Raw genomic sequence first — 72089 nt, 5'->3', positions numbered from 1 at the left:
CCAGGAGCTTAAAATCTATTAGAAAGAGGAGACAGACAGAAACAATACTGGGAGGTGTTCAAATGCATAGGTTAGGGAGACATGTATTAAGAAGTCCTTATTCCAATAAGCTAGTACAATGGATACACATCAACTGTAAAACAAAAAAATATTAGAAGCCACTTGGGGTAATTTATGTATCAGAAGTGCAAAACAGGTACAGTTCACCCTTTTTTGCATTTTGCCTTCCTGCTTTTAAGAATTGATGCAGGTCTTTGTGCTCCATTTTTTAGCACAGAGGCCTACAGCCACCCCCATGAATACATTGCTACCTAAGTTTGCAAGAGCTGTATTCACATGGTGCAGGAGAGGAAGGTATTCGACAACACACCTCCCATTCCCCCTAACTTGCACATCATTCAAACAAAGGATCACCAACAAGGAAGCCTACTGAGGAGTTCCATGACCATATAAAGGCAAAAGTACGTTTACTGTGCCACTTAATTCTCTTTTGTTTCATGTTAAGATGATCACTTAACATGTAGTGTGGGTTCACTACACATAGGGGCCGATTCACTAACTTCGAATGAAGGATTCGAAGTAAAAAAACTTCGAATTTCGAAGTGTTTTTTGGGCTACTTCGACCATCGAATGGGCTACTTCGACTACGACTTCCAATCGAAGGATTCGAACTAAAAATCGTTCGACTATTCCACCATTCGATAGTCGAAGTACTGTCTCTTTAAGAAAAAACTTCGACCCCCTAGTTCGCCATCTAAAACCTACCGAACTCAATGTTAGCCTATGGGGAAGGTCCCCATAGGCTTGCCTAAGTTTCTTTGGTCAAAGGATAATCCTTCGATCGTTGGATTAAAATCCTTTGAATCGGTCGATTCGAAGGATTTAATCGTTCGATTGAAGGATTATTCCGAACTATCAACTATTTGCGCTAAAATCCTTCGACTTCGATATTCGAAGTCGAAGGATTTTAATTCTAATTTTAATTTTAATTCCCAGTCGAATATTCGACCCTTGGTGAATCGGCCCCTTAGGCTTGGACTGAACGGGCAAGGAAATATGTACATTGTTGTATGCCCAGTAGGTTTAAGTTCCAGCAGTTGCCTTTATACCCATCATTGCAGTTGCCCCTGTTTTAAGTGGTGCAAAGTTTGAGCACTCTGATTTAGAACCCCCCTCTTTGCCTTTTTGATTCTACTTTTCTTTTTTTTTTTTTGTCTTTTAATGTACGGTCCCTAATATCTGGAACTCTAAATATTAAATATTATAATATTGCTGTGTAGGCAGCCATCTCAGGTAATTTTGCCTGGTCGTGTGCTTTCAGAAACAGCCAACACTTTAGGATGGAGCTGCTTTCTGGCAGGCTGTTGTTTCTCCTACTCAATGTAACTGAATGTGTCTCATTGGGACTTGGATTTTTACTATTGAGTGCCGTTATTATATCTACCAGGCAGCTGTTATCCCATGACAGTATCCCTTTAAGCACTAGTGCTCCGAATTTATGAAAGGATCACTTATGCAGAAAACCTCAGTTTCCAAGCATTTTGGCTAATGGAGATGATATCTGTACCATACTGTTTGATTTCATTGGCTTTACAGTATTCTGGTGATGCAATTAAATGAATCAGCACTAGGGCTGCACAACATGTTATAAAACTTCCTTGTTGTGGTATGATAGGACTATCTGATTCAAAACAGTGGCACATTTCAGAATTCTCACTGTTGCAAGAGGAAATTGCTGCTGCATGTTCAGTCAGACTCAGGAAACATACATGTGATTCAATACTTTCTCATGCTATTGAAATAGAAAATTATGTTTGTTTCCTTAAGCAACATTTCCTCAATCCTGAGATTCTCCACAATGAACATCACCCAGCAGCTCAAGGAAGTTCTATCAGAGTCCTTTGCAATCTAAGGTAACCCGAAAAAATTGGTCACTACGGGTACTATTAAGGTACCAGGTCACTGCTAGCAAGGTTCCTAAGTGGCTTCCAACTAAGATTTGCACATTGCATGTTATTTGTAGTCATTCAGTCTAAATCCTTATATGAACTACCTAAGCAGCTAGGGTACTATTGGAAAATATACTTCAATCAGTGAAGGTGACTGTGAAGTGTGGGGAAATGTTCATAGTTTCATAGTTAAATCAAGTTGATAAAAGACCAAAGTCCATCAAGTTCCTCCATGAACTCAGCATCCAAACACACACATACACACACACACAAACACACACACACTAACCGCTTCATATACTCACATAAACTATATATACTCATACACTAACTATAGCTTTTAGTTTTACAATAGCCTTAGATATTATGTCTGTCTAAGAAATCATCCAAGTCACTTTTAGGGTAAGGCCACACGAGGAGATTTGGGGAGATTTTGTTGCCTGGCGATTAATCGCCTCGTCTTTTCCCTGAACTGCCTCGGCAGTGCATTCCACAACCTCACTGTCCTCACTGTGAAGAACCCCCTACGTTGCTTCAAATAAAAGTTATTTTCTTCTAGTCTAAAGGGGAGGCCTCTGGTACGGTGATCCACTTTATGGGTAAAAAGGTCCCCTGCTATTTGTCTATAATGTCCTCTAATGTACTTGTAAAGTGTAATCATGTCCCCTCACAAGTGTCTTTTTTCCAGAGAAAACAACCCCAACCTTGACAGTCTACCCTCATAATTTAAGTCTTCCATCCCTCTAACCAGTTTAGTTGCACTTAGTCTCTGCACTCTCTCCAGCTCATTTATATCCCTCTTAAGGACTGGAGCCCAATACTGCACTGCAAAAATATTTGCTTAAAATTTGATGCTAATTGACCATCAAACTTGCATGTGATGAATACCATAGAGATTAGAGAGCAAGGTATTCCTAAATTCTCTGTGTATCCCTTTGTAACGTCTCTTGGCTCCACCATGTGCCTCACATTAATAGTCAAAGAAAATATAAGTGCAAGTCATTTATGCATGGCATTTTTATTTACGAGAGTTTGTGTGTGTTTCTGCCCCTAGTACCCTATCCCATATTTAGCATTTAACAAAGGCCTGAAGTTGTTTCCTGTTTTCTTGTTCTCATCGAGCATGGTGGATCTAGGTATGTATGCATTCTCTTAGTTGATTCAAGATAATTTGGTTATAATGCTTTTTTAATATTGGGGGAGTCTGATTTACTCCCATGGGCCCCCAAACAAATGTTCCATAGCTATTCCTTAAAAGAATGCAGGTTATGGAAGCTTCAGGGGGTTATTCCTATTTGTGGGTTAGTGTAAATAACACCTTCGGCTGTAATTTTTGTACATCTCGGTCGGACATCATCCACACTGCTGTTAAAGAATTTTCATGAGGCACCAATTCAGAGTTGTTCTGAGCATTGGACATTGGTGCTACTGTCGGTTTATTTTTCTACATTTGCAGGAGTTCATATAACTGTAGACTTCAGTGGCGTAGACCCAAAATATGCAGTTGCAATTAAAAAAGGCTTTTATGCAGCATACTTCTCTATCTCTGCCTTACTCCAACTATACTTTTTTTAAACTAAATTCTACTTTGTAATCAGAAAAACAAGATATAGTCATTACACTTAACAATATATCCTGGTGCCATGGGAGTAGTGGGTTCTGTAAATTAATTGCCATTTTCATTAGTGCCCTGCCCCCTACTTAAAGGGAAGCACAGGGAGAGTTGCCAAGGTAAGATGCCAAGCCCTGAATGTGCCAGACAAGCCAGTAAGAGAAACCAGGGCTGGATTTATATAGCGTGCACCCCTAGGCCCACTGCCATTCGTCGCCCCCACACCCTCCCCTTCATTTGTGCACATGCACAAATTTTCACCATTGAGTCCGAAGCACTGGGGATTGGAGCATGGGAAATGTAAAAACCTATAGTATATTCTGCCCATATCCAGTGCTTTCCAAAAAATGTGGATTTGGTTGGGCAGCATGCCACCCCTAAAATCATGTCTCCCGAGGCCAGGGCCTTTGTGGCCTTTCTACAAATCTGGGCCTGGGAGAAACTCTGTACTTAACTCACTGAACTCAGGGTAGGTGGGTGGGTGGTTAAAGTCTTTGTGACCTTGAAGATAACACTTGAGAATTATAATTAACAGCTTCATAACAGAATAAAAATAGTCATAATTAGTGTCAACACTCCTCTTACTATAATTGTAGCCTTTTCCTTAATAGTAATTCTATTAGACAACAGCCATTGTACTTGCTTCTATAACTTCAAGAAAAGCTGCTCTTTTCTCTCCGTATATATGCTTCACTTCTAGTTTTATCAAGATTTCCATGGCTTTCTTAAATGACTGAATATCAGCTGTATATCACTGATGCTTGGCAGGGACTGTGACGCACACTTTGACATGTCTCCAAGGAATGAATCTGCAACATTTACCGACACAAGTTGTAGAAACCCTGTCACTGTGCCTGAAGCCAAATACAGGAGCTTCAGCCCAACCTTAGAAATTTCCAAGAGATGCATTGATTTCAACATATTCTGAGAATTCTGACTGACCGGATGCGAGAGAAACATGCAACACTGCTGTTGTGTCTATTCAATAAACATTTATATGATATGGTTGTATAAGGCTATGATAAAGTGAAACTACCCGGGGCTCCCAAAATCTATAGCTTAATAAATATTTCGGAAGTAGTTGAGGCAGGGTGTTCTGCAAATACAATTATCGAGTAATAAACAAAAATGGGTGCTAGTTCTTTTAATTTGTTGTTTAATGAGAACAATCCACAAAGGAGATCACTGAGATAACATAGTTGCAAATATCTGACAGTATATACTCATAAACAGCATTGTGAGAAGAGCATTCTTTTCAATAGAACACTTATGGGGGTATTTACTAAAACTTGATTTCTGAATATAAAAAACTATTTCACCAAACTCCCAAACCCGTATCCCTTTAATTTACCAATAAATCTGGGTGGGAACCTTAATATCAGAGTGGGGGGTCAGTGGGTCACGAGAACAGAAAAAAAGCAGAGATTCTGAACTGTTATTTTTAGTCTGTCTACACAAATGAGGGCTAAAAAATTAAAGAACTCTGTGGTATTGCAAAAGCAAATATTTCTTTATATAGAGATTTGCAATTGCATGGTAATAATTGAAATACAAACAGTGCACATTAGTGCAAACCATACAAAATTCAAATACCTACCACCACAATATAGACAAGAAAGGTAAGTATACAAGGAAGCGCATACACTAGCTTAAAATTACCCTGAAAAGCTTTTCTCAAGGGGGAATTTGTATTTGAATTATAATAATATAATATTTAATATATATAATATGCTCCTGGAAAACTGAAATCTATCAAACCAAATACTGTATGTTGTGGCTTCATTCTGCTGCAAAGCATGACTCCTGAAGCCCTTGTATTCATTTCTCGATATATATTCCTCACCAGAACAGATGTCGGTGAATAGGATATGTAATATCCAGTAATTTGTTGGCAAAAGATTCACTCATATTCTATGAATTATCCATTTATAAACAAGAATGAACACAACTACTGTATAAAGACATGCATATTACAGTATGTCAGGAGCATCCGATGGCGCTCCATTCTGCGCTGGCGCCACTCCCAAGATGGCGGCACCAATGGCCTCCACATGGGTAGCATCGCCAGCGTGATGACGTTGCCCGTCCGGCGCGAAGATTTGAAATAAAAAGACGCCGAGGTCACGGGTTCAATGCCTGATAATAGGATTTCCTGTGTGGTTCCTGGGTGCTCCTAAATCTGACCCATTTTGCTTCGCCAAAAAATCACAAAATAGCAAAATAATTCGCCAAATGAATTGAAGACTTCAATGCATTTGGCAAATTATTTTGCGACACATTTTTTTGACAATTTTTTCACTCAGTGGGGTCTATGGGCAACTTTTTTTGCGGTGATGACCTGGCGAAAAATATCGCTCACAACTACACATTGGCATAATTGTCTTAATTAAAGACCAGTTTGAGTTTGGTGAATTTTGAACATTATTCTATTTTCTTATATTTTAACAAATCCTATCTGGAATATTTATAGCAGAAAAAATACTTTTATTTCCTTACTGTTTTCACTGTATTAAAGAAGAACTAAAGCTTGACTAAAGAAGTAGGTAGAAATGTTGTACATTATGTTTTGTGCTTCTGTATCAGCCAGAGGCAAACACAGCCCTTTAGCAGTAAAGATCTGTGTCTCCAAAGATGCCCCAGTAGCTCCCCATCTTCTTTTCTGCTGATTCACTGCACATGCTCTGTGCTGCTGTCACTTACTGAGCTTAGGGATCCACTCACAATATACAGTACACATAGAATAGAAATGTCCCAATATAAGGCTGATTAGTAATTAATAGTAATAAATACATTTAGGGGCCGATTCACTAAGGGTCGAATATCGAGGGTTAATTAACCCTCGATATTCGACTAGGAATTAAAATCCTTCGACTTCGAATATCGAAGTCGAAGGATTTAGCGCAGATAGTTTGATCGAACGATCGAAGGATAATTCCTTCAATCGAACGATCGAAGGATAATTCCTTCGATCGAACGATTAAATCCTTCGAATCGAACGATTCGAAGGATTTAAATCCAACGATCGAAGGAATATCCTTTGATCAAAAAAAGTTAGCCAAGCCTATGGGGACCTTCCCCATAGGCTAACATTGACTTCGGTAGCTTTTAGATGGCGAACTAGGGGGTCGAAGTTTTTTTTAAAGAGACAGTACTTCGACTATCGAATGGTCGAATAGTCGTACGATTTTTACTTCGAATCCTTTGATTCGAAGTCGTAGTCGAAGGTCGAAGTAGCCCATTCGCTGGTCGAAGTAGCCCAAAAAACATTTCGAAATTCGAAGTTTTATTACTTCGAATCCTTCACTCGAAGTTGGTGAATCGGCCCCATAATTACTACATTTTGCTAAATATACCAAACACCATTCCTAGACCATAACTGCACTATGTTTTGGAAGAAAAATGTCAAAAAAAGTCAAGTCAACATTATCTAGAGACAAACATAAGTTAATGAACAGGTATCATTAGTGCTCCGTCACATTTATTTGGTGAATTTTAGTTTTGTTGTTACACCAGTGCGTGTCCTTTTATCTGTCATTAACTTCTTCTCTTTTAGGTGTTTCTTATCCTCTAGATAGTGGGGTTGATAGGAGTAATGAGAAGGAGCTTTGCAGATATTTCCTTTGTGTAGTTCCTCTTCTGTAGGAGGAAGAAGATTGACCACATCAAGATTATAGAGGCCTTCCAAGGAAGACTTTTCGTGTATTCTTTGGGTTCCAGAATTCTCTACATATGGTCAATGATGTTTATCTACATCATCTATAATCTACATATAGTAGATTGTGACATTTCCATTTAGATGAGCATTCAGAGGAAGTGCTGATAAATAATCTTATTTATTCATTCCTAATTTGGCCAAAACATAGCTATCACATGAGACATTGCCATGGGTTCGAAGAATTTGAATTTGAATCTGCAATTGGAGATCTATTGGCAGAGGGAGATCATAGAAATATTATTCTATCTTATATCTTCAATCAGATATAATAAGCAGTCATGAAATTTCTTAAATAACCAACTTGGATGGGCCTTACTTATCAAAATAAAAATTAAAAAAGCCTGACCAATCTAGAATCCACGATTGGACTGTATTTATTATTAAAAAAACACAGACCGGACCCAGAATCGCTCAATTTCTTCTGGCTTTTTCCCAAAAAGCCCACATTTTTGCCGGAAAAGTCTGAAATACAGTAGTTGCATTTTCAGGTTAATTCCACCGCAGACCACAGAAACTTCCAAGTAGGATAGGGGCCTCTGCCATTGACTTATATACAACCTTGGCAGATCTGAGATGCCGGATTTTCAGATTCAGACCTATTGCAGCATGAGGCTTTAATAAATTGCAAAAAAAAAAGTTTTTTTATTTTCACTAAAAATTCGGATTTTATAGAAAAAAAACCCCAATTTTTCGAGTTTTTAACATTCTGATTTTAATAAATGACCCCATAAGTATTGATATATCAAGGACAACTCAAGACAGGTCCAACTTCCAGCTCTCCATTTAATAAACCACACAGTGGTGTTCCATCTGTTTGATAAACTACCCAACTGGATCCCACAGAAGAGCAGTGTTCTGGTGGAAGGCTGTGGACATGGTTTCATATGGTGTGGCAATGCCAAAAATTACAATGGTGCTGTGACAAAGAAGTTCATTCCATCTCAGACATTTTAATGTACATAGTCAACTCTCCCCAAATTCTATTTATTTTAGAGTGCTGATAAACAGACATAAAATGAAGATTCAGAGCTACATAAACATTTGGTCCCCCTTGATATCAGACCATAACAATTCACCACAATTGCACTCCACTGATTCTGTCAGGTTTGTAAGGATGTCCGAAATCAGTTACATTGTAAAGGTGTCCATACACTACCATATTTAAGCTGACGATTTGAGTCCTTTAGACCGAGTCATCAACTTATCTGCCCATACATGGGGGGCCCTCTGATATGGCTACCCGAAAGATATCTGGCCAAAAATTGGACAGATGTCAAATGGTCAGGTTTCATTTTCTTATTAGATTGAGGACCAAATTGGCTCCTTGATACAGTCCTTGCTCCAGCAGCCCCTATTCTATTCGGTGTAATCCAATATCACCATCCTTTGACAGGCATATCGGGGGGATTGGGGTCACTAATTTTATAATGTATGGCCACCCTTAGAAAATGGGTAGTAGCTTCAAGGCACACAAAACTGCAAAAAATTCGTGAAACGGCACCAGTGTTTCGTTTTTGATGCCGGCGTCCATTTTTTGGACACCGGCATCCGTTTTTTTTTTTTACGCCGTCACACCTTCGCCGGCAAAAATGCACCGGCAAATTTTCGCACCTGTTTCGCAAATTTATTTGCCGGCAGTTAATCGCACAAATTTGCGCCTGCCGAATAAATTCGCCCATCACTACCCCCCAATACTATGAGTAAAGCATGACTTGCATTTAGAACACCTACACTCCCATATTATAAAAAACATTTTGTGTTGGGTGATGTCGGGAACAGAAAGCAAATTTGACATTATTACTCCACAATTACAATGTGATTATGCTGAATTATTACATACAATTATTACACTGGTGTGTACCATATGTATGCACAAGATTTCTTGAGAAGTCCTACTGCTTACTCTGCCAATAAATTTAAAATATTTTCCAAATACTCCCAAGAATAGTGCCTCTAGTGGTCAAAGTAGTGTGAAAAATCCCAGAATACTTGTTAGGAATTTATTTTGAACCTAATATCCTCCAGGCTTTAAAACAACTTTATTTTATTCAACAAGAAGAACAATACATACAAACAGTTTATAATGACTGAAGATATAACTGTTATAATGTCTGTTAAAAACTAGTATACGTAGTAATAAGTCTCTTGGAAAACATCTTTGACTAATTTAAAACTTTTACCTCTGATATATCAGATTTTTATTTAAAAACATCATGTTTTTCTTGCACTTTTATGAGAATATTCTCTTGTGCTGTACAAATAACTAATTAGGCTTCCTCATAGTTCCCATCAGAGACACAACTAATGTTCCCTTTACTGTGTGTAAATAACAAAATATTACTTTTTCATGGAGCTGAAATATGACGGTAACTAAACACCAGGGAATCCTGTTCATATTGTTTTAAGCAGTTTTCCAAAAGTGAAAACTCATAAAACACAGGCTGAACAAATACTGTTTTCTTTGGTTGCTTGGAAGTGGCAAAGATGTGAAATGTTGGCAGTCAGTGTGAAAATTCCCATTTTGCAGATTCAGTGGGACTGGCATTAGTCATTCTTGGCTTTCAACTACTGAGTCAATTTAAAAATCTTAGCCAGTTGGTGTGAGATGAAGCCACAGTGTGACCAGTGCATTATAATTACACATGCTGTATGTTGTTATGCATTTGCTAAGGGGCAGATTTATCAAGGGTCGAATAGTCAATTTTAATTTTAATTCGAGTTTTCTAGTTTGGAAATTCGCACAGTCTAATTTTAATCCCCCTATTCGAATGTAAATTTGAATGTGAGATTTATCACACGTCGTCCATGAAAACAGTTCAAATTCAAATATTGACCACCTAAAACCTGCTGAATTCATTTACAAGTCAATGGCAGAGGTCTTTAGAGATGTTAATAGCCTTCCTAACATTCAAAGTTTTTTTTAGGGAGATAAATTTGTACGAATTGAATATGAATCCAATAGGATTCAGATTTTTCAGGTGAAACCATTCAATCGAATAGTAGCCATTCAAATTTTTTCTTAAATAACCTCCCAGTCTTGTAAGTATAGTCGAATTTAAAAAAAAATCACCTGAATTCAAAAGTCGACCTTTGATAAATGGGACTCTAAGGGGGTTATTTATCAAGGTCCGAATTCATCTCAATATCAGCTGCTACAAACTCTGATCTAACCCGCTCGGGTTTTTAACGCTTATTTATCATTACATTTTCCCAAAAAATTGTTTTGCGGGAAAAGCTCAGATTTTCAAAATTTTTTGGTGAATTTTCCTCGAAAATCTCCAAATTTTTCAGAGTTTTCCCCCGAAAGCTCCGAAAACATTGTGAAATTGCCCAAAACCCCCGACACAACCAAAAATCCCATTGACTTTTTTGCAACCTCAACAGGTTTGAGATGCCGTGTTTTTATATTCGGGCTTTTTAGCCCTCGGGGTTTAATAAATTCCGAAAAATTCGTGATTTTTTTAAAAGTCAGATTTTATAAAAAAATCACGAATTGTTCGGATTTCTGGGGAATTTCGGGTATTCGGAGCTTAGTAAATAATCCCCTAAATGTCTCTAAAGGGACATTATGATCTAGCTTCTCAGTCTCTAAAACATCTGTATATTTCTGGATTATACTTAAAACAATAAGGGGGCTGTTTACTAAAACTCCTAATTTCCTCATTATTTTATTAAAACAAATTCAACCAAACTCCCATCCACAATTTTACCTTAGTTATCAATAAAATAACTCGAAAAATTCAGTGTGGGAAAAAACTCAATAAAATTGTGAAAAAAATTTGAATCATGCACATTTTTCGAATTTAACACCAGATTATCACCAGAAAACTACAATTTATTCGGATTATCGTATGAAACCCAATACAGATCATGATATCTTCCAATTGTAAAAGGGACATCTGCCATTGAGTTCTGCATGACCCTGGCAGGTTTGAGATGGAGTTTTTGGATTTGGACTCGGGGGAAAATAAATCTCAAAAAATATGTTTTTTTCCATAATAATTCGTGTTTTCCCCTTTAAAACTCTGACCAGAAAAATTCAGGTTTTAGTAAATAACACCCTAAATAACAATTCTACTATGTAATTCTGCACATCTTCATTAAGCCAAAATCCAATGTTCTTTCACTTTTGTAGGAAATAATGTATTATCCTTCAATAGAACAACTTATGTTCACCATACAACAATATTTTATGTTCTTGATGCTTTTTTCCTTCAGAAACAAAATACTGGTCTCTTAAAGGATAGGAAATAGAGAAGAATTACGCAAAGAACATCTCTGAACTTGCATTTCCCCGGACTGTAAAGAAAATTGATGATGAAGAAACAGAGAAAACATATTTCTTTGACGATTACAAATATTGAGGTAAGCACACCATGGTGACTTGGTACATTTTTTTAGGTTTGTGGGATAGTATATAATAAAAGACTTACAATAACAATTTACAGAGATAATAATAAAAATTAAAACTGTAATAATTTGATTAAAGTGTGAACTTTAATTGCACATAACTCATTTTTATGACTAACACGAAGATCTAATACTTGTTTACATTTTTTTTTGCTAAATTTTTTAAGTCTTTTGCTAAGGGAAAGTTTTATCTAAAATCTTTTTCATACTTGATTTTCTCCCGTAGTTTTGATGAGCAAAAAAAAAAAGAAACATTAATTCCACTTGATGGAGCAATAGAGCCGTATCTGATATATTCTTGAAAATTTGAAGCTAGATCTGGCACCCTCCCAAGCTTTCATTCGTTTATTTCTGATTGAGTTTTGATTGATGCCCAGCAAAGTAAATTGGGTTTTGTAGTTTGGTCAATTTAATTTAAAGTCAAGTTTTAGTAAATACCCCCATGTAACCACAGTCAACCCTAGCTTAAAGGGATCCTGTCATCGGAAAACATGTTTTCTTCAAAACGCATCAGTTAATAGTGCTACTCCAGCAGAATTCTGCTAAATCTGACATGGGGCTAGACATTTTGTCAATTTCCCAGCTGCCCCTGGTCATGTGACTTGTGCCTGTACTTTAGGAGAGAAATGCTTTCTGGCAGGCTGCTGTTTTTCCTTCTCAATGTAACTGAATGTGTCTCAGTGGGACATGGGTTTTTACTATTGAGTGCTGTTCTTAGATCTACCAGGCAGCTGTTATCTTGTGTTAGGGAGCTGTTATCTGGTTACCTTCCCATTGTTCTTTTGTTTGGCTGCTGGGGGGAGAAAGGGAGGGGGTGATATCACTCCAACTTGCAGTACAGCAGTAAAGAGTGATTGAAGTTTATCAGAGCACAAGTCACATGACTTGGGGCATCTGGGAAATTGACAAAATGTCTAGCCCCATGTCAGATTTCAAAATTGAATTTAAAAAAATCTGTTTGCTCTTTTGTGAAATGGATTTCAGTGCAGAATTCTACTGGAGCAGCACTATTAACTGATTCATTTTGAAAAAAAATGTTTTTCCCCATGACAGTATCCCTTTAAGTAACCATAAAACAGTGCACTAGGCACTCCTCAAGAATATAATTTTCCTTATTAGTTACTGGTAGTCCTAATTTGAATACAATTCTGAAAGATTCTAAAGTTTTTATTTATTTAAATATAAATCGAGTGCATGTTTGCAACGTATAATAGACTTCAAATGTGTGTAGATTTGTAAACAAGTTGCAAATAAGTTTAAGTTGTAGTTTAATTGTAGAGCCTTCAAGTAGACATTGGCATGCTTTATTATTTGGGAATATTACAAAATGTACCTTTAGTTTTCAGTAACAGCAATTTCAGGCTAAGTGGACCATGAATCATTAAAACAATGAATAACTGCACTAGTGCAATAACGGTAATCCGGAAGTATTGTCATCTAAATATAGGAAGTCTGAATGGTAATAACTTTGTATTCGTGAGTGACGAGTATTTTGAAAGAATATTTGAGGATGTTGTACACAAGAAGATGGAGAAGTAGTTTTTCTTTTAACCATTAAAATTATTCAAAAAGCAAATGTCTGGTGTTTTTTATCATTGCTATGGTTCCTCAAATTAAATAGCAATGTTACAGTTATTTAAAGATTAGGAATGTCAAAAAGTGCCTGTGCTTTTGTACTTTTCATCCTGTTTTTCTTTTTGTCTATTTTCTTGCACCTTCGGATTTCATCTACCTCTGTTTTTTTAAAACTCATGTACATTACCCCTATAATATGATAGTGGATTCATTTTTCCAGTGGAAATCTTTCCCTGGATTGGTTATTTGGGACACCATATTATATTATTTTCTTCTGTCCTTCTTCTGAAGTATTTGTTTCCTGTTTCCAAATACTGAGCTTAATTGGTGCCTCATATCAAGGCCAGACATTGCCTTATTTCTAGTTACCCTTAGCAAATAATGGGCAGACACACATCGGGGCAGATTTAACAAGGGTCGAATTTCAAAGGTAAAAATACTTCAAAATTCGATCATCAAATTGGAATAATTCGACTTCGAATATCTAATTTGGCCGTTTTGCGGTTGAAATTTAATCGTTCGATCAAACGATTCAAAGGATTTCAGCGATCGATCGAACAATTCTTCTCCGACTTCAAAAAACTGCTCTAGAAGGTCCCCATAGGCTAACATAGCACTTCGGCAAGTTTAATTTGGCGAAGTATTGAACGCAATTTTTTTTTAAAAGAAACAGTACTTCGATTATCGAATGGTCGAATATTCGAACTATTTTACTTCTAATCGAATTTGAAGTCGTAGTCAAAGTCGAAGTATCCTTTTCGATGACTATCGATTGACTTCGATAATTCCCTCAAATTCACTTCGACCCTTGATAAATCTGCCCCAGCATGTACTGTTATAGACAACAATGAGATATGAGACTGTGAGAATCATTTATAAACTTTGAGCAGGCCAGAATGGTTTGCACAGTGAATTTATTTGTCCTGTGCTCGGTTAAATTTAAAAAGCTGGATAAGAGTAGCGAATTTAATTTGCAAACAGAATTGCAAATGTCCATAAGGGCTTTTTAATTATGGCAACTGCAAGGGGCAAATTCATCAAGGGTCGAATATCGAGTGTTAATTAACCCTCGATATTCGACTCGGAATGAAAATCCTTCGACTTCGAATATCGAAGGATTTTGCGCAAATACTGCGATCGAAGGAATAATCGTTCGATTGAACGATTAAATCCTTCGAATCGAACGATTCGAAGGATTTCAATACAACGATCGAAGGATTATCCTTCGACCAAAAAAACTTAGCCAAGCCTATGGGGACCTTCCCCATAGGCTAACATTGGGTTTGGTAGCTTTTAGGTGGCGAACTAGGGGGTCGAAGTTTTTTCTTAAAGAGACAGTACTTCGACTATCGAATGCTCGAATAGTCGAACGATTTTTAGTTCGAATCATTCGATTCGAAGTCGAAGTCGCAGTCGAAGGTCGAAGTAGCCCATTCGATGGTCAAAGTAGCCAAAAAAACACTTCGAAATTCGTAGTTTTTTTACTTCGAATCCTTCACTCGAAGTTAATGAATTGGCCCCTAAATTTACCCCAATATATGTTCTGTTCTGTATTACTCATGAAATCTGAAATGTATCCTGCGATGTGATTTGTGGGTCTAATACGTCACATTTCAATTGTATTTATCCTGTTTTGTTTTTTAGGAGGTTATAAAATATGCAATTAGCATTTCATATGTCCTGCATCTGTTATTCTGAGGGTAACACGTGAAATTAGCACAGGCGGACATTATAAAAATGAAACTGGAAAGTCATTTACCCTGGCTGTATCCCTAACGCTAATGTTCCTGCATCTCATTAGATAAATAGTTTCTGATATCTCAGTATCCACAGTGTTAGGGGGTCAGTACCCACTGCAATACAATTTCCGTATTGTACCTGGTGTGTGAGTGCCCAGTACCTCTCACTACATATAAAATCCTTGTTTTGTAATTATTCAATGCATCTCTTTGTATCCTTTAAATCAACTGCAGCTAAACAGGTTTCATTTAAGTCAGAAGGCTGACCTTGATGGACATGCAGCTTTTTTTCAACCAAAAATTACTATGTTGCTGTGTCACTGCATATAATGTTGTTGGGTTGAAAGCACTGTAAATAATATACTGTAGTAAGGGTGTCAGTATCCACAGACTTTAATTTTATATAATATGCTTGGGGTGTAGAACCAACTACTCTCATTGTATAATATGATAGTGATGCCAATTTCTATTATGGTTTAATGTGATGGAGATGACTGACACAGTATACTAGCTGTCTGGCTGTCAGTAAGTGCTTACCAGAGATATAGCTATTCCGGTGCAGATAAAACAGATTTCTTTAGAAAAATCATAGTTAGCATAGTTGGACCAGCAGTGAATCTGCTACATCCAACACTCGCTTTAAGTCAGCCTGAGAATTGCCAACTTTAGCCTCCCCAAACAAAACAAAAAAACACCATCCTCCTATGATTAGGACTGTTTCCATGGTCGAGGTGTGATACATTTCACATTCATATTTACATTCGAATAGGGGGATTTAAATTCAAATGTGTGAATTTTGACAATTGAAAATTCGAATTTACTTCTCGACCCTTAATAAATCTGCCCCCTAATGTCCATAAGGGCTTTTTTAATTATGGCAAAAACTAAATTAGGAATATTTATGCGCACACTCTGCATTTGAGTTACGCCACAACTTTGGTGATGGAAAAAATATTCACAAAACAGTTTAGCAAATTGCGAATTTAATTTCGCACAGAACCTCGCACAGTGGCCGCACTCATGAAAACACAATGTGAATTTGCAAAATATGGAAAGACAGACACAGCAGTTCAATATTTTAGCCTTCAGGAAAAAACATGGTTTTATTCGAAGTAGAAAAAAGACCTTACAAATTCGATTTTTTTTTTTATAAATAAGCCCATAACTCTTAATTGTAATTAACAATATATAAAAATATATAAAATTTACTTTTTTTCTGCAAACAGAGAAAATTGTGACAAAGACACTGATCTTAAAATTTTCAAATTTGAGTTTTCTGAACTCAAATTTCTGATTTCTATCGCTCAAAATACCTGGCAAACCTTTCTATAAGTCCATGGTAGGTGCATTTTCAGCATTCAAGCTATTCTACAAGTTTTGTAACTTGGAAAAATGGATGGAACAATGTGATTTTTATTGTGATTCAATTAAAACATTTTCATAATTGAAAAAATGCGATTGTGAAAAAAAATGGTGATGCTTTTTCATGATCGAATGTTAAAAAATTGGAATTTGAATAATAATAATTATTCTGAGTCCCCATGGAAACAGTTGGCTTGTGTCCACCCATTATCCTACACTGTTTTTAGAATTGTTGCCTCACAATTTCGTTTTTATTTTAACAAGACCAGTATCTCTGTGTAGCTGCATATTCTAACTGTACCTGGGACTCATAATTCTTCCAACAGTTCTAAACCACAGAGATGTAGTAGATTAATAGGCTTTTACTCAAACAGGGAAATGGCCGCTATATAAATAAGCAATGATAATAATTAGTGGCAAACAAAAGGTATGTAATGCAAAGGGTTGTCTTCTCCATTTGGAATCTGTAGCGATCGTACCTGGTGGTCTAGTGGGGGGACTCCTGCCGCGCCGTGCTGGTCCTTCTAACGCTACAGGCGCCGGTTCTTAGGTCGCGTGCGGTGCGCCTCCTTGTAATTTAAAGGCGCAGGCGCGCTGGCTTAATGACGCCAGCATGCAATTGTGCGAAATTTAAAAGTATTTAAAGGTACATTTTCTTTTTACACACTGCCCGTTATAGGTTTTGTTACCTCGAGCTTTGTGCTGTTCTGAATCCTGATCTGATCCTTTACTTTGACCCCTGCCTGATTATCGACTATCCTGAACTCTAGTATCCTGGCCCTTGCCTGAATACCGACTACCTCTTTTGCTAACCCTTCTGATTGATCACTCGGTTTGACCTTTGCCTGCCTGACTACGCTTGTATTCTGCCTGCCCAGACCCGGCCTGTTCTGACTACGTTTCCGTCTCACGCCTTGTACAGTAGAGATGTCGCGAACTGTTCGCCGGCGAACTTGTTCGCGCGAACATCGGGTGTTCGCGCTCGCCGGAAGTTCGCGAACGTCGCGCGACGTTCGCCATTTTGGGTTCGCCATTGTTGGCGCTTTTTTTTGCCCTCTCACCCCAGACCAGCAGGTACATGGCAGCCAATCAGGAAGCTCTCCCCTGGACCACTCCCCTTCCCTATAAAAACCGAAGCCCTGCAGCGTTTTTTCACTCTGCCTGTGTGTGCTGAAGAGATAGTGTAGGGAGAGAGCTGCTGCCTGTTAGTGATTTCAGGGACAGTTGAAAGTTTGCTGGCTAGTAATCGTTTTGATACTGCTCTGTTATTGGAGGGACAGAAGTCTGCAGGGGTTTGAGGGACATTTAAGCTTAGGTAGCTTTGCTGGCTAGTAATCTACCTTCTACTGCAGTGCTCTGTATGTAGCTGCAGTGGGCAGCTGTCCTGCTTCTGATCTCATCTGCTGACTGCTGCAATAGCAATAGTCCTTGTAAGGACTGCTTTTATTTATTTTTTTGTTGTTTTACTACTACTACTACTACTACTACTACTACTACTACTATAAGAGCCCAGTGCTATTAGTCTAGCAGTGTTGGGGAGTGGGACTGGTGTGCTAATCTGCTGCTCCTAGTAGTTCAGCAGCACCAACTTTAATTTTTTTTTTTTAATATTCATTCTTTTTTTATTTAACTTTTTTTTATTTTACTATCGCTGTAGTAGTGTATAAGTTGACCTTTTAGGCATTATTTGCCCTGTAGGCATTTTTTGCCCAGTGTGTTATTCAACCAACTGCTATCTAGCTGTGTGCCCGTGTTCACATTCTGTCTAAATATCCATAATATTACCGTCTCCAGAAAAAACACCGGAGTGACTTTTTTCAAGCAGCCATAATAAATTTTACGTAATCCGTATCCATCGCTGTAGTAGTGTATAAGTTGACCTTTTAGGCATTATTTGCCCTGTAGGCATTTTTTGCCCAGTGTGTTATTCAACCAACTGCTATCTAGCTGTGTGCCCGTGTTCACATTCTGTCTAAATATCCATAATATTACCGTCTCCAGAAAAAACACCGGAGTGACTTTTTCAAGCAGCCATAATAAATTTTACGTAATCCGTATCCATCGCTGTAGTAGTGTATAAGTTGACCTTTAGGCATTATTTGCCCTGTAGGCATTTTTTGCCCAGTGTGTTATTCAACCAACTGTTTATCTAGCTGTGTGACCGTGTTCACATTCTGTCTAAATATCCATAATATTACCGTCTCCAGAAAAAACACCGGAGTGACTTTTTTCAAGCAGCCATAATAAATTTTACGTAATCCGTATCCATCGCTGTAGTAGTGTATAAGTTGACCTTTTAGGCATTATTTGCCCTGTAGGCATTTTTTGCCCAGTGTGTTATTCAACCAACTGTTATCTAGCTGTGTGACCGTGTTCACATTCTGTCTAAATATCCATAATATTACCGTCTCCAGAAAAAACACCGGAGTGACTTTTTTTCAAGCAGCATTCTTATATTTTACGTAATCCGTATCCACCGCTGTGTATACGTTGACCTTGTAGGCATTATTTGCCCTGTAGGCATTTTTTGCCCAGTGTGTTATTCAACCAACTGCTATCTAGCTGTGTGCCCGTGTTCACATTCTGTCTAAATATCCATAATATTACCGTCTCCAGAAAAAACACCGGAGTGACTTTTTTTCAAGCAGCATTCTTATATTTACGTAATCCGTATCCACCGCTGTGTATACGTTGACCTTGTAGGCATTATTTGCCCTGTAGGCATTTTTTGCCCAGTGTGTTATTCAACCAACTGCTATCTAGCTGTGTGCCCGTGTTCACATTCTGTCTAAATATCCATAATATTACCGTCTCCAGAAAAAACACCGGAGTGACTTTTTTTCAAGCAGCATTCTTATATTTTACGTAATCCGTATCCACCGCTGTGTATACGTTGACCTTGTAGGCATTATTTGCCCTGTAGGCATTTTTTGCCCAGTGTGTTATTCAACCAACTGCTATCTAGCTGTGTGCCCGTGTTCACATTCTGTCTAAATATCCATAATATTACCGTCTCCAGAAAAAACACCGGAGTGACTTTTTTTCAAGCAGCATTCTTATATTTTACGTAATCCGTATCCACCGCTGTGTATACGTTGACCTTGTAGGCATTATTTGCCCTGTAGGCATTTTTGCCCAGTGTGTTATTCAACCAACTGCTATCTAGCTGTGTGCCCGTGTTCACATTCTGTCTAAATATCCATAATATTACCGTCTCCAGAAAAAACACCGGAGTGACTTTTTTTCAAGCAGCATTCTTATATTTTACGTAATCCGTATCCACCGCTGTGTATACGTTGACCTTTTAGGCATTATTTGCCCTGTAGGCATTTTTTGCCCAGTGTGTTATTCAACCAACTGCTATCTAGCTGTGTGACCGTGTTCACATTCTGTCTAAATATCCATAATATTACCGTCTCCAGAAAAAACACCGGAGTGACTTTTTTTCAAGCAGCATTCTTATATTTTACGTAATCCGTATCCACCGCTGTGTATACGTTGACCTTTTAGGCATTATTTGCCCTGTAGGCATTTTTTGCCCAGTGTGTTATTCAACCAACTGCTATCTAGCTGTGTGACCGTGTTCACATTCTGTCTAAATATCCATAATATTACCGTCTCCAGAAAAAACACCGGAGTGACTTTTTTTCAAGCAGCATTCTTATATTTTACGTAATCCGTATCCACCGCTGTGTATACGTTGACCTTTTAGGCATTATTTGCCCTGTAGGCATTTTTGCCCAGTGTGTTATTCAACCAACTGCTATCTAGCTGTGTGCCCGTGTTCACATTCTGTCTAAATATCCATAATATTACCGTCTCCAGAAAAAACACCGGAGTGACTTTTTTTCAAGCAGCATTCTTATATTTTACGTAATCCGTATCCACCGCTGTGTATACGTTGACCTTTTAGGCATTATTTGCCCTGTAGGCATTTTTTGCCCAGTGTGTTATTCAACCAACTGCTATCTAGCTGTGTGCCCGTGTTCACATTCTGTCTAAATATCCATAATATTACCGTCTCCAGAAAAAACACCGGAGTGACTTTTTTTCAAGCAGCATTCTTATATTTTACGTAATCCGTATCCACCGCTGTGTATACGTTGACCTTGTAGGCATTATTTGCACAGTGTTTTCTTCAAACCGCCATCTAGCTGTGTGAGCTTGTTCACATTTTGTCTAAATATTGATAATATTATCGTCTCTAGAAAAACCACTTGAGTTACTTTTTTTCAAGCAGCATTCATATATTTTACGTAATCCGTATCCACCGCTGTGTATACGTTGACCTTGTAGGCATTATTTGCACACTGTTTTCTTCAAACTGCCATCTAGCTGTGTGTATTATCGTTTCCAGAAAAACCAACTGAGTTTTTGTTGTTGTTGTTTTTTTAAAAATAATGCCAGGCAAAGGCAGGCCGCCACGCAGAGGCCGTGCTAGGGGCCGTGCTGCTATGCAATCCTGTGGCCCTAGCAAATTGCCCAGTTTTAAAAAGCCAATGACCCTGAACTCCCAAAATGCTGAAGAGGTAGTTGACTGGCTTACACAGCACACCCCATCCTCTACCGTTTCTAACTTTACCACAACATCCTCCTCATCCTCCACTGCTATGGCCACCCCACGTAACACTTCCTCCACCACCGGTGCCCCTTCTTCACTGGGGTCAGAGGAGTTATTTTCCCATGAGTTTCTTGAACTGAGTAATGCGCAACCATTATTGCCAGAAGAAGATGAAGGAGATGAGGACCTTACACCAGATTTAATTCTGGCAGAGAACACGATAGAGATGGACATAATGAGTGATGAGGAGGAGGTCCCCGCTGCTGCTTCCTTCTGTGATGTGTCAGAAGAAATTGATGCATCTGAGGAGAATGATGATGAGGAGATTGATGTTTTGTGGGTGCCTAGTAGAAGAGAGCAAGAGGAGGGTAGTTCAGATGGAGAGACGGAGAGTCAGAGAGGCAGTAGGAGAATAAGACCTAGAAGAAGCAGGGAGGACAGCCCGCAGGGATCAGTAGGGCAACAACATGTATCGGCACCTGTGTTCAGCCGGCCAACGCACCCGCCATTGCCGCCAATACCGCCAACTCCGCCAACTTCTACTGTTACCGCCAGATCGCACACTTCCAAAAAGTCAGCAGTGTGGGATTTTTTTAATGTGTGTGCCTCTGACAAAAGCATTGTAATTTGCAATGAGTGCAGTCAGAAACTGAGCCTTGGTAAGCCCAACAGCCACATAGGTACAACTTCTATGCGAAGGCACATGAGCGGCAAGCACAAAGCACTTTGGGAGCAACACCTCAAAGGCAACAGGCAAACTAAAAGCCACACTCCTTCTGGTCCAGCATCTTACTGCTCTACCTCTGCTCTCCTTGACCCGTCTGAACCACCCTCCACTCCGCCTTCCACCTTGACCACCTGTTCCCATTCCCAGTCATCTGCCACCAGCCAAGTTTCTGTGAAGGCCATGTTTGAGCGTAAGAAGCCAATGTCTGACTGTCACCCCCTTGCGCGGCGTCTGACAGCTGGCTTGTCTGCACTCTTAGCCCGCCAGCTTTTACCATACCAGCTGGTGGACTCTGAGGCCTTCCGCAAATTTGTAGCAATTGGGACACCGCAGTGGAAGGTACCCAGCCGCAATTTTTTTTCTAAAAAGGGAATACCACACCTGTACCAACATGTGCAGAGCCAAGTTACCGCATCTCTGTCACTTAGTGTTGGGCCAAAGGTCCATATGACTACTGACGCATGGTCCTCCAAGCATGGTCAGGGCAGGTATGTCACCTACACTGCCCACTGGGTGAACTTGGTAATGGCTGGGAAGCAGGGAATGGGTAGCTCAACAACAACAGTGGAGTTGGTGTCACCGCCACGGATTGCACGCGGTTCTGCCACCACCTCTACTCCTCCATCGCTCTCTACCTCGTCTTCTTCTTCTTCTTCTTACTCTGCTGCTGGGTCCTCCTTCTCCTCCTCCACACCTGTGCACCCCCAGCTCCCCCTAGGCTATTCGACGTGCCAGGTACGCCGTTGTCACGCTGTCTTGGGGATGACGTGCCTGGAAAGCAAAAACCATACCGGATCTGTACTCCTGTCATCTCTGCAGTCACAGGCCGATCGGTGGCTGACCCCACACCAACTGCAGATCGGAAAAGTGGTGTGTGACAATGGAAGCAATCTGTTGGCAGCGTTGAGACTAGGCAATTTAACACATGTGCCCTGCATGGCACATGTGTTAAATTTAATAGTCCAACGTTTTGTCTCCAAGTACCCAGGATTCCAGGACGTTCTCACCCAGTCCAGAAAGGTGTCGGCCCATTTCAGGCGTTCCTACACAGCCATGGCACGCCTTGCTGACATTCAGCAGCGCTACAACATGCCAGTCAGGCGTTTGATTTCTGACAGCCAGACTCGCTGGAATTCAACGCTCCTTATGTTGGAACGTCTGCTGCAACAACAAAGGGCCCGTCAACGAGTACCTTTTTGAACTGGGTGGTAGGACTGGATCTGCACAGCTGGGGATTTTTTTCCCCCGTTACTGGGTGCTTATGCGCGATGCCTGCAGGCTCATGCGACCTTTTGAAGAGGTGACAAATATGGTCAGTCGCACCGAAGGCACCATCAGCGACCTAATACCCTTCGCTTTATTCCTGGAGCGTGCCGTGCGACGAGTGACAGATGAGGCTGTAGACCAGCGTGACGAGGAGCTGGAAGCGCACGATTTCTGGTCGGAATCACCAGAACGAACCCAGGCACCTGCTGCAACGCAGGGAGAGGTGCCAGAAGTGGAGTCAGAGGAGGAAGGTGGCTTTGTGGAGGAGGAGGAGGAGGACCAACAGGAGCAGGCTTCCCAGGGGGCTAGTGGTGACCTTTTGGGGACCCCTGGTCTTGTACGTGGCTGGGGGGAGGAGACCGTGGATGATGCAGTCCTTGATAATGAGGAAGCGGAGATGGATAGCTCTGCATCCAACCTTGTGAGAATGGGGTCTTTCATGCTGTCATGCCTGTTGAAGGACCCCCGTATCAAGAGGCTTAAGGAGAAGGACCTGTACTGGGTCGCAACGCTACTAGACCCTCGGTACAAGCATAAAGTGTCAGAAATGTTACCAACATACCACAAGTCCGAAAAGATGGCGGCATTTACAAACCAGCCTGCAAAACATGTTGTACAATGCTTTTAAGGGTGATGTCACTTCAGGAACTCATCAACATTCCAGGGGCAGAGGTGCCAGTAATCCTGCCACGAGCACACCTGCAAGGACAAAGCCCTTTGGCCAGTCTGTAACGTCAGACATGCAAATGTTTTTCTGTCCAAGGCAGCGCCACAACCCTTCTGGATCCACCCTCAAAGAACGCCTCGACCGGCAGGTAGCGGACTACCTGGCATTAACTGCAGATATCGACACTCTGAGGAGCGATGAACCCCTGGACTACTGGGTGCGCAGGCTTGATCTGTGGCCAGAGCTGTCACAATTTGCCATGAACCTCTTGTCTTGCCCAGCCTCAAGTGTGCTCTCAGAAAGGACCTTCAGTGCAGCAGGAGGGATTGTAACTGAGAAGAGAACTCGCCTAGGTCACAAAAGTGTCGATTACCTGACCTTTATTAAAATGAATGAGGGGTGGATCTCGGAGGGTTACTGCACGCCGGAAGACTTGTTCTGACTTCTATGCAGCTGTCCTTCTCTTCAAGCCTCATGACTCCACACACAGCTGTCCTTTAGCGTCCTCCTCCCTCCGCCACCGTTACAAACTAGGGTGCAAACCCTACTGGTTTAATTTTTTCTGGCCTCTGTGCTTCAGTGGCTGCAACCAAAAAAACTGGGCAAACAATGTCTACAAGGTCAACGTATGGCGAAAAATGACTATTTTCAGCATTTATATGGCATATTTTTTCTGGCAACTGTGCTTCAGTGGCTGCGTCCAAAAAAATGCATATTTTCTGCATTTATATGGCATAATTTTTCTGGCCTCTGTGCTTCAGTGGCTGCAACCAAAAAAATGCATATTTTCTGCATTTATATGGCATAATTTTTCTGGCCTCTGTGCTTCAGTGGCTGCAACCAAAAAAATTTATATTTTCTGCATTTATATGGCATAATTTTTCTGTCAACTGTGCTTCAGTGGCTGCGACCAAAAAAATGCATATTTTCTGCATTTATATGACATAATTTTTCTGTCAACTGTGCTTCAGTGGCTGCAACCAAAAAAATTTATATTTTCTGCATTTATATGGCATATTTTTTCTGGCAACTGTGCTTCAGTGGCTGCAACCAAAAAAATTTATATTTTCTGCATTTATATGGCATAATTTTTCTGTCAACTGTGCTTCAGTGGCTGCGACCAAAAAAATGCATATTTTCTGCATTTATATGACATAATTTTTCTGGCCTCTGTGCTTCAGTGGCTGCAACCAAAAAAATTTATATTTTCTGCATTTATATGGCATAATTTTTCTGTCAACTGTGCTTCAGTGGCTGCGACCAAAAAATGCATATTTTCTGCATTTATATGGCATATTTTTTATGGCCTCTGTGCTTCAGTGTCTGCGACAAAAAAAATGTATATTGTTAGCATTTATATGGCATATTTTTCCTGGCCTCTGTGCTGCAGTGGCTGCGACAAAAAAAAAATAATATTGTTTGCATTTATATGGCATATTTTTTCTGGCCTCTGTGCTGCAGTGGCTGCGACAAAAAAAAATTAATATTGTTTGCATTTATATGGCATATTTTTTCTGGCCTCTGTGCTGCAGTGGCTGCCACAAAAAAAAATTAATATTTTCAGCATTTATATGGCATATTGTTTCTGGACTTCTGGTTCAGTGGCTGCGACAAAAAAACATAATTTTTCAGGAAAGTACACATGCCTAATTTTTCAGGGTTCTGCAACAGTGGCAAAATCGCATCTTTTATGGTCACCGCAGGTGATCAATAAAGTAGACCAAAACTGGGCCCACACTGCAGAATCTGTGTTTTTTGGTTCACTTCACTGTACATTGAATTACCTCTGCCTGACCGTGCACGTGCGCACAAGCACGGTGACTGCTAAACACACCACTACAGAAATATTGCCACCAACAGGACGAACATCCTGGAGGTGACAAGCAACTAGTAATTAAAAACTATTATTTGCTCACTTGACGGTATCATTCATTAAAGCTCTTTGCGTCTTTTTGCGTTGCAGTAAGCACCGCGTTTCGTCTTTGCGTGTGAACAGGCTGTAACTTTTACACGACTTGATTGGCATGTAGACGCCGGACGTTTTAAAGCATTTTATTACACAGGTTTAGAAATGTAGTGTGATTTCTGCCCTTTACAGCACAAAACGCAGCGCTGTGTCAACAATGGATTTTTTAGAAACATTTTTGCCCATGATCCCCCTCTGGCATGCCACTGTCCAGGTCGTTGCACCCTTTAAACAACTTTAAAATCATTTTTCTGGCCAGAAATGTCTTTTCTAGATGTTAAAGTTCGCCTTCCCATTGAAGTCTATGGGGTTCGCGAACCGTTCGCGAACCGCTCGCATTTTTGCGCAAGTTCGCGAATATGTTCGCGAACTTTTTTTCCGACGTTCGCTACATCCCTATTGTACAGTGACCTTCTGCCAAAAGTCTTTGCTATCCAGTTGTGCCCCTCTGCTTGTCTAGAACTTGTCTTGCCTTGCACCTCTCGTTTTAAGACCAGGCGGCATCTGAGTAGCTGAGGGCTCCTCCCGAAGCCAAAGGCAGCTGCTACAGGCAGAAGAGTGAGCCAAGACAAGGGTGCTTGGCATCGGTTCTAGATTTAGGGTCCCAACCATTACAGAATCAACTCTCAGATAGGTAAAAGTTTGGGTGGGAAGACATATTCTTTTGTTCATTTTACTGTCTCCAAAGAGAGTTAACTAGTGTGTCATAGCAGGACCAGGAATGTGCCCATTTATTATGGTCTGTTCTGAGGCTTATTTCCTTAGTCATGCTATAACTTCGAGTGAAGAATTCGAAGTAAAAAAACGTCGAATTTCGAAGTGTTTTTTGGGCTTCTTCGACCATCGAATGGGCTACTTCGACCTTCGGCTACGACTTCGAATCGAAGGATTCAAACTAAAAATCGTTCGACTATTCGACCATTCGATAGTCGAAGTACTGTCTCTTTAAGAAAAAACTTCGACCCCCTAGTTCGCCATCTAAAAGATACCGAACTCAATGTTAGCCTATGGGGAAGGTCCCCATAGGCTTTCCTAAGTTTTTTTGATCGAAGGATATTCCTTCGATCGTTGGATTAAAATCCTTCGAATCCTTCGATTCGAAGGATTTTATCGTTCGATCTAAGGAATATTCGAAGTCGAAGGATTTTAATTCCCAGTCGAATATCGAGGGTTAATTAACCCTCGATATTCGACCCTTTGTGAATCGCCCCCTACATGTTAAAATGTTTTTAGGTATGGCTGATGGTAGAAGCACAGTAATAAAGATAAGGCTATCCAGAGCCAGTAACAGATTAGATAGTCCTTCATTTCTACTATATTGCTCTGTCACACATGTAATCTGTGTAACAAAAGATGGAGAATTTCTTGTATTTTAATTTCTCGAGATTTATTGAGATTTATTAAGGGGTTTATCCACTAAGATATAGAAATGGCTCACAATTTTCTTAAAACCACTTCGACCAAATACCCATGCACATTTTCACAGTATTTATCAATAAATTTACTTGAAAAAATCTGGTGTGGGAAAAGACTCCATAAAATAGTGAAAAAATCCTAATCATACAATTTTTTCACTGATATTTTCTTTCAAAAACCACAAATTCTTCAGATTATTGTAGAAAACTCAGCGCAGCTCATGAGGGACATCTGTCATTGACCTTGGCAGGTTTGAGATGGAGCACATTTTGGACTTTTAGCGGCTTTGCGGTTTAATACATTTAGAAAAATTTGAGTTTTCTTTTCCCCTCCGAAAAAATTGTGTTTTCCACTTTAAACAACAAAAACTATAATACAAAACTTATACAAAACTAGCAAGTAAAAGCTACCGATGTCCTATAGGAATCAATGGGAGCTTCACTGATCCTATTGGAGATTTTTTTACAGCCTTTCAGAATTTTAGAGGTTTATGGATTTTTTTCCTGAAAGTAATTGTTAAAAAAAACTTTTTTAGAGGTTTTTGGTGTTTTTATTCGGATCATTAAGAATTTTTTTAGTTCATACTTTTTATATCCATATATTTTAAAGGAGAATTCAACCCCCTAATTTTCATGCCCCTTTCCCCCTACCCTAAATAGGCCCCCTCCCTCCTCCCCCCCTGGCCTACGTGGCACCCTGGGCAAATGCCCCTTTAATAACTTTCCTGTCATTCGTGTTTTTGGAGAAAATGAGTTTCAAAAAGCTTTAATACCACTAATACAAGCTTTAATAAATGGGCCTATGTTAGATTTTATGATAAGTCAAAGCTAGCCAGTTATGTACCCATGTATTGTAGGGGTAATATAATATGTGTTGCAAAGCTTGCTTGATTTATAGTCAAACAATTGCATGAAAAACTGCAACTTGCTTAATCTGTGAGCAAACGAATGTTGCTTTTCAGTTGTTCAGGGCTCTAAAGTTACACGACTTTTAAGATTTTGCTAAACCAAACCCAGAATCCTTTAAAAATAAGGACTTGGATTTAGTGATGGGCGAATTTATTCGCCAGGCGCGAATTCGCGGCGAATTTGCGCGATTCGCCGCCAGCGAATAAATTCGCAAAACGCCCGCGAAAATTCGCGGCAAAAATTCGAGACGCGTCAAAAAACCAGGCGCCGGCGTCAAAAACGAGACGCCGGCGCCGTTTCGCAAATTCGCCCATCACTACTTGGATTGTCCAAATCATAAACTCAGTCCTGGATTTGATGCATCCCTAGTAAATTGTGTTTAGCTGGTATGGGTTACTTCACCTGAAGAAAGAACCTTTTAACATAGTTTCCCTTCCTTACTGGAAGTGAACTAATTGCTAAAAGGCAACTCATACATCTCATGCCTAAAGGATACAGTCACTTATTATATAATTTCCTTTGGAAGCACCTTTCATTAATTCATTAAGGTCATTTTAACATAATGAAAGTACTGCCGGTGTTCTTACAGACAGGGATTTCTACAACCAGGAATCTCCTAGCTCATGACATAATGCAGAAATGGTTAAAGTGATATTGTCATAATACACTACTTTTTTTTTATATTGTCATTTAGGGGCAGATGTATTAAGGGTCGAATATCGAGGGTTAATTAACCCTTGATATTCGACTGGCGAATTAAAATCCTTCGACTTCGAACATCGAAGTCGAAGGATTTTGCGCAAATCGTTCGATCGAAGGAATAATCGTTCGGTCGAACGATTTGAAGGATTTTAATCCATCGATCGAAGGATTATCCTTCGATCAGAAAAAACTTAGGAAAGCCTATGGGGACCTTCTCCATAGGCTAACATGGACTTCGGTAGCTTTTAGATGGCGAACTAGGGGGTCGAAGTTTTTTCTTAAAGAGACAGTACTTCGACTATCGAATGGTCGAATAGTCAAACGATTTTTAGTTCAAATCCTTCGATTCGAAGTCGTAGTCGAAGGTCGAAGTAGCCCATTCGATGGTCGAAGTAGCCAAAAAAAACACTTCAAAATTCAAAGTTTTTTTTCCTCTATTCCTTCATTCGAACTTAGGGGCCAATTCACTAACTTCGAGTGAAGGATTCGAAGTAAAAAAACTTCGAATTTCGAAGTTTTTTTTGGGCTACTTCGACCATCGAATGGGCTACTTCGACCTTCGACTACGACTTCGAATCGAAGGATTCGAAGTAAAAATCGTACGACTATTCGACCATTCGATAGTCGAAGTACTGTCTCTTTAAAAAAAACTTTGACCCCCTAGTTCGGCATCTAAAAGCTACCGAAGTCAATGTTAGCCTGTGGGGAAGGTCCCAATAGGCTTGGCTAACTTTTTTTGATCGAAGGATATTCCTTCGATCGTTGGATTTAAATCCATCGAATCGTTCGATTTGAAGGATTTAATCGTTCGATAGAAGGAATAATCCTTCGATCGTTCGATCGAACTATCTGCGCTAAATCCTTCGACTTCGATATTCGAAGTCGAAGGATTTTAGTTCCTAGTCGAATATCGAGGGTTAATTAACCCTCAATATTCGACCCTTAGTGAATCGGCCCCTTAGTGAATGGGCCCCTTAATATTTTGAAAAAAAACCCATTTCTGGTGCTATTTTCTTGGACCTTATTAATTCATCTACTTCTGTATTTTAAAGCCCAGGTACTTTACCACTAAAAATAATCTCCAATATCCCTGGCACTGAAAGATCAGCAATTTTGCACTTTCTTGCTTTCATAAATGTTTTTTTGATTATTGTAAATAGTTTCCTGGGGCAATGGATCCCAAACTGTTGGGTTTCCCCCCTACTGTAAGTATAGCCTGAAGCAGTATCTGGGGAACACAGGCCGAAATAGTCCAACAAAAATATTGATCATACTAAAAACTAAAAGGGGAATCATACATTTGAAGACAAAAAAATTGATAACTTTAAAGGAGCTCATGAAATTCTATTGATTATTTGAGTTAAGGTATTCTGGACCATTAAATAGCTTCCCTAGAACAGCCTCTATGATTATGCATACAAATATGTGAATTATAAAAAGGATGAGATGTTTCTAGGATGTGAAATGTTGATGCTTCTCTGGAAGGCACAAGAATAGACAGATTAAATTGACCTATCTGGTATCCTTCCGGTATGTTAATAATATGTTGCACAATTAGAAATGTATTTGATCCAGGTACTATATAAATAGGTCTGTCTAACACTAGGAAAGTCAGAGCAAGGTTTGAATCTTCAACATTAAGGAAGCCGGCTCCAAGAAGCACCAGCAGCAATGAGGTCCTGGATTCTGTTCGTGCTGTATATAGCATGTTGCACTGCATTCCCTGCTGTGACGCAGACAGACATAGATAAGAATAATGAAGCATTTGCTAAGGTGAGCAGATTGGTTTCTCTTTATAAGCACATTAGAGAATGGACAGATAGAGGGGTCTTTATTCGCATAGAAAAGAACAAAGAACAATGTGTTTTTTTTGCCTTCCTCTGGATCAACTAGCAGTTACTCAGGTTATATATAGACCTAAAAGGTTGAACCTGATGGACATGTGTCTTTTTTCAACCTCACTTACTATGTAACCGTGTTAATATTTGTTACACTATGTTATGCTTTAAATATCCATTTTTACTGGAGGGCTTTTGGCATACGTTTTTAGAAAGCCAGGGTTATCTTAATGGGACATATTCTTAAATATTTAATATTGTTACTACTATACTGTATGTTGCTATGTTGTTATACTGTATATATATATATATATATATATATATATATATATATATATATATATATATAGTCCAGTAGATGTCCAGTAGATGAAAGCACTCACAACTCCATTGTAAAGTTAAAGTCGATCTGATGTGGGTTCAATAAAGAAACCTTTTAAACTTTAACTTTACAATGGAGCTGTGAGTGCTTTCATCTACTGGACTTTATAATTTTTTGGTTAGCACCCAGCCTTGACGCTAATGAGTGGTGAGTGCAGTGACGGCAAGTATTTCTCTATACATATATATAGATATATATACATATATATATAGATAGATAGATAGATAGATAGATAGATAGTCTGTTCTTTAAGTACCTGCACTCTTCCTTCCACAATTCGGAGTGGGTGCTGTGGTCAATAGTAGTATGTATCCTTCACAATGGACCAGCACTCCAGTAAAATCTTAAATCAAAAGCATTTATTTAAACATCAATTTCGTGTCCAACGTTTCGATCCACATTGGGGCCTTTATGGGCCAAAATGTTTGACACAAAAATGATGTTTATATAAATGCTTTTGATTTAAAATTTTATTGGAGTGCTGGTCCAATGTGAAGGATAAATATACACATATATATCTATATATTAAAAAGATTAAACACTCTGCCAAAATAGAAACCCACCTACTAAGCAAAGCTGCACACAAAAAATTACCTGAAAAGGAGAAGTGCTCACTCCGATTTTGGTCCTTTTTTAAGACCTGTATCAAGACCCTTAGAAAAAGACTGATATATATATATTGTTTGGTCTGCTTCAGTATTCCTACACGGGTGCACTGCAAAAAGTGAATCATATATATCAATGAAGACCAGCAACTCCAGGATTTCTTAAAAAACGAGTGTATTAAAAAGTGCTCATACAGCCAACGTGACATTTCGGTCCTTGAGAAGGTTCCAAATGGGAGTGAAACATCAGGTTGGCTGTATGTGCACTTTTCAGAAATCCTGGAGTTGATGGTCTTCATGTATATTTATATATATATATATATATATATATATATATATATATATATATATATATATATATATATATATATATATATATATATATATATATATATATATAGTCAACGGAAAAGCCAGCACTCTCGATAAATGGTTTAAATTGCCTGGGTGCAGTGTCCAAAATTTCAATGTACAAACAGCAAAAAGGGTCCGCACTCTCAGGACTTAAAAATTTAAAAAAGTTTTATTGTTAATGCCAGACTAACGTTTCGGCCTCCTCCGAGGCCTTTCTCAAAGTGTCTAGTAGATTACATGAATGCCTTAAATACAAGAGTTGACGGGAACATAGACAAATTGGAGTTAGTTAGTCTGGCATTAACAATAAAACTTTTTTACATTTTTAAGTCCTGAGAGTGCGGACCCTTTTTGCTGTTTATATATATAGATATATATATATATATATATATATATATATACATATATATATATATATACATATACATATATATATATATATATATATTAGTGATGGGCTAATTTATTCGGCAGGCGAGAATTCGCAAAACCGCTGCGAAAATGCACTGGCAAATTTTCATGTTGGTTTTGCGAATCGCGGGAATTCGTGACGAAGTAAGAGTGCAGGTACTGTCTGGACATTTTTTATATATACCGGTATATATATATATATATATATATATATATATATATATATATATATATATATATATATATATATATATATATATAAAGACCAGCAACTCCAGGATTTCTGAAAAGTGCACATACAGCCAACATGACGTTTTGGTCCCATTTGGGACCTTCTCAAGGACTAAAATGTTACGTTGGCTGTATGTGCACTTTTTCTGTTTTTTCAGTTCCGTTTTATTTTGGACGCTGGCGCATTTTCGCCAGCAAATCAAAGTTAGAAAGGCCTTGGGGAGGCCGAAACGTCAGTCCTGTGTAACTAATAAATTATTTATTTTTCTCTATAAGACCTGTGAGTGCGGATCCTTCTACAGTTGTTGTATATATATATATATATATATATATGCCAAAGGAATACCAGCACTCTCGTTTAAAAATTAACGATGCCTGGGTGCAAAAACCAAAAACAAAGATACGTCGGATTTAATAAACCTAATTTTTTAAATTCACAAGATCAATTGTTTGACCTTTCATGTAAATCCTGAGAGTGTCGGTACCATGTACAGACTTTATATATATATATATATATATATATATATATATATATATATATATATATATATATATATATATATATATATATATATATAGATAGATATATATGTGTGTGTGTGTGTGTGTGTGTACAGGTATGGGATCCGTTATCCAGAAACCCTTTATCCAGAAAGCTCAGAATTACGGAAAGGCCGTCTCCCATAGACCATTATAATCAAATAACCCAACTTTTTCAAAGTGATTTCTTTTTTCTCTATAATAATAAAACAGTAGCTTGTACTTGATCCCAACTAAGATATCATTAATCCTTGTTGGAAGCAAAGCCAGCCTATTGGGTTTATTTACTGTTTACATGATTTTCTAGTAGACTTTTGGTGTAAAGATCCAAATTATGGAAAGATCTGTTACCAGGAAAACCCCAGGTCCCAACATTCTGGATTACAGGTCCCATACATGTACTAGGAACCAGCTGATGGTGTTGAACCCATTGGACTTAATGAACTATTGTCCTTTTTTCAACCCAACTCAACATTGTATATAACAATGTTAATTCCTACTCCAGGTTTATTCATTGAAACTCTGTGATAGGCGCAACACAAGGGAAATATGAAAAGGACAGTAGTCAAAATTTAGTAGTAAAAGTATTAGTTGTTGGTATAGTATGAGACAAAGGTAAAAAATAGTATGAAAACACATCTTCAGTAAATATATAGATTCTTCAGGCACAAGAAATTGTAAAATCAAATCTTTGGCATCTGGCACAGGGAATCAGAACGCACAAAATGAATTCATTTAATGAATCAATAACACCAGTACAATGGTACCAAAAATAACTATCATGGGACGTTGCTCTGAGAACATCCCAAAAGAGATCTTTATCATTTTGGCACCAAAAAATGTTAAACAGAAGCCTTTCTTTCAAACCATTACAGGAGTACTTGAAAAAATTCTACAACCTTGAGGAAGGTGGGAACCAGATGTCCAGACAAAAGCGCAGCAGTGGATTTTTGGATAAAATTAGTCAGATGCAAGATTTTTTTGGATTGAAGGTCTCTGGAAGACTGGATGAAGAAACCATAAAACTGATGAAACAATCTCGCTGTGGTGTTCCTGAGGTTGGCAGTTTCAGCACCTTCTCTGGAAACCCCGTATGGAAGAAAAAAGACCTGACATACAGGTAACATATTTATATACATGATGGGTTCCTTTAACAGCACAAATGTTATTGCAAAAGAGAACTATAAACCATTTTTTTAATGGATAAAGAGTACGAGTGATTTTATATTTTTTACATGCTTCATAATTATACTGTTTTCTAGCTTTAACCCTTAAAGGGCATGTAAAGTCTAAAATAGAATAAGGCTAGAAATGCTGTATTTTGTATACTAAATATAAACATGAACTTACTGCACCACAAGCCTAATCAAACAAATGATTTATGCTTTCAAAGTTGGCTACAGGGGGTCACCATCTTGTAACTTTGTTAAACATCTTTGCAAGACTAAGACTGTGCACATGCTCAGTATGGTCTAGGCTGCTTAGGGATCATCATAAACAAAGCTGCTTGAGTTCTGCATGGCTGGGAAGTAAGGCGGGGGCTCCCCCTGCTGTTCATAAGTATGATTGTTTCCCTGCTCAGCAGTTAGGGACCGTCTGACAATTCCTATCCACAGCAGTAAATGAAGGGAGAATTTCACTGCATACAGTCCGGTTTCTTATAAAAACGGTACACATTTTTTTATTAAAGTATATTGGAGTTAGGTTTCTTTTTCATTAAAGAAAGTAAAAATGGGATTTTATTTTTTTGCCTTTACATGCCCTTTAAACAAAAAACATTCTTTGTAAGGCAAAGTATAATTTCATGAGCATTAGGTGTGTTTAGTACAACAAAAAATTGCCAGTTGAATGGCAGGTAGGGGTACCAGGGAGAGGTTTTAAAAAGACACATTTGGGGAAGAATTTACTCCTTTAACCAAACATTTCCCCACAGAATTCAGAACTATACCCCAGATATGACCAGAGATGAGGTGGACCAGGCTATTCAGAAGGCATTCAAGGTCTGGAGTGATGTCACCTCTCTTACCTTTACCAGAATCCATGAAACTGTCTCTGATATTGAGATCTTGTTTGCATCGAAAGGTAACTGTCACCTAATTTTCTTTTCATTTGTTTTTTTTTTTCGTTTTACCATATTGTACAGTGTATGTGAAATATCAATATTTCTCAATATTTTCTCCGTGCAGATCATAAAGATTTTCTCCCTTTTGATGGCCCATCTGGTGTTCTGGCACATGCATTTGCTCCTGGAGATAACATTGGGGGGGACACGCATTTTGATGCAGATGAGAAGTGGACAACTGGATCCATTGGTGGGTTTTTATACATCCCCTAAAACTGCCGTATAGTACATGTGCAACTAAAATAAATCAATGTAAGAACATGTTACTTCATTATTAATGCCTGTTAAAGGGAACCTGTCACCTTAAAAACAATTCCATGCCCTTTTTATTATGTTAGTCAAGCAAAATAAGCCTCACTTAAAGTATAAGAATTACTTCAAGCTTCCTTGAATTTCACAATCACAGAATACAGGCAGGCGCCATATTGTGGGAACTATTACGCCAAAATCTTGTTTAGGTGCCAGAATGAGGTACCTTATTTGTTTTTAAGCCCTCACAGCTCAATTAGTGGAGAAGTCCGGACCAATGAGGAAGCATTAGGTATTAAGTCCAGTACATGGTAGCCAAAGGGTCGAGAAAGATCAAAGTTGTGATTCAGGCAAAAGGTTCAAAGGCAGGTAGTAATCAATCAATCGATGGACAGGAACAATGCAAAACTCCAGGAATCAGTTAAAGAATTAAATAGCACCCAAGAAGTGCAGCCTATTTTCTGGCATTGAACCCATGTCTTGACGTTCTTTGTAGTTTGAATTTTGAACCGTATTCGGCGCAATGACGTCATGAGTATGGCGCAATGATTTCAGTGTGCTGGGCCATCTTGACTGTGACAATTTGCTGGAATGAGACACCTGATTTCCCCATGCACTGGCTACACAATTAGATGGAGAGAAGTTAGGGGACTGTGAGGAGTGCAGTGAAATCTAGGAAGTGCAGAATGAAATGTAATTCCTTGCTCCGCCTCAGGGACTAAGGCATAGAGGAGGGGCAGAGAATATATGATTGACAGCTGAGACTTTTAAACAAGTTTATAACAGACATGGATGTCTTTATTTGAAAAAAAAATAATTTCATTTTTAAATTGAAAAGGACATTTTATTATACAGCTTTTATGTCTGGGTGACAGGTCCCTTTTAACAGGTAACCCACAGCTCCGAGATGTAGCACTTATACAGGCTTTGTATCATATAAGGTGGCTAATAATTGTAGTTACAGGTAGGGATGTAGCGAACCGCCGATAATGTGTTCGCGAACGCCGTTCGCGAACACTGGCAAAAAATGCGAACAGTTCGCGAACTTCGAACATCCGAAAATCGTTCGATTCGAACGATCGAAGGATTTTAATCGTTCGATCGAACGATTTTCGTTCGAATCGAACGAAAATCGTTCGATTTTAGCGACCGAATGGTCGAATGGTCGAACGATTTTGACGCGAACGCCTATTGGCGAACGTCGCGCGACGTTCGTGAACTTGCGGCGGACGCGAACAGCCGATGTTCGCGCGAACAAGTTCGCCGCAGAACAGTCCGCGACATCCCTAGTTACAGGTGTTTGTCAGATGTTCATTCTGATCTTGCTGTGCACTGAGCACTTTATTTCATTATTTTTCTCAAGGTACTAACTTGTTCCTTGTGGCTGTTCATGAGTTTGGTCATTCACTTGGACTGGACCATTCTAAAGACCCCAATTCCCTTATGTACCCCATCTACCGTTACATCAATCCCAATGCATTCCAGCTTTCTCAAGATGACATCAATGGAATCCACTCCCTGTATGGTAAGGAAATACAATATTTCATTATTTATGAATCTTGGCAATGTGCTATTTTTAAAGATGTGAATTTTAAAGGATAGGCAATAGTTCTGATGTATAGATTAATTGACTAAAATGTAGGTCAATATGTATAAAAGATAAGAAAAGTTTTAATAATTTTGCAGAGCTTCTGAGATAAAAAACTGTATGTAACATCTTCAGGCTTCACAGACAATTTTACAGCCTTTTTGTCAAATTGTAAAGTAGCAAATTGCATTTGGCAAACTTTATTTTGGAGGTTTATATACTCAACACTTTTATTCTTCTTTGGACTGGCCATTCCCGCTCTAGGTAAATCAGTTTCACTTCTGCTCAAAAGCCAATAGGCAAAATGCTTTCTGTGTGGCTCCTCTAGTGTTAGGGGCCGATTCATCAAGCTCGAGTGAAGGATTCGAAGTAAAAAAACTTCGAATTTCGAAGTATTTTTTGGGCTACTTCGACCATCGAATGGGCTACTTCGACCTTCGACTACGACTACGACTTTGAATCGAAGGATTCGAACTAAAAATCGTTCGACTATTCGACCATTCGATAGTCGAAGTATTGTCTCTTTAAAAAAAACTTCGACCCCCTACTTCGGCAGCTAAAAGCTACCGAAGTCAATGTTAGCCTATGGGGAAGGTCCCCATAGGCTTGCCTACGTTTTTTTGATCGAAGGATATTCGTTCGATCGTTGGATTAAAATCCTTCGAATCATTCGATTCGAAGGATTTAATCGTTCGATCGAATGAATAATCCTTCGATCGTACGATCGAATTTTCTGCGCTAAATCCTTCGACTTCGATATTCGAAGTCGAAGGATTTCAATTCCTAGTCGAATATCGATGGTTAATTAACCCTCGATATTTGACCCTTGATGAATCGGCCCCTTAGGGGCAGATTTACAAAATTCGAGTGAAGAATTCGAATGTAAAAAACTTCGAATTTCGAAGTATTTTTTGGGTACTTCGACCATCGAATTGGTTAAATTCGTTCGAATTCGAGCGATTCGAACGATTCGAAGTAAAAATCGTTCGACTATTCGACCATTCGATAATCGAAGTACTGTCTCTTTAAAAAATACTTCGACCACCTACTTCGGTAGATAAAACCTACCGAAGTCAATGTTAGCCTATGGGGAAGGTCCCCATAGGCTTGCCTGTGATTTTTTGATCGAAGGATTTTCCTTCGATCGTTGGATTAAAATCCTTCGAATCGTTCGATTCGAAGGATTTAATCGTTCGATCGAACGAAAAATCCTTCGATCGTACGATCGCAGGATTTGCGCAAGATCGTTCGACTTCGATATTCGAAGTCGAACGATTTTAGTTCCCAGTCGAATATCGAGGGTTAATTAACCCTCGATATTCGACTATTGATGAATCGGCCCCCAAGTGTTTGCTTTCAACCCATAATTCTTTTGTTCTTTTTGTATACAATTATAGGGGTAAATTTATCAAAGAGTGAAGTTCCGCCACTAGAGTGAAATTCCACAGCTCTCCATTCATTTCTATGGGATTTTGAAAGGCGTATTTATCAATGGGTGAAAGTGAAATTTCACCCTTTGATAAATACGCCTTTAAAAACCCCATAGAAATGAATGGGAAGTGGCGGAATTTCACTCTAGTGGCGGAACTTCACTATTAACTTCACTCTTTGATAAATATACCCCATAGAGTCTGCATATCATTAATATATTTCTAATTTGTTTTTTAATTGGCAGTGCCAAAAGAAAAGCCAGTTGTGCCAACAAAAGCAAGCATCCCAACCCACTGTCAGGAATCCATATCTTTTGATGCGGTCACAACACTGCGCGGGGACATTCTGTTCTTTCGAAACAGGTAAGTTCCGAACATTTTTTTTTTTGTTTCTGTAAAATGTATGGCAACAATAATAATAATAAAAATTCTAAATGTATTTCTTTATTCTTCATAATTTAGATCCTTTTGGCGCAAGCTAGCTGGTAAGTCAGAAGTTGAGCAGCTTGAGATCAGGTCATTCTGGCCTTCCCTTCCAACTGACATTGACGCAGCCTATGAATATCAGAGGAAGGATCGGGTTCTTCTCTTTAAAGGTTAATACTTAAACATTTTAAATATTTATCTGTAAATGTTTCCATTGATTTTTGATCAACCTTTTTATGGGCCATAGATTAATGGTAAATATGCCAAAGCTATATAGCTCTATATAGCCATGGTCCAGTAACCAATAAAACAGTCAGACTCTAAATTATTTTGCAAAATGAACAATAAATCTTAGAAAAATATTAATTGATTAATTTCTATGAATTACTAATCAACTACCTAACCTTAAAGGGGACCCATCACCAAAATAAATTTTTCCAAATCCTATTTTAACATTTTTAGCAATTATATCAAAATTAACTTTAATTACACTGTATAAATTATTTGAGCCTTGTTTCCATCAGTCTGGGAATTCATAATTATAACAAGCAGGCAGGAACCATTTTGTGGACACTGTTATTAAGACAAGCCTTGCATCATCTCAGAATCTTGTTTGTGCACCAGAATGGGGGACCTGATGTCCATCCCCATGCACTGGCTACACAATTAAATGGTGAATAGAATGGGGGAATGTGGGAGAGCAGTGACATCTAGAAAGTGCTGAATGGAAAATTAAAGCAACTGTTTATGCCACCTCTATGCCTAAGGCATAGAGGAGGGGCAGACAATATTTGATTGACAGCTGAGAGTTTACAAGAGCTATGAATGCTTTAATAAAAAAAAAAGAATTTGTATTTTATGTTTAATTTGAAAAGGACTTTTATTATACAGCTTTTTATGTCTGTGTGACAGGTCCACTTTTTAATATTAGTTAATATTAATTAAAATTCACATATTGCAATGTTTTCGTGCTACTCTCAGTTAGGCTGTTTTAGTGCACAGAAACTATTTAGTGCACAGAACAGGCATGGAACAAGATTACTTAGCCCGAGTGAAGGAATAGAATTAAAAAAACTTCGAATTTCAAATGTATTTTTTGGCTACTTCGACCATTGAATGGGCTACTTCGACCTTCGAATACCACTTTGAATCGAACGATTTGAACTAAAAATCGTTTGACTATTCGTCCAATCAATAGTCGAAGTACTGTCTCTTTAAAAAAAACTTCGACCCCCTAGTTCGCCACCTAAAACCTACCGAAGTCAATGTTAGCAATCTTTTTTTGGTCGAAGAAAAATCATTCGATCAATGGATTAAAATGCTTCGAATCAAACAATTCGAAGGATTTAATCGTTCGATCGAACGATTTTTCGTTCAAATGAACGATTTTTCATTCGAACGAACTATTCGCGTGAAATCCTTCGACTTCGATATTCTAAGTCGAAGGATTTACATTCGACAGTCGAATATCGAGGGTTAATTAACCCTCGATATTCGATCCTAGGTAAATCTGCCCCAGATTAATATGAAGGGAAGATCAGTTTATTCATTTTCCGATCTGAACTGAGTTTTTGTAACTTGACTGTGAAAAAAATCTTGAAAAAAAATTGTTTTTATTTCATTATTATGTTTTTTTCTCGACCACTACATATTTATGAAAAACATGAATCCTATTTTTAAATTCAATTATCAATTTTAAATATTCCACTTTTTTTTAGAAAAAAGTTAAATTATATTTTGTTTGATTAATCTTAAAACTTTGTATATGAAAATGTTTGAATATGCTATGTTTGTCAAAAAAATTTTGGAATTACAGTAAAAAAAACCTCAAACCTGCAATTGCTTCCCAGTACATTAGGCATAAATATTCTTCATAACTTAAGCATATGTAGTCATGAATTTAGGACAGGGGTCCCCAACCTTTTATACCCGTGAGCCATATTCAAATTTATAAAGAGTTGGGGAGCAACACAAGCATGAAAAATGTCCCTGGGGTGCCAAATAAGTGCTGTGATTGGCTATTGGTAGCCTCTATGTGGACTGACAGCCTACAGGAGATTCTACTTAGTAGTACATCTGTTTTTTTTGCAACCAAAACGTGCCTGTAATTCAAAAATAAGCACCTGATTTGAGGCCACTGAGCGCAACAGCCAATGTGTTGGTGAACAACGAGTTGTTCACGAGTCACTGGTTGGGGATCACTGATTTAGGGGGATTTTACTGATGTGCTTCATTAATCAATTTTTACTAACCCAAGCCTGCTAAAGCCGTAAATGGGACATAATTATTATACTGTGTAAAACAAAATTGGTGTAAAAAACTTTGTGAAATAACTGGCAAATTTATCTAGGTATGTGTAATCTTACGCCATGCGCATGTCAGATTTTACATCGCTTCCGATGAAAGTCCCTCTAAGAAAAAACCCATTAAAATTTTTTAAAATCAATGCTGTTTTTTACACTGTGAAATTTACCGATGTGTGGTGTATTATCCCTCCATTTTTTACACAGAATAAGAAATATGCTCCTATATCTTTTTCTAGGCACCAATTTGCACATTATGTGGTTATACCTGTCCTGCTACTTTGAGCAGTAGGACAATGATGTATTAGAGCATATTATACAAACACATTTGAAAAAATAATGTTTTATGATTTTAATTTTTAAAACACTCCTCTTCTGTTTTACATAGGAACAAAATTCTGGGTTCTAAGAGGCTACACAATTGAGGAAGGTTACCCTAAGAGCATCTACACACTTGGATTTCCCAAAACGGTGAAGCAAATTGATGCGGCCGTCCACAATGAAGAAAAAGGGAGAACATACTTCTTTGCTAACGATCGGTATTGGAGGTAAGAACACTGTCTTATACTAAGCACATAATTAGAGAGGAACCGTGTTCCTGTGTAAATAAAAGAGTACAGAGATGTGCAATAGAAAGAATGGAATAATTCAATTAGAAGGTAAAGAATGTCAAAGTTGGAGTTGTTTTCTCTAGAAAAAAAGATGCTTATACAAGATGATGATATGCTATAATAGATAGATCATTTTACAAATAGTAAAGATCAATATATTTGAGAGATAGCATTTTCAATGCAAATGTTTTTTCAAGATAAGAAAAGTGAGTTTGGGGAATGCCCTGACGGGTGATTTTGTGATGGTTGATTCCATTAATGGCTTTAAGAATGACTTGGATAACCTCTTGGACAAGCTCAGTATCCAGGGATATATTACAGGTATAGGATCCGTTATCCGAAAATCTGTTATCCAGAAAGATCCAAATTACGGAATGGACATCTCCCATGGACTCCATTCTATCCAAATAATCCAAATTTTTTAAAATTATATATTTTTTCTCTGTAATAATAAAACAGTATCTTGGACTTGATCCCAACTAAGATATAATTAATCCTTATTGGAAGCAAAACCAGCCTATTGGGTTTATTATGGGGCCCATTTACTTAGCTCGACTGAAGGAATAGAGGAAAAATAGTTTGAATTTCGAATGGTCGAATATGGCTACTTCGACCATCGACTACGACCCTCGACTTTGAATTGAACGGTTCGAGCTAAAACTCGTTCGACTATTCGGCCATTTGATAGTCGAAGTACTGTCTCTTTAAAAAATTCTTCCACCCCCTAGTTCGCCACCTAAAACCTTCCGAAGCCAATGTTAGCCTATGGGGAAGGTCACCATAGGCTTCCTAACAATTTTCTGATAAAAGGAATATCCTTCGATCGATGGATTATAATCGTTCGATCGTAGGAATAGCGGTAAATCCTTTGACTTCGATATTCGAAGTTGAAGTATTTTACTTCGACGGCCGAATATCGAGGGTTAACTAACCCTCGATATTCGACCCTAGGTAAATGTGCCCCTATATGTTTACATGATTTTCTAGTAGACAAGGTATGAAGATTCAAACTACAGAAAGATCTGTTATCCGGAAAGCCCCAGAATTCTGCAAAATAGGTCCCATAACTCTATCAAGGGTCAGACCCAAAGACAAAATATGTCAAAGTAATTAATATATTTGTGCATGTATAGTCTATTTAAGAAAGACCACATTCCACTAGAACTAACCGTTTTTCATCCTTTTTTAGTTATAATGAAGAAAAATCACAAATGGATAAAGACTCTCCTCAGAGAATCGGTAATGATTTCCCAGGTGTTGCAAACAAGGTGGAGGCAGCCTTTCGATCAAATGGTGAGTCCATCTGCTCTCAGTAATACCTATAAATCCATAGTTTATTGCACCATGGTTATAGAGATTATATAATCTTCCTGTCAATAGGTGTGTGTTTTAATTTCTACAGTAATTAATTACATCATGTTTACTGTAACAACCAGTGAATCAGCCAATGTAGACAATAGGCAAATAGAATCGAGTAAACACTGCATTTCAAACTAAATAAAATTTGATTTGGTCAGTTGAGTAAAATTATGAATAATTGCAGTATACTGGGATCTATGATTGAGATAATAATTATTTGTACTTAAATTTCAGGAATGATCTATTTGTTCAGTGGGAATCAGCAGTATGAATTCAGCACGATAAAGAAGAAAGTCAATCGTCTGCTAAAGTACACCAGTTGGTTGAACTGCTGATCCAGACACACCAGCTGTGATACAAGCAACTAAATGTACAATAAGTGCCTTCATTATTTATATTTTACATCTAATTTAATTTGTATATAGAATATCTATTTTTCTTGTTTTGTATGTTGATTTATTTTGTATATTTAATATTTAATATATTAATTGTTCAAGTGTACATTTGATTTGTCCTGTCTTGGCTATAAGTACAATAAGTGCCTTCGTTATTTATATTTTACATTTATATTTAACTTAATTTATAATTTATAGAAGAATTTATATATTTGACTTGTTTTGTATGTTAATTTATTTTGTGTATTTCGTAATAAATATATTCAAGTTTACATTTGATTTGTTCTCTTCCTTCTTGGCCTTTCCTCTGCAACTATATATATCATTAGGATTTGTCCAAAAAGCAAAAATTATTTTTCTTTTGTACAAATTCTAATTAGGGGCAGATGTATCAAGGGTTGAATATCGAGGGTGAATTAACCCTCGATATTCGACTGCCGAATTAAAATCCTTCGACTTCGAATATCGAAGTCGAAGGATTTTGCGCAATTCGTTCGATCGAACGATCGAAGGAATAATCGTTTGATCAAACGATTAAATCCTTCGAATCGAACGATTCAAAGGATTTTAGTCCATTGATCGAAGGATTATTCTTCGATCAGAAAATTGTTAGCAAGCCTATGGGGACCTTCTCCATAGGCTAACAATGGCCTCGGTAGGTTTTAGGTGGCGAACTAGGGGATCGAAGAAATTTATAAAGAGACAGTACTTCGATTATCGAATGATCGAATATTCGAACGATTTTTAGCTTCGAAACGTTCGATTCGAAGTCGAAGGTCATAGTAGAAGGTAGAAGTAGCCAATTCGATGGTCGAAGTAGCCAAAAAAATATTCGAAATCCGAACTATTTTTCCTCAATTCCTTCACTCTAACTAAGTGAATGGGCCCCTGCGTGTGCCAGTTTATTCTTTTTGGTTATGCACTAAGTCCCTATGGCTTTAAATCCCTACACTTCCTTATCTCCCTATTTGCTTGGCTGATGCCCATGTATCTAGTTATCTCATTTACATGTTTCAGTTATTGGCACCTGGCCTATGACCACTTCCTGCCACACTGTAACATAGGGGTGGATCTTTATCTTTGGCTTCTGGTTGCTGACCCAACTGAATGTGTTCCAAGGAGCCTGGATGCCCAAGGCCCAGTAAAGCTGTCCTGCCCTAGAGGGACCAGTACCTCTAGTGGTAGGTCGGGGAGCAGCGCCCCCCATGAATGAGGCTTATCAGAGAAAGGTAATTCCTTTAATATTACTCTCAGGAGAGTAGAGGAGAGAGGTTAAATAGCATGAGCAGCCTGTGCTCCTACAAGGAGTGTAGTAGGGAGTAACTTACTCCTAGGCTCTTCGTTTACCTAGAGTGAAGGGACCACAGCTGGATAGGATGACAGGTTTTAGATTTATTCTCCCTGATTATTCCACTGTATGGGATCTGGAACATGCCTGGGCATTCCAACCTAGAGTTGTATCTTCAACTACCCTATTACTTCCACATGGCGTCCCATCTAGCTGTCTCTGCCTGAACTGTCCTGTGCATCTTTAAGTATTAACCCTGTGAATCATTTGTCTCTGACAAATAAACTAGTTCTGTTGTTCTGAACTTCCCAGGGACCTTTCTTTAGTTTTATGCACAGGAGCCTATGTGAGTTGTAGTTCAAGTACACCATCCCTTCATAACTTCCACTTAGCGAAGGCCCCGCCTGTCATGTTAGAGTCCAATGTTACCCATGCTCTATTGCTATAGCTGGACATTGACCATTTTCACTTAAAATAGCCCAAAATAGTGTTACGCATATATATATATATATATATATATCTAAACAAACAAGGGAAAGTTGTGCTCACCACTATTTTTTAAAACCATTAGGCGGGGGTGCAATGAGGGTGTGACCACAAAATACATATAGTCAACTACAAGAGGTCCTCTGCACTCAACCCATTATCAATATATTTAAGACAGAGACATTTTGTGCATACTGCTACTAAAAAATGCCTTACCCTTTAAACAACACAGGGATTGTTTGTCCATATATTGCAATATATTTAAGCTGGCCAACTACGTCAAAGTCATCCCATATCTGGCCAGTCCTACGCTTAATTTTCATCTGATTCATTAAGAATTCAATTGCTTATACATTTTACAAAGGGACTAAGTTTTACCTGCAACTTACTAGCTGCTTTCAAAGTAAAACTCCCAAACTTGGCTGCCCTTTTATTAGACACCAGTGGGATCACCTGACTATAGCTGGGAGGGGTGGGGGCTACAACATAGAGCTGGTCACTGCTCATGTATAACTATAACAAACAAGGGAAAGTTGTGCTCACCACTATTTTTTAAAACCATTAGGCGGGGGTGCAATGAGGGTGTGACCACAAAATACATATAGTCAACTACAAGAGGTCCTCTGCACTCAACCCATTATCAATATATTTAAGACAGAGACATTTTGTGCATACTGCTACTAAAAAATGCCTTACCCTTTAAACAACACAGGGATTGTTTGTCCATATATTGCAATATATTTAAGCTGGCCAACTACGTCAAAGTCATCCCATATCTGGCCAGTCCTACGCTTAATTTTCATCTGATTCATTAAGAATTCAATTGCTTATACATTTTACAAAGGGACTAAGTTTTACCTGCAACTTACTAGCTGCTTTCAAAGTAAAACTCCCAAACTTGGCTGCCCTTTTATTAGACACCAGTGGGATCACCTGACTATAGCTGGGAGGGGTGGGGGCTACAACATGGAGCTGGTCACTGCTCATGTATAACTATAACAAACAATATATGGACAAACAATCCCTGTGTTGTTTAAAGGGTAAGGCATTTTTTAGTAGCAGTATGCACAAAATGTCTCTGTCTTAAATATATTGATAATGGGTTGAGTGCAGAGGACCTCTTGTAGTTGACTATATGTATTTTGTGGTCACACCCTCATTGCACCCCCGCCTAATGGTTTTAAAAAATAGTGGTGAGCACAACTTTCCCTTGTTTGTTATAGTTATACATGAGCAGTGACCAGCTCCATGTTGTAGCTCCCACCCCTCCCAGCTATAGTCAGGTGATCCCACTGGTGTCTAATAAAAGGGCAGCCAAGTTTGGGAGTTTTACTTTGAAAGCAGCTAGTAAGTTGCAGGTAAAACTTAGTCCCTTTGTAAAATGTATAAGCAATTGAATTCTTAATGAATCAGATGAAAATTAAGCGTAGGACTGGCCAGATATGGGATGACTTTGACGTAGTTGGCCAGCTTAAATATATTGCAATATATGGACAAACAATCCCTGTGTTGTTTAAAGGGTAAGGCATTTTTTAGTAGCAGTATGCACAAAATGTCTCTGTCTTAAATATATTGATAATGGGTTGAGTGCAGAGGACCTCTTGTAGTTGACTATATATATATATCTATATATAGATATATATATATCTCAAAAGTTCGTATTTTCTCAGATAACACATCCTTAGAAATGTAGTTTTGTGCACAAAGTGTGCACGATAAGTGTTAGGTTGATCATACATGCAATATCTTTTGAGTTTTCCATGATTCCTTTTATGCAGTGGTATTATAGCACCTGTACTCAACATAGAGGGAACTCAACAGATTACACACCAGCAAAATTAGGCAGATAAGATGCTAAATAGAACTCTTGAAATAAACTTCAGCTGTTAAACAGGTGATTTTAGATTTGAAAGTATAGGTATGGGACCTACTAGAATGCTCAGGACCTGGGGTTTTCCGGATAACTGATCTTTCCCTAATTTGGATCTTCATACCTTAAGTCTACTAGAAAATCACATAAACATTAAATAAACCCAATAGGCTGATTTTGCTTCCAATAAGGATTAATTATATCTTAGTTGGGATCAAGTACAAGCTACTTTTTTATTATTACAGAGAAGGAAATCATTTTTAAAAATTTGAATTGGTTGGATAAAGTGGAGTCTATGGGGCAAATTCACTAAGAATCGAAGTTGCGCCAGGCGCAACTTCGCCGATCTTCCCCGCACTTCGCCGCACTTCGTCAGGCGAATTTTTGCCAGTGCTCCGCAAATTCACTAAAATCCGAAGTTGCGCACAAGGGTAGCGTAAGTTTGCGAAGTTGCGCTAGCGTTGATTCGCTATATAAAGCGAAGTTGCGCTGGCGAAGGCTAATTTGCATATGGCGCGAAATTCAAATTTCATTGGAGGAACACGTATCTGCACTACAAATGCCTAGAAAACCTTCAAATCAGCAAATAAAAATTTTATTTTGCCCTACACATGTGCCCACTGTCTAGGTAAGTTGCCATGAGTCAGGAAATGTAGGGGAGAGGAAGGGGAGCCCCAAAAATTTTTCGATCTTTTTCAGCCTATCAGCCATCATGTAGAAAACACGCCAGCGTTTCAAGTCTAGCGTAAAAGGTAGCGTTCAGTACACTGCGCAAGTTAGTGAATTTGCGTAGTTTCATCGCTAGCGAAAATTCGCCTGGCGTAAGGTTGCTAAGTTACACTAGCAAAACTACGCCAGCGTTCGCTAGTAAATTTGCGCAGTAGCGAAAATGCCAAACGCTAGCCAAATAACGCTAGCGTTTGGCGCTTCGCGCCTTAGTGAATTTGCCCCTATGTGAGATGGCCTTTTCGTAATTCGGAGCTTTCTGGATAACGGGTTTCCGGTTAACGGATCCCATACCTGTATTAGCGAATATACTGTACTGTACATTCTAATACTTTAAAATCTAGTTTTTAATTTGTAACGCCTGGTGACAATCCAGTAGAATTAGTGTAAATGGTTACAGGAAATTGTTGTTAAAGGGGAAGTAAAGTCAAAAATAGAATAAGGCTAGAAATGCTGTATTTTGTATACTAAACATAAGCATGAACTTACTGCACCACAAGCCTAATCAAACAAATGATGTATGCTCTCAAAGTTGGCCACAGGGGGTCACCATCTTGTAACTTTGTTAAACATCTTTGCAAGACCAAGACTGTGCACATGCTCAGTGTGGTCTGGGCTGCTTAGGGATTGTCATAAATTATCAAAACAGCACAAGTCAAATAATATCTGGCAGAAGCTGATACAGCAAGACTTATTAATAATCAGAATATACAGACTGCACTGGGTCCTGTGTTGTCATGTAATCTAATGGGGATTTTATAGTTTTTGTATTGTTTAATATAAACTTTCTCCAACTCTGCAGAACCAGTGGCTGCAGCAAAATAATCCTCCAAATAAAATCCCAGTTTATCTGTTTAAATCTGGCTCCATGATCTTTGTCCCTGCAGCTGGAGTTGGAACAGTAAAGGGGGTATAAAGTCAAAAATAAAATCCAATACAAATCTCTACACAGTCGCCTGTTCTACAGGGAAACGAACAAAGCTGCTTGAGTTCTGCATGGCTGGGATGTAAGGCGGTGGCTCCCCCTGCTGTTCATAAGTATGATTGTTTCCCTGCTCAGCAGTTAGGGACCATCTGACAATTCCTATCCACAGCAGTAAATGAAGGGAGAATTTCACTGCATACAGTCAGGTTTCTTATAAATATGGTACATATTTTTTAATTAAAGTATATTGGAGATAGGTTTATTTTTTTATTAAAGAAAGTAAAAATGGGATTTTATTTTTTTTGCCTTTACATGCCCTTTAAAGTATTCTCCTGGCAGATCCAGCGCCGATTCTGTCATAGGAGCCGGCTGAGGCAGCTCCTACAATGACACTCTCCCTCGCCGGCTTACCTGTTGGGAGGGGAGGCAGGAACACTAGTGTGGAGAGCGCAAATGCGCTCTCTCGCAATAGTGTAGCCAAATGTCTAAATGTTTAAAAACCAGAAATTCGGCTCTTAAAGGTGCAGGAAAACCTAGAAACCTCTCTAGCGCTGCCGCCTGAGGCGAGCGTCTCAGCTTGCCTCATTGGCGGAGCGCCCCATGGTAGATCTTTAACTGGCCTGTAATTGTTACTGTTCTTTTCTATAAAAATGGAAGCACATGTGCTCTCCACCTTCCTGAAGGTTGGGTGCCCCTTTGGGACATGGCCAGATATAGGCCCAGAAACTGGAAGTAAAAGTGTAAACTGGATGCAATTTGCAGGTTGTATTAACCTTAGTAGTTCCACAAAGCACTGTATCTGCTGTAAATGTATTTGTGTACTATTATATCTCAATAAAAATAATTGTGATGCGCAATCCTATATTGAGCAGCAGCCCCAGCATTCATTCACAGAGAAATCCATTCTGCCGTTATTTATCTCTTATTTGTTTTATTGATGGTTACCCACTGCCTTGATGTATTTATATCCTACTGCCTTGATTATTTATATCACTTTGTGAAAATATTATCTTGACTGAAGTTTATCAGAGCACAAGTCACATGACTGGGGGCACCTGGGAAACTGAAAATGCATCTAGCCCCATGTCAGATTTCAAAATTAAATGTAAAAATAATTCTGTTTGCTCTTTTGAAAAACGGATTTCAGTGAAGACGTCTACTGGAGCTGCACTATTAACTGATGCATTTTGCATGTTTTCCCATGACAGTTTCCCTTTAATGGAAGACAAGCAACACCTGGAGATAACAAGGTGGGTGAAGTAAAGGGAGCATAAGAGAAAAATAAAAAAATGCACAATAGAGAAACTGATCAGAACCAGCATGAAAAGATTCTGGTGGCTCAGTAGGATATTGCACAGTCCATGAAATACACTTATCAGAGTTTGAATCCTGAAATGTCTGGGTGCTTGGGTAATAATTCTCTCTAAATTAAGCAGGGCCTCCGATACTCATTCCATTTAGTGAAACACCTGACTCTAAATTCCCCTTCAAATAACTGAGAATTCACATACATTTTCCCCACTCAAATATGTAACTTTGGATCATTTTCCTCAATAAATAATAAACAAGAACTGTATTTTCGACTCATTTCATTTACTAACATAAAGGGGCAGATTTACTAAGGTGCAAAGTGGCTAACGCTAGCGACAATTCGCTAGCATTGCCACCCGCAGGGACATTGCCGATTTACTAACAGGCGCAGGTGCCAATTTGCTTTATGAAAGAAACCGTCGCTAGCAGTCATTCGCAGACTATCGTCCTGCGACTTTTTGCTCTGGCAAATGGACGTTACCCCTCTAATTCAATAAAATGTGGATTTAACTGAACGTTACCTCTTTCACCAGAGTTGCCTTCGCCACTTCAGACCAGGCGAAGAGCTATAAAGCAGCTAGATCTTCCTCAATCTTCTGTCACTTACATTATATTCTGTGTGCCGAAAATGCATATAAGTTCTGTAGTTACACCCCTGGTCACCTACATACATTTGTTTTGTTTTCCAATTTTCTTTTTTATGCTTCTAAGCTTATCTCCTCTCAATTTAAGAAGGGTTATTTATTAAAGTCTAATATTTTCTGCTACAAAAATCCGATCAAATCCGCTCTGGTTTTTTTTACGCTTATTTATTATTACATTTTCCCGAAAATTTGCTTTGCTGGAAAAAAAAACGTTTTTTTTGTATTGTTCATCAGATTTTCAAGATTTTTTCAGATTTTTGGGGTATTGCACAAAACACAGCGCACATCAAAAAATCAGTGGGAATATATATATATGCAACCTCAACAGGTCTGAGATGCTGGATTTTCTGATTCACACTTGTCCATCCTCTGGGTTTAATAAATTCCGAAAAATTTGATTTTTAAAAGTCAGATTTTATTTTAAAAAAATCATGAATTTTTCGTGATTTTGCATTTGGAGTTTAGTAAATAACCCCCCTTAGGGGGTTATTTATCAAAGTCCGAATTTATCTCAATATTTTCTGAAAAAAATTCAAATCCGCACAGGTTTTTTGGGCTTTTTTATTAATACACTTTCCTGAAAATTTTATTAGCGGGAAAAAATCTGAAAAAAATCGCGAAAAATCAATTTTTTTGGATTTTTCACCCAAAAACTCAGAATTTTGCCCGAAAACCGCAAAAACTTCGGGGTATTGCCAAAAACCCAGCGCACATCAAAAATTATTGGGACTTCTCCCATTGACTTATATGCAACCTCGACAGATCTGAGATGCCGGATTTTCCGATTCTGACTTTTCCAATCCTCGGCGTTTAATAAATTCCAAAAAAGTCAGATTTTATAAAAAAAAAAATCACAAATTATGCGTGATTTTTGCATTCGGAGTTTAGTAAATAACCCCTTTAGTGTTAGCGTAGTGTTTTGGGGTCTGTACCAGCCCAAGGAATTCACGGCCCTTCAGCAGTGAAGATCTATGACAACAAAGATGCCTCAGCAGCTCCACACCTTCTTTTCTGATAATGTGCTACACGGGCTGCTCTCAGTTTGTGAGCTTAGGGACCTACTGACAATATACTGAATATTTAGAATATGAAAGTCTCCTTAAACTAGTGATGATTCTGCCACATCAAGGAGCCTATGCAACCAGGGCCAACTTTAGGTTTATAACAAATAGTGCTCCCCAACAAATATCTCTAAGTTAAGTGCTCTCTTTAGCTCCACCTGTTTTAAAAATTGCCAAAGCCGGCTGCAGTCTCTTACCTTTCAAATGCAAACTAAAAACACAACATTTCTATGGATTCGGTCACAAGAGGACATGTCAAGAAAGAAGGGAACCAATCAAATGTGTATTTGAGCAAAAAATATATTAAGTAGAAAATATATTATATATCAAGACATATCAAATAATTTAACATAGAAGACAACAGAAATAGATATTATTAAATAAATTAAAAATGAAGTCACATGTAAGCAAATAATGAAGACACTTGAGTTTGTATCACAGCTGGTGTGTCTGGATCAGCAGTTCAACCAACTGGTGTACTTTAGCAGACGAGTGACTTTCTTGTTTGTTGTGCTGAATTCATACTGCTGATTCCCACTGAACAAATAGAGCATTCCTGAAAGGAAAGTGAAAACATTCTATTGATTATAGATACCAGTATAGTGCAATTATTCCTAATTTAGCAAACATGACCAATTCAACTTTGAATGTAAATTTATTTTATACATACTGTAAATGCAGTTTGGCTTTTCACTCCATTGATTAATACTTGATTATACTTGCCTATTATCAAAGTTGGCTGATGTACTGCTTGTTAATTACTGTATAATTTAAAGACACACCCATCTCTGCACAAAAGGATTATATATAAATTATATATTAGGGTTATGGACATATAACTCACCATTTGATCGAAAGGCTGCCTCCACCTTGTTTCCAACACCAGGGAAACCAATACCGATTCTCTGAGGAGAGTCTTTATCCATTTGTGACTTTTCTTCATTATAACTAGAAAAGGATAAAAAAAAAATAAGGAACTCCTTGCCTTTCCAGTGGAATGTGGTCTTTCTTAAGGAGACTATATATTTCCTGATTAGTTTAGACATTTTTTATCATTTGATTTTACCCATGATACAGGTAAGAGCCCCTCAGGGTTTAGTTTGGGCAGACCATCAATTTATCTGGACCGAATAAAATCGATCTAATATTTTCATTACTGAGGCATTGGCAGATGTCTCTCAGTTTTTTTTTAGATTCACTCTTTTAGGTGAACAGATAGGTCAATGCTATGTTGCTATCAATTTGTATGGTCAAATCAGACAATGGCCAACTGATCGGTCCTCCAGGAAAAAGACAATAGTCCGTGAAGTTCAACCCTACCAAATTGTCCCCATACATATATGGACCTTTTAATATACTCCCATAAATATATATAGAAACAAACAAACACATACATACATATATACTATATAAAACTAAGGGGCCGATTCACTATGGGTCGAATATTGAGGGTTAATTAACCCTCGATATTAGACTAGTAATTAAAATCCTTCGACTTCGAATATCGAAGTCGAAGGATTTAGCGCAAATAGTACGATCGAACGATCGAAGGATTATTCCTTCGATCGAACGATAAAATCCTTCGAATCGTTCGATTTGAGGGATTTTAATCCAACGATCGAAGGAATATCCTTTGATCAAAAAAAGTTAGCCAAGCCTATGGGGACCTTCCTTTGATTTATTAAATATCTTACTATTTCAATAGCTGCACCCCTCCCCCCCCCCCGTGTAATTTATTTACACAGGAACATGGTTTCTCTCTAATTATGTGCTGAGTACAAGGCAGTGTTCTTACCTCCAATATCGATCATTAACAAAGAAGTATGTTCTCCCTGTTTCTTCATTGTGGACGGCCGCATCAATTTGCGTTACACTCAAGGGAAAGCCAAGGTCGAAGATGTTCTTAGGGAAACCCTCCTCAATTGTGTAGCCTCTTAGAACCCAGTATTTTGTTCCTTTGTAAGACAGAAGGCAAATGTTTCAAATATTAAGATATTAAACATCATACATTTTATTTAATTTAACATTTGAGATTACATAACAAACTAGCACTGCCCTACTGTAAGTAGCAGGACAGTTATCTTTTTACCAAGTGATGGGTCAGTTTCAAGATGAGAAAGACTTTTCTCCTTATTCAATTCTAGATTGTTCAATAGAGGCAGGTGCAATTCAATACACGTTTTTTTCTCCTCAGTAGGAATCTCCCCCATAAGTTTTTACATGATAAACCATAAATGAATGATTTCTAAATTTCTGAATCAAAATTGATTTGATTCTGGCCCTTGTTCTGTTGTTTAGCCATGTCTAATGCATTGAAATACATTTACTAGATATACGGTAGTTAGATACTAGACAACTAGATATTCTCTAGACACTCAGGAGGACCCGTACATCGGTTTTTGAGATTTATTTTGAACACATTCACAGGGAAAAGTCATAATTGTTTTTTTTTTTTTCATCAATAACATATTTTCTAAAAAAATAATTGATAGAATTGAAGTGCTGAAGGAAACCTTTTCACAGAGTCTGTAAAAATGTTTCTGTTTTAAAAACCTTGAAAAATAATCTGCCAAATGTTTTTTCATTCGAATTAATGAGATTTTTTTTTCATTTACAAATCTCAAAAATAGGGGGAGCTATTTGATTATTAATTCTTAGAAATCAATCATTATTTTCTTTTTTTTTTTCATTTTTGTTGGCCATTTCCGTAGTAAAAAATCTGACTGATTTGATTATTCTGGACCGTATTATAAAATCCTATCCTGTAGGTGTATGTTAATATATACTGTATGTCCCAGAGGACATTATCCTTTGTCAACGCAAGTAAAGATGTATCTACATAACTGGCTAGATAATCTTCTCATAGATTCCTCTAGTTATTGCAACAGCTAGCCCTATAAAAAGCTGATTTAAAAATGTAAACGTTTACAAATAAAGTTTAAAAAATGTATTTAAATATTTACCTTTAAAGAGAAGAACCCGGTCCTTTTTCTGATATTCATAGGCTGCATCAATGTCAGTTGGAAGGGAAGGCCAGAATGAATTGATCTCATACTGCTCAGCTTCTGGTTTACCTGCAATCTTGCGCAAAAGGTATCTAAATTTTAAAGAAGAAAATAAAAAATTATATTGTTTCTATTTTCTTTCTAGGAAATTGTTTTTTTTTTACCTATTTTTAAAGAATAGAATGTCCCCACGCAGTGTTGTGGCTGCATTAAAAGATATTTGTTCCTGACAGTTTATTGGGATGTTTGCTTTTGTCGATGCACTTGCTTTTGTTGGCACAATTGTTTCTTTTGGTCCTGTCAATCAAAAAAAAAAAATTATCAAAGCAATTTATAATATGCAACTATTTATATCTTTATTGAAAAAGTATGGAGCCTACTCAATTACTTGGGAAGCCACTCAGGAAGTATTATGTCTATTGGCTTTCGAGCAAAGAATAATAAGCAAAACTGGTTTAAAGGGCATGTAACCCCCAAAAATAAATGTTTACTTAATGATAGAGGAAAATTGTAATACTAAGCAACTTTCCAATACACATGAACTATCCATTATCGATGGTTAATTGTAAATGAATCAGTTTGCCCCTTTCTATTCTCTGCCCTATTAATTATCAAAACTTTGGGATTTATAGTCCACATTATCCTGCATTACAGTAAACAAACATTAATAAAAATAAGTCTGCCTTTTAAAAGTCACATGGAAGGATATTGGATAATGTCAGGATGCACAAATAACAAAATAAAGTTCCTTACCATATAATGATTGGATTCCACTGATGTCATCCTGAGGAAGCTGGAATGTATTGGGATTGATGTAACGGTAGGTTGGGTACATAAGGGCATTCGATTCTTTTGAATGGTCAAGCCCAAGAGAATGGCCAAGCTCATGAGCAGCCACAAGGAACAAGTTTACACCTTATGGAAGATAAAGGAATAAAGTACTTAGTCCACAGCAGGATGAGAATTGATAATTACATTTATCAGTCAGCTATAATATCCCCTTAGATCAGTGATCCCCAACCAGAAGCTCGTGAGCAACATGTTGCTCTCCAAAACCTTGGATGTTGTTCCCAGTGGCATTGATTGAGCCTTTCTTTTTGTTGGAAGCCCATGTATCTTTAATACAGTTTGAGGGAATGTTTAAAAACCCACCAGCTGATCCACTTGTCCATTTCTCATCTGCATCAAAATGTACATCTCCCCCCATGTTATCTCCAGGGGCAAGTGCATGTGCCAGAACACCAGATGGGCCATCAAACGGGAGAAAATCTTTATGATCTGTAGGGAAAGAATGTTAACAAATTGTAATGCCCTTTGAAAATGTAATACAATATGTTACAAAATAATATTTAAACAAGTCAAAGTACCTTTAGATGCAAACAGCATCTCTATATCGGAGACACCGTCATAGATTCTGGTAAAGGTAAGAGAGGTGACATCACTCCAGACTTTGAAAGCCTTCTGAATGGCCTGGTCCACCTCATCTCTGGTCATTTGTGGGATATAGTTCTGAATTCTATGGTGAAATGTGTGATTAAAGGAATAATATAATCACCAAATTTCTTTTTTTTTTTAACTCTTTTGATTTCATTGTTTCACTGTGTCTCACTAGTACTCAACCTGCCATTTTAACTTCTCATGCTAAATATCGTTGCTGTTCATGAAAACTGCTTTAAAGTATTTTTACCTGTACGTCAGGTCTTTTTTCTTCCACGCGGCATTTCCTCCAAAGATGCTAAAACTGCCAACATCAGGGACACCACAGCGAGGTTGTTTCATTAATTCCATGGTTTCTTCATCTAGTCTTCCATTGACCACCAATCCGAAAACGTCTTGCATCTGACGAATTGTATCCAAAAATGCACTATTGTGTACATCCTCCTTAAATTTGTAGAATTTTTTCAAGTAATCCTGTAATAGTGTAAAACAATAGGTTTTTTTTGTTGTTGTTGGAAGCATAAAGAACTCTTTAGGGGTGTGATCAAAGCATTTCTCATACTGATTCCACAATATTATTCTATTTCACATTTCCTGCGCTTATCAAACATTCAAGGACAGATGTAGAGGCCTAATTTTGGAAGTTGAGAAAAATAATGCATGCACATATAAATATATATTGTACATGTATAGGACCTGTTTTCCAGAATTCTCAGGCGCATAAAAAAATATTTCATTGAAAAAAACCACAGAAAAAACTCAACCACTTTCTATTAATTTTTATGAGATTTTTAGAAGCATACTTATCAAACTGAACTGAACCTTCATCCCACTGATAAACACATTTTTAAAAATCCCATCAGAATAAATAAAAATTGGGTGACATTTTTTTTCTTGTGGTGAACCCTAATTTCACACAGTTTAAAGAGACAGAAAGCCATAAGCTTACCTTAGCAAATTCTTCATTGTACTTATTTATGTCTGCTTGCAGCCTAGCGGGGAATGCTGTGCAACATGCTATACACAGTACCAACAGAATCCAGGACTTCATTTCTTTTGTGTAGAAGCTTCCAGCTTTCTTGTGACTTGCAATGTGTTGGACAGGCTTATTTATATGATACCTGGATGCATTAAGCAGTGCACATGATGTTACACCTTACAAACCACATGCAAGCTTTTGTAATTTCACTGCCAAAAAGTTGCGACAAAAAGAAATCCCATGATTGTGCAACATATCTGTAATAATAATATACCAGGAAGAATATCAGAAGGATATCAAGTTAATTTAGAATGATATTTCCAAAAACTCAAATGTTGTTTATTAAGCATAAAAAAACTCAAGAAAAAATCTTCGACATCTAAAAGCCATTCAGTGGGAGTTGTTCAAGCCATTTTTTTTAATTCAAGATTTTCAAGTTTTCGAGGTATTGGAGTTTTTTTCCACAATTTCGCGTTTTTTATATTTGAATTTTTTTCACAAATAAGCAAACATTCGAGTTTTTACAATTGCGAGGTTTTTCGAAGTAGAAAAAACCTTGCAAACCTCACAAATTCGATTTTTGATCAATAAAAACGTCAAAAAAATCATCTCCATTGCCAAGTTTTTTTTTTTATCAATGTCTAGCGTGTTTACAAAAAAGCTTGAGTCAGAAATAATCGGTGTTAAAAAGAAATGATTGCAATGAAATTTATATTCTTCCACTGGCTTCAGTTTTGTGAATACACTTTCTATTGATACTGATTCGTTTTTGCAAAGTTTTGGCTGATAAATATTGAATATTTGAGTGCGCCAACCTCATATTTTAAAACATTCAAAATTCAAAAATTTTTATCAGACAATTTTCTAGAACTGTGGAATCTCGAAATTTGAATTAATAGGCCCCTTAAAGTTATCCCCACATATGGCCTACAGGTATGGGCATCTGTGGTAACAGTGATTTGAGGAAATTTATATAATAAGTTGACTAGAGTGTTTAGGCATGCATGGTTTTTCTAACAACTGATATACTTCCAGGAAGCAATAATGGTAATGTAATAAAGGTTGTTGAGTTTACACTATCACAGATTATTCAACACAATTTAGAGGAAGCAGGAAGAGCAGAAAGAAGATACATTCAAGGTCTACAATCTCATAGCTTTATCTGCTCATTTCTTGCTAAATGCAACTGGATATGAACTTGCTGTATGAACTTGCTTGTTCTTGCTGTAAGGCAACAATTAAAGGAAAATTAAACCCCGAAATGTAATACTTAAGCAACAGATAGTTGCTATCATATTAAAGGGGTTATTCACCTTTACATTAACTTTTAGAATGATATATAGATGGATATTATGGGACAATTTACAATTAGTTTAAATTTTTTATTATTTGTGGTTTTTGAGTTATTTAGCTTATTTAGAGCTGCTATATAAATAGCAGCTCTCCAGTTTGCAACTGCAACAATCTGGTTGGTAGGGTTCAAATTACCCTAGCAACCATGTATTGATTTGAATAAGAGACTGGAATATGAATAGGAGAGGCCTGAATAGAAAGAGGAGTAAAAAAAAGTAGCAATAACAATACATTTGTAGCCTTAAAGAGCTTTTGTTTTTAGACAGGGGTCAGTGACCCCCATCTGAAATCCAGAAATAGTCAGAACAAGAAGGCAAATAATTCAAAAACGATAAAAAAAGAAAAAATGAAGACCTATTGAAAAGTTGCTTAGAATTGGCCAATCTATAACATACTAAAGTTAACTTAAAGTTGAGCCACCCCTTTAAGTGGCATATTAAAGAAACGTATCAAATTACCTGAAATTATTTAGGTAAATAGCTGTAACTGTAACTGGAACAGGAAGAAGTGTGGAAGTAAAAAAGAACTCTGTCCCTTTATTGGCTCATGTGACCTAACATGTATGGTCTGTTGTGTGCACCAAGAATCGTAGGATCCCGGGTGGCTGCCTTTATGTCTTAAAGGGATACTGTCATGGGAAAACATGTTTATTTCAAAATGCATCAGTTAATAGTGCTGCTCCAGAAGAATTCTGCATTGAAATCCATTTTTCAAAAGAGCAAACAGATTTTGTTATATTCAATTTTGAAATCTGACATGGGGCTAGACATATTGTCAATTTCCCAGCTGCCTCCAGTCATGATAGATTTCCTTTAAATTTTGAACTTCCACGGCGGGGCTTGAACCAATAAGTCTGAAAAACACTGGCCTAGATCATACTAAAAGTTAACGTAAAGGTGAATTACGCATTGAAAGACAATAAAATTGATCTTTTTTCAAGGGACCCATAATGTTTTATCATTCCTTTAAGGTAAGCTGTGTCATTAATGGTCTCCCCTTCTACAGCTTTATGATGAAAACTAAAATTATTTGAATTACATAAAGGCAGAAATGTACATATCCCTAGCATTAAAAATAGTTAGATGTGGAGACATATTTCCTAAAACTCAACTTTTCCTCATTATATTTAAAAACTAAAAAACTTAAAAAACCAAACTCCCAAACCCAAATACCTTAATTTACTTATTTATTTAGTCTTGAAAAAATCTGTGTGGAAAAGTCACAACAAAATTGTGAGGCAATTCAAATTGTGCTACTTTTTAAACTTGTCTCACGAAAAAATCAAATTTATTGAATTGTTGAACGAAAACCTGTGGAAACAGCCTGAAACAATTGAGAATCCTGAAGGTGAAAAACATGTTCCAATTGTTAATGGAAAACTAATATATATAAATAAATGTTAATAATAATAATAACTAAAGCTTGAAAATGAGTCACCCCCTGTGACTTCAAACTTGTCACAGGGGGTCACCATCTTGGAAAGTGTCTGTGACACTCACATGCTCAGTGGGCTCTGAGCAGCTGTTGAGAAGCTAAGCTTAGGGGTCGTCGCTAATTATCCAGCAGAAAATGAGGTTGGTCTGTAATATAAGCTGATGCTACAGGCCTGATTATTAAATTCTGATGCTGATTGAACTGGTTTCTGTGCTGCCACGTTGTAATTATCTGTATTTATTACTAATCAGCCTTATATTGTGACATTTCTATTCTATGAGGCCCATTTATCAAAGGTCGAATTTTGAATTCATACTCAAATATACTTGAAATTCAATTTGGAGATTTTTTAAGAAAAAATGTGAACGTATTAAACTCGAACGAATATTACCGACTCGAAAACTCGAATCGAATTTGAATCAAATTCGTCTAAACTCGAATCGAGTTTTTTCTCCGAAGAAAACTCGAATGTCAGGAAGGCTATTAACATCTTCAAATGGGTCACTGGACCTCTGCTATTGACTTATACTGTACATGAACTTGGTAGGTTTTAGGTGGCGAATAGTCTAATTCGAATTATTCTGAGGGTCAATAAATCTAGATTTTTGAATTCGAATTCAGATTTGAATTCAAATTCAAATCATGTTTGGATTATTACCACTTAGAATTCTAGAGTTTTGATTAAAAAAATTAGAAAATTCTAATTTACTATTCAACCCTTAATAAATCTGCTCATTATGTGTACTGTATATTGTGAGTTGGTCCCTAAGCTCAGTAAGTGACAGCAGCACAGAGTATGTGCTCACAAGGAAACTTCGGGCAACTCCAGGAAAGCCAGCGAGATCGAGTTCCTTCCCGATGGCGATTTACATTCTAGCCGGCGAAAGGCATTTCGGGAAGATTAATCGCCCGAAAAGAAGAAGCGATTTGTCACTGGACGAATAATCAACCAAAATAGCAGCATTTGTCTCTGCCCTCCAGATTTTCAGCCTCATTAAAAATAAATGGAACCATGTGATTTCCCACTGGCCTGCAATTTTTTTGTTTGTTAAAAAAAACATACACAAGAATACTTTGTCACATTTTTATCTTAAGTAACATTTCAAGAAAAAAGTTGCACAAGTTTTGTCAGCGTGTTTATTTATTTTAATTTTTTTGTGCCGCACCCATATGTTTTTTTGATTGTTTTTTTGATTATTTTTTTGATGTGTGCGCCGTAAGGCTTCTCTGAACCCAAACCATAAAGATTCCCCATTGAAGAACAAATGCTAAACTAAATCCTGGATTTGGTTTATCCTTGGTAAACTGTGATTTTGTAATACAATGAAAGTCAATCGGGCAATAGCATTTACATATACGATGTTTTATTTATGATCTTAGTCGATGCTACAGTATGCGTCACTGCACCTGGAACAAACATTTAGAACATTTCCCTTTTCGTTTACTGGAAGTGTATCAATTGCAGGTAGATCATAATCACACATCTCGTGCCTGAAGCATATAGGCATGTATTTAATTCATTTAAATCCATGCCCATGAATGAATCATGCTAATTACAATACAATGATTGCAGTATATTCAAGGTGGGGATCGTCTACTTCACAATAGCACAATGCTGAAGGGATGTTGCCTTTTTCTATAATGCCATTTAATATTTTGGACAGGAATTAAAGGTGCTTTGCCATTTTATTGCACATCGTGGCCAAACTTCAGCTAATTCTATAATTCTTAACCCCCAATAAATAATCCCCACTTATTCTGACACTGAAGAATTAAAAATTTCACGTTTTTTTTAAAAAAAATCATTATTGTTTAAAACACACTGATTAATCAAAGCTTGAAGGAAAAAAAATGCCGTGATTGAGCAGATCGGCTTTTATCAATGTTTTTAAAGTTATGTTTTTGTACAGAACAAACAGTGGATGAAACTTCTTGAGATGCATTCTTGCCCACGGGGACAATGAATTTCAATTAATCTTTTCAAGGTTTCCATTTCTTGAATTTTTCTGCTATGAAGATAACGTAAAAAAAAAAAAAAAGTACATTTTACATACAAATAATAAATATATGATTTGAGAGATGATTAGCAGCAATTCTTTAGAGAGCTTTGTTCATAAAGAAAAATTGTGTTCATATTTCATATTTTGATGTCTTCCCGTTAATATAAAAACATCAAGAATAAAGCAACAGTGAGATAATTAATGACCTATCTGAGGCAAACACCACATCAATCCTCAAACTGAATTAAGACCCCATGCAACTAACCTCCTATTTCCCGGTATCTCTCTTGAATGTCAACCTTAAAGGGGACCTGTCATCCAGACACAAAAATCTGTATAATAAAAGTCCTTTTCAAATTAAACATGAAATCCAATTTCTATTTTTTATTAAAGTATTCATAGCTGTTGTTCTCTATGCCAGAGGCGGAGCAGACAATTACTTTCACTTTCCATTCAGCACTTCCTCGATGTTACTGCTCTCCCCACATTCCCCAGTTCTCTTCAACATTTAATTATGTAGCCAGGGCATGGGGATGGACATCAGGTCCCCCATTCTGGTGCACAAACAAGATTCTGAGATGATACAAGGCTTGTCTTAATAACAGTGTCCACAAAATGGCTCCTGCCTGCTTGATATAATTATGAATTCCCAGACTGAAGGAAACAAGATTCAAATAATTCATATAGTGTAATTAAAGTTCATTTTGCTTGACTAATGTGATAAAATAGGATTTGGAATGTTTTTTATGGGTGACGGGTCCCCTTTAACATTGTACCCAAATGGGTGGCTCAATATGTAATGAAGGGCTGTAATAAATAGTGATGGGCGAATAAGTTTGCCAGGGATGGATTCGCTGTGAATTTCCACATTTTGTCGCCTGCGGATGTTTTCACGAAACTGGGAAAAAAATTCGCCAGCGGAAAATTTGCTGCGACACAAAAAATAGTTGCGCGTCAAAATTTTGCGCGTCAAAATTATTCGGACACCCGTTGACTTTCAGGCATTTGGACAAAATAGTTGCGTGTATAAAAATTGTCGCCCCCGTTTTTCACTGTTTCGTGAATTTTTTTTTTTTTGCCAATTTTTCAGCGAAGAGGAATGGATTCACCCATCACTAATAAAGAGCTCTAAGTTTGCCCTAGAAGAGAAACCAAATGCTAACAAACCCCCACCAGGTTCACCTCCCGCCGGCAGAGTAAAGACGGGTAGATGACAAATGTCCAAAATGTTGACAGGCACAGGCTAGTTTAATGCACTGACTATGGAGCTGGCCATGAATTAGAACGTTTTGGAAACAGATAAGGGATTATGTGGTCCAACACCCTGATATCCAGGATCAGACTTTGGGGCTTGGGGCCCACCGGGGGTACTGCCCCATGGTCCCCCTCTTGTCCCCCTTCCACTCCGGCACGGCACGTTTGTGTATATGTACGCAGTGCTGGGTTTGTACGTATGCGCACAGCGCCATGTAGCAGCACAGAGTTTCTGCGCCAGCGCAAAATTTTTATTTTGCCGCGACCCCTGAAAAAGATGGGTCACGCCACTAAGAAGTGGATCTGGGCCAACACTGCTGATGTCTATGGCAAATTGACAAGGTTGGGGGGGCTAAAAGATTATTATTAATACTAGCTGCAGTGGCTTAAAATTAATGCTGCATAAACAGTATGGATAAAGTCTACTCATTCTTTCAACCAACTGACTAGTATATATATTGCGAATAATAAGTGGTGACACACCCATATCCCTGCAAACAGGATGAATGTAGCGTATATATTGTTTCCTAGGCAGAAAAACCTGCCATACCAAAAATCCCTTCAATCTTGGGGGCAGATTCCCTAAAGGGCGAAGTGACTTACGCAAGTGAAAATTAGCCAGCGTGATGTCACTTTGGTACTTTGCTAATTTCCTAATGCGCGCAGGCGGAACTTCGCTAGTGTAGGAGACAGGCGCTAACGTTGCTTCGCACTCTAACGCCAGGTGAATTTCGGCTCTGGCGAACAGACGTAACTCCGCAAATTCAGTAAGATGCGGATTTTACTGAACGTTACCTCTTGCGCCAGACTTGCCTTTGCCACTTCAAACCAAGCGAAGTGCAATAGAGTAGATAGGACTGCCTCAATTTTTTATTGAAAATACTAAATCCCAAAAAACGCTGGTGTCTATTCCTTTTTTCTGAGTGATAGGCTGCAAAAGAATGTAAAAATTGTTTTGGGTAACCGGGTTCCCCCCTACATTTCCTAACACATGGCACATAAACTATACACTGGGCTCATGTGTAGGACAATATAACAATATATTTTCTTTTATTAAGGTTCCCTGGGCTTGTGTAGTGTAATGTATTTGCTGCAACATATACGTCCATTCAACTTTCACTTCCTGCCGTATGCAAATAAGACAACGCTAGCGCAACTTTGCTTTGCTTGCGAAGTAATGCTAGCAAAACTTCGCCAGCGTTCGGCGCCCTGGACAAAACTTTGCATTTTAGGGAATTAGCGTTGTCCTAGTGAATTTGCGCCTGGCAAAGTGGGTATCACGTTCAGCACCCTATATCCAGAACCCAAGCTAAGCTCCCTGGTCTAGGCTCTCACTTCTGCCTATAACCACCACCTTTCACCTCAGGAGGAGCCCTCGGCTAATCGGATGCCACCAGGTCTTATTTGAGAGAAGAGCAAAGCTAACGGTTCTGGACAAGCAAAGGGGCATGAATGAAAAAATAGCAAAACAATTACAGTGGTCTGAACACATCAAAACCCCACTTACTACAATCTCAAACATCCCAAATGTGTGTACAAGACCTGGTGGTAATAAATACAGTAGAAAAAGTAAAGGTAAGTAAAGTAAAAAAAATTATTCATTAGGACATAAAAGCCTAACGCGTTTCATGCCAAACTATCTCTGAGGCTTTGCCCGTTTGCCACCAAACGCATCAGGCTTTTATGTCCTAATGCATTTTTTTTTACTTTACTTTACCTTTACTTTTGTTACTGCATTTACTACCGCCAGGTCTCGTACACACATTTGGGATTTTTGAGATTATCCCTAGTAAACTGTGATTTTGTAATTCAATAACAAATGCCGATAGTATTTACATATGATGACGTTTTATTGATGATCTCAGTTGATCACTTTAGAGCATTTCCCTTTTAGTTTACTGCAAGTGTATCAGTTGCAGGTAGATCATAATATTGTATATGAAACACATCTCATGCCTGAGCATATAGGCATGTATATAATTCATTTGGACACACCCTTAATGAATGAATCATGCTAATTTCAATATGATTCCAGTATATTCAAGGTGGGGATCGCCTAGTTCACAATAACAACAAAGGGATGTTGTTATAAAATACCGCTTTTTTTATTATGCCATTTGATATTTTGGACAGGAATTAATGGTGCTTTGCTATTTTCTGGCACATCTTGCTCAAACTTCAACTAATTTAATCTTAAATCCCTGTACTTCCCCCCCACTAAATAATCCCCATTTTTTCTGACACAGAAGGATTAACAATTTTGCATGTGTTTTTAAAAATCATTATTGTATAAAACACATCACTTAAGAACTTTTAGGGGCTTTTTAATCAAAGCTTTGTCATTTTGGCGTAGACATCAGGGGTTGTTCCCCAAATTGCTCAGGCATGCTTCATTAGGAAAATCTAAAAACAAATAAATGATTGAGAACTAATATAGATTGTGTTAGAGCATTACTAGAGTCATTGTTGCCAAATTGTTGGGCTTCCACCTCTTGGGAGGTCTGGCGCAGTTGCTGAGGGGTGTTAGAGTCCCATCCTGAAGTTCAAGTTTGGGTAAGATTTGGGGAGAAAGAAATATATGATCACTTTTATAAACTCAATAAAGCTAAGCTTGATGGTAATGTTTGTGTTGATGATTGTTGGTTGATGATTGTTTGATTTCCTTGATATTTTTAGGATAATAGTTAATAAGCAGACACAGCAATGTTTTCATATACCTGTGAACTTAATGGGCCCTTATTAAATGGTGGACCTCGAAGGTGGAGATAGAACCAAAACAGTCTGAAAACCACTGGCCTAGATGATTCTAAAATGAATGTAAAGGTGGATTGTCATTTCCTAATGTATGTAAGGTCATTAATGTCATCCCTTGCTGCAGCATTTCTAATTATAAATACAAATATGTGAATTATAGTAAAGTCTGAGATGCATATGCCCCTATGATACAATGTATCAGAGCTCTTCTAAAAGGCATGAGAATAGGCAAATTATATGAACCTGATATCCTTCTGATATCCTTTCTGTATATTAACAATACAGATACTGTATGTTGCACAATCATGGGATTTCTTTTTGTTAAGATGCCAGTGAAAAAAAACAAAAGCTTTTACAATTTATAATGAATGATATCATGTTCACTGCCTAAGGCATCCAGGTATTGTATATAGGCCTATCCAATACATTGAAAGTCAGAGCAAGCTTGAAAACTTACACATTGAGACCGTAAGCTCCAAGAAGCATACCACCGCTATGAAGTCCTCGATTCTGTTCCTGCTGTGTATAGTATGTTGCCCAGCATTCCCTGCTTTGTCAAAGTTAATAAGTTAAAATTGAATATTTAGTAGACACGGCACAAAGAATATGTGGCAAAAAACAGTATTGCAGAGTACACAACATACCATAGGACCTTGCTCTTATAACATCCCCAAAGATATCTTTGATTTTGGCAACATAGTGTTAAACAAAAGTCATTCTTTCGCAACTTTACAGGAGTACTTGAAAAAATTCTACAAACTTGGTGAGGATGGGATCCGCAGAAGAACAGATAAAAATGATTCTGGTATACTGATGTCACGTATGGCTCCCTGAATTCAGAACAAGTGCTAAGCTCCGTGGTAATGGCTCAATCTTCCTACTGTAGCAGCCGCCTTTGGCCTCAGGAGAAGCCCTCAGCTACTCAGATGCCGCCAGGTCTTACCTTGAGAGGAGCAAATGAGATGTTCTGAATGAGCAAAGGGGCATGTGCGTTTCCAAGGTTATGGATGGAAGGCAACAGTTCAGGGAATAGACGAAAAGCATAGTCAGGCAGGCTGGGGTTGGTACAGGTGGAGTTCAAGCAAGGTCAATCAGGCCGGGGTCGGTACAAGCAGCATTTGAGGAATAGTCAGACAGGCATGGCTCAATACCGGTAGAGTTCAGAATAGTCAGGCAGGCAATGGTCAGGACTGGCAGAGTTCAGAGTAGTCAGGCGGGCATGGGTCAAAACTGTAATCAAGCAAGACAGAAATCACACCCAGGATACTAACAAGTTAGCCCTAACAACGGACAATTCAAACCCGAAGCCCCTTTAAATAGTTTAAAATTTTGCGTCAAAGTGCGATGACATCATCACCCCAGCACTTAAAATGCAGAAGCGCGCGATGCACGCGCCCCGGCACCAAGAAAGAAGGCAGCACCACACGGCGGGCATTCCTCCCGGCCCACTAGAGTCGTTACAACTGATTTTTAGTATCACCTAAAATGACAGGTGAAGTGCCAGTTATGAGATCATAAATAGAATGACATTTTTAACTTAACCAGACATTCCCCACAGAATTCAGAACTATGCCCCCACATGTGACCAGAGATGAGGTGGACCAGGCCATTCAGAAGGCTTTCAAAGTCTGGAGTGATGTCGCCCCTCTTACCTTTACCAGAATCTATGACGGAGTCTCTGATATTGAGATGTTGTTTGCATCCAAAGGTATCTGACTTTAACTTTCTGAAATATTATTTTTACCATATTTTATTACTTTTTTTCAAATGGAACTAAAATCTGTTAACATTCTTTAACTCCCTACAGTTCATAAAGATTTTCTCCCATTTGATGGCCCATCTGGTGTTCTGGCACATGCATTTGCCCCTGGAGATAACATTGGGGGGGACGTACATTTTGATGCAGATGAGAAATGGACAAGTGGATCTGCTAGTGTGCTAAGATCAGAATGGCTTTGTAACATTTAAGGGGATATTATAGCTGACTAATAATTGTAATTATGCTGGACATCCTTTCTGATCCTACTGGGCATTGAGCACTATTATTTTTTTCAAGGTAAAAACTTGTTCCATGTGGCTGCTCATGAGCTTGGCCATTCTCTTGGGCTTGACCATTCTAATGACCGCAATGTCCTTATGTACTTATGTCCGCGATGTCCTTATGTACCAAACCTACCCTTACATTAATCCCAATACATTCCAGCTTTCTCAGGATGACATCAATGGAATCCACTTTCTGTATAGTAGGGAAAAATATTTAATTATTTGTGATAGGAATTTTTTGTACTTGTGGCTTTTAAAAGGGTGACCTTATTATAAGTAGTATTATTGATAATGAGTAATATGTATTGGAATGTTTCTTAGTATCAATTTTCTGTTAATTACACAAAATATTTTTGGGGGCTGACATCCCCTTTAACACTTATGCTTTAGGTAAACCAGTTTGACTCAGGATTCTTTGCTCAATAGCCACAATCCTCCCTGAGTAGCTCCCCAAGTAAATGAGTAGGCTATCAGCCATTTATTTCTCTATATGTTTGGAAAGATTGCAAAGGTTTGCATATTGTTAGTATATTGCTTTGCTTATTTGATTGGCAGGACCAAAAGAAGTGACAGTTGTGCCAACAAAATCAAGCATCTCAATAAACTGTCAGGAATCCGTATCTTTTGATGCGGTCACTACACTATGCGGGGACATTCTGTATTCTATTATATATTTTTTATATTATATGTTGGATTTCCAGAAAATGTAAGTAAAACAAAAAAATTATATATAATTATATATTTTTTTTCTTTACATCTTTATAATTTAGATATTTTTGTTGCAAGATAGCCGATAAAGCAGAAGTTGAGCAGTATGAGATCAGTTCATTCTGGCCATCCCTTCCAAGTGACATTGATGCAGCCATTGATATCAGAAAAAGAACCAGGTTCTTCTCTTTAAAGGGATACTGTCATGGGAAAAAAAAATGAATCAGTTAATAGTGCTGCTCCTGTCCTGAAATCCATTTCTCAAAAGAGCAAACATATTTTTTTATATTCAATTTTGAAATCTGACATAGGGCTAGACATATTGTCAATTTCCCAGCTGCCCCAAGTCATGGAGTAGCACTATTAACTGATGCGTTTTGTAAAAAACATGTTTTCCGATGATAGGATCCCTTTAAAGGTAAATCTTTAAATATTTTTTTTTTTAACTTTATTGTAAACAGTTTTAAATATTTATATATATAAATATATTCAGTTATATAGTTTGAGTTAAACAGGCCTATGACCATAAAGTTCGACCCCTACATACAAATACATATACAGGCTAGGGTTAATATGGTTATAGCCCAGTATTACGATGACCAGATCAGATTTACTGTATATAACCTGCAAATGAAAAAACAGATTTCTATGACTTAATGATCAAATAACTTCCCTAAAGATGTGTATTATCATATTACAATATTTGCTTGCATCTTATGTCTTTTAGTGGCAGATTTATCAAAGGTAGAGGTGAATTTTCAAATGAATAAAATTCGAATTTCGAGCTATTTTTGTGTTCTTTCGACTAGGGAATAGTCCAAATTCGATTAGAATTTGAAAAAAATGCGAAAATTCGAATATTGAAATGTATTACTTACTGACTCTTTAAAAATTTGACTTTAACAATTTGCCATCTAAAACCTGCTGAATTGCTGTTTTAGCCTATGTGGGACCTCCTAGAACCTATTTAGAGTCAATTGATGGACTTTGACCTGAAAAAAGTTTTTTTTGTGAAAGACTTCGAATCGAATTCGATCGAATGCGTTATTCCTTTCGATTCGTACAATTTGAATTTGGCTGAATATGGACCAATTCGATGGAAAACAGACCTAATCAACCAAAAAAAAACTTTGACTTCATTTTGGTTGGTCTTTCTGAATTCGAATTTCAACCCTTGATAAATATGCCCCTTAGGACAGAGAGCAGGCAAGGAAGAAAACAGTTAAAATAACTTATTAACATTTATGAATCAGTAAAATCACAGCAAACAAACTAGATCTCTAATATCTGAGATTTATAAATTGAGAAAATCTCAGCAATTTCAATTAAAACATTCGGCAGACAAAACCTGTTAAGCATCTGCAGAAGTCAATAGGAAGAAAGCCATCTTATTTTCCAAGATTTTTCACATTTTTTACAGACTATCTGAAAATGTTCTTTCTGCACCTTTGTCCAGTCAAGGTTTTCCAGGTTTTCCCATAGAAAAGATCAACAAACCAGAGCACCCCCCTTTTCAACTGGAAGCAACACAAATGGTTCTTCATGGTGAGGACAGAGAGGTTGGGGAATGCCCTGCCAGGTGGTGTTGTGATGGCGGATTCTATTAATGCCATAGAGAATTACTTGGACAATATCCAGGATTATAATAACCTTAAAACTCAAATTTTCTGTTCAGGTAAATTGATGGTCTCTTTAAACTGCACCCTGAGATGCCCTTACTTGCAGGGTCAAAACCAAAATATGTCTAAACTATTTAGAAAAATCTGTGTATGTATGACCTTCTTAAGAAAGACCAAATTTCACAGGAGAGGCAAGGTCTTCCTCATCAATATTTTTTATCCCTTCCTATTACCCATAGGCTATCACATTGAATTTAAATTAAATTTTAGCTAGCAGAGATCAGCATGGCATGTAATTTTTTAAAAAGCAAAATCTGCTGCTTTGTTGAGTGGCATTTGAACAAGAGCAAGAGCTTACAATTTAAAGGGATTGGGAACAATTGACAAGTATGATTTTGGTAAGAATTGAAGATGATTATGTAGCGCTATAGTAAATTGACACTACTGTGGTCAATTGTAGCTACTTTTCATGTGGTGTGGTACCACAAATGAGACCCTCTTTCCTCAGTGGTAAGCCCTTGTAACGGGGTGAAGGCAGGGTGTAGTGTAACTGTAACCATAAACCAAGGCACAAGAATTGTGAACAGTATTTGTTTACAGTAGCAAATATCCACAATGGAGCATAATGCACACACATAGCATAAAGGCAGCATATACTCACAGTACCATTATAGGCTGGATCCCTACAGGCCAGGGACACATCAGCAGAGGGTTACACAGCTTGAGAAAAAGTATTGCCCAGTTTTCAGGATCACCTTAAGTGGCATCTAGAGAAATTACTATCATCCCTAGTCTCAACACTTGGTCCCTACTCTGGGTTATTAATACCCAGGGATCTTAATCCCTCTAATATCCTTATCGGAGCCTTGAGCTGCTCAAATATATAACATGTATATCACTCCTAGAGTGATCTATAGAAGAGTATGCTATCACTTTACTAGGGCCACTGCTCCTAGGATCCACTACCCATTCCCTTCCAGCCTGCTTGGTTGGGCTAAAGTAATGGACCCAGACCGCATGGTTTCCAGAACTACAGGAGTTACATAAGCAGAGCAATGACACAAGTCCCCATTAGGACCCATTTAGGTGTCTATTATATTGAGGATTTGCCTGCCAATATTATGTGAGGGTGTCTAAATTTTCACATCCCTACAATTATTTATGCTGATAATTCAGGGTTCAGGGTATCTGAAACTATAATGTCTTTAGGAAGAATTTAAAAGCTTGAAGGAGGCATTAGGAAAGTGGAAGAGTCTGATACTGTTGAGTGTGACCCATCGAATACAGACAGAAGCCCCAGTGATGGCTTGCAAGTGGGAATGAAATGAGGTGACGAGATAAGGGACATGAAGGTCAGAAATAGATTGCATACAATGTGGAGGGTGTTCTGAGATCATAACTGAGATGTAGGAAGGGGAGAAAATGTTAACATTTAAATTAAAAGGAAATAGAGAGCAAGTATTTGCATGTCGGAGCAGCTCACTCAGAATGGTGATTAAGTGAATAAGGCTGAGGGAAGCATTTAGGACAGACTGAAGTTGCACAATAAAGTAGTGTGGGCTGCTCTTAAGAATTAAAATAGAGTAGTCTAGGTGGAACCTAAATTAGAATAAATAACTGTTCTGGTGTTAGCTTTAAGCCACTGATTTACTTTATGCACTTTCTGTGTTTTTTCGCATCTTCAAACAGTTCTGTTCAATACGCGGCAACGACTGATGATGGACGAATCTGACCCGTTTTACATCGCTACATATTCGGGAAACAGAAAAAATT

General features: G+C 37.9%; 2 protein-coding genes across 2 annotated transcripts; one reads left to right on the top strand and one right to left on the bottom strand.

The window, feature by feature from the left end:
- The first annotated feature begins 30229 nt into the window (after window positions 1–30229).
- Window positions 30230–43359, top strand: LOC108709142 (matrix metalloproteinase-18). The gene is made up of 10 exons (XM_018248751.2): window positions 30230–30348; window positions 33812–34056; window positions 34870–35018; window positions 35123–35248; window positions 36671–36832; window positions 38571–38688; window positions 38788–38921; window positions 41443–41602; window positions 42855–42958; window positions 43259–43359. Exons 1-10 carry the CDS (start codon window positions 30247–30249, stop codon window positions 43357–43359), a joined length of 1401 nt encoding a protein of 466 aa, XP_018104240.1. The 5' UTR covers window positions 30230–30246.
- Window positions 43360–52012: 8653 nt separating this feature from the next.
- LOC108709141 (matrix metalloproteinase-18) lies at window positions 52013–57250 on the bottom strand. Its single transcript, XM_018248750.2, has 10 exons — window positions 57122–57250; window positions 56423–56646; window positions 56103–56251; window positions 55888–56013; window positions 55489–55650; window positions 54900–55032; window positions 54694–54827; window positions 53526–53685; window positions 52575–52678; window positions 52013–52286 (listed from the first exon to the last, which is right to left on the bottom strand). Exons 1-10 carry the CDS (start codon window positions 57221–57223, stop codon window positions 52186–52188), a joined length of 1395 nt encoding a protein of 464 aa, XP_018104239.1. The 5' UTR covers window positions 57224–57250; the 3' UTR covers window positions 52013–52185.
- Between the last annotated feature and the right edge of the window lie 14839 nt (window positions 57251–72089).

Source organism: Xenopus laevis, chromosome 2S (genome assembly GCF_017654675.1).
Source record: "Xenopus laevis strain J_2021 chromosome 2S, Xenopus_laevis_v10.1, whole genome shotgun sequence".
Classification (NCBI taxonomy): Eukaryota; Metazoa; Chordata; class Amphibia; order Anura; family Pipidae; genus Xenopus; species Xenopus laevis.
The sequence above is the reverse complement of the archived record's forward strand: the minus strand, read 5'-3'. Positions and strand labels throughout refer to the sequence as shown.

What these genes read in the sequence shown, in the direction of transcription:
- LOC108709142 (XM_018248751.2), top strand. Translation starts at nt 30,247, where the DNA reads ATGAGGTCCTGGATTCTGTTCGTGCTGTATATAGCATGTTGCACTGCA. An exon ending in TGGAATCCACTCCCTGTATG is followed by an intron (nt 36,833 to 38,570) that starts GTAAGGAAATAC and finishes TTTAATTGGCAG; the next exon opens with TGCCAAAAGAAAAGCCAGTT. An exon ending in TCGGGTTCTTCTCTTTAAAG is followed by an intron (nt 38,922 to 41,442) that starts GTTAATACTTAA and finishes TGTTTTACATAG; the next exon opens with GAACAAAATTCTGGGTTCTA.
- LOC108709141 (XM_018248750.2), bottom strand. Translation starts at nt 57,223, where the DNA reads ATGAAGTCCTGGATTCTGTTGGTACTGTGTATAGCATGTTGCACAGCA. An exon ending in ATGGACAAGTGGATCAGCTG is followed by an intron (nt 55,651 to 55,887) that starts GTGGGTTTTTAA and finishes ATCTTCCATAAG; the next exon opens with GTGTAAACTTGTTCCTTGTG. An exon ending in CCGGGTTCTTCTCTTTAAAG is followed by an intron (nt 53,686 to 54,693) that starts GTAAATATTTAA and finishes TGTCTTACAAAG; the next exon opens with GAACAAAATACTGGGTTCTA.